This window comes from Pogoniulus pusillus, unplaced genomic scaffold (assembly GCF_015220805.1).
Source record: "Pogoniulus pusillus isolate bPogPus1 unplaced genomic scaffold, bPogPus1.pri scaffold_95_arrow_ctg1, whole genome shotgun sequence".
Classification (NCBI taxonomy): Eukaryota; Metazoa; Chordata; class Aves; order Piciformes; family Lybiidae; genus Pogoniulus; species Pogoniulus pusillus.
Window position 1 is genome coordinate 73,641 of NW_026974736.1, and position 67,882 is coordinate 141,522.

General features: G+C 57.0%; 3 protein-coding genes across 3 annotated transcripts in view; 2 read left to right on the plus strand and 1 right to left on the minus strand.

Annotated features, from left to right (window-relative positions):
- The first annotated feature begins 24,377 nt into the window (after positions 1–24,377).
- LOC135174626 (guanylin-like) lies at positions 24,378–27,223 on the plus strand. Its single transcript, XM_064141961.1, has 3 exons — positions 24,378–24,449; positions 25,500–25,689; positions 26,677–27,223. Exons 1-3 carry the CDS (start codon positions 24,378–24,380, stop codon positions 26,742–26,744), a joined length of 330 nt encoding a protein of 109 aa, XP_063998031.1. The 3' UTR covers positions 26,745–27,223.
- A 12,419-nt stretch (positions 27,224–39,642) lies between these two features.
- Positions 39,643–55,044, minus strand: LOC135174623 (electroneutral sodium bicarbonate exchanger 1-like). The gene is made up of 24 exons (XM_064141958.1): positions 54,949–55,044; positions 49,494–49,580; positions 48,880–48,958; positions 48,644–48,730; positions 48,074–48,209; positions 47,705–47,865; positions 47,261–47,401; positions 47,047–47,135; positions 46,757–46,914; positions 46,336–46,423; positions 45,935–46,081; positions 45,677–45,768; positions 45,080–45,254; positions 44,803–44,936; positions 43,669–43,914; positions 43,461–43,566; positions 43,102–43,263; positions 42,374–42,487; positions 41,858–42,019; positions 41,235–41,486; positions 40,816–40,884; positions 40,102–40,275; positions 39,790–40,004; positions 39,643–39,679 (listed from the first exon to the last, which is right to left on the minus strand). The coding sequence occupies exons 1-24, from the start codon at positions 55,042–55,044 to the stop codon at positions 39,643–39,645; spliced, it is 3,207 nt and encodes a 1,068-aa protein (XP_063998028.1).
- An 11,734-nt stretch (positions 55,045–66,778) lies between these two features.
- LOC135174624 (electroneutral sodium bicarbonate exchanger 1-like) overlaps positions 66,779–67,882 on the plus strand; it is a 17,922-nt gene continuing 16,818 nt past the window's right edge. Inside the window, exons 1-2 of the mRNA XM_064141959.1 lie at positions 66,779–67,141; positions 67,678–67,882. The exon at positions 67,678–67,882 is cut by the window's right edge and continues 80 nt beyond it. Of these exons, the coding sequence (XP_063998029.1) occupies positions 66,779–67,141; positions 67,678–67,882 (568 nt within the window). The remainder of the gene's footprint in view (positions 67,142–67,677) is intronic.

A 67,882-nucleotide genomic window follows, 5' to 3' on the forward strand; every position in this document is an offset into this window, starting at 1 on the left:
GCCCCAGGCCCACACAGTGCTCAACACCCCCAGGGGTGGGGACTGCAGCACTGCCCTGGGCAGCCCATTCCAGTGTCTGAGAACCCTCCCAGGGCAGAAATATTTCCTGGCATCCAGCCTGAGCCTCCCCTGGGGCAGCCTGGAACCATTCCCTCTGCTCCTGTCCCTTGGCACCAAGCAGCAGAGGCTGCCCCCTCCTCACCCCAACCTCCCTTCTTGGCACACACCAGATCTGAACTTAGACTCCTCTATACCCAAGTCTCAGCAGATGTAGACTCCCTTCTCTCAGTAGGAATTCACTGTGCTTCACTGTCCACTGCCTTCTGAAAAGAACATCAGCCTGGGTGGGAAATTCAGTGAAGGCAAATGTAAAGCACAGCTTCTGGCATAGCATCTGGCACAGCTTCTGCCACAACATCTGGCACAGCATCTGGCACAGCATGGTCCAGAGCACCCAGGCAGGCGATGAGCTGGGAGGCAGCTTTGCGCAAAAAGAGCTTCTGGGTTCTTGGCTGACAGCAAGTTGAACTGAAGTCTGCAGCATGCCCTGACAGCAAGAAAGAGCAGCCACAGCCTTGGCTGGATTAGCAGCAGTGCTCCTGCTGAGGAAGAGGATCATCCCCTCCATCCCCTAGCATCCTGTGATCATATCCTCCTCCTCTGGCATTTGTGAGACAATCTCCAGCTGGAGACTGCCCAAGGTAAGGAAGTTATTAACACACTGGAGCAAGTCCAGTTGGACCACCAAGGTGACTGGAAGTTGTAGAACACGATGGGAGGGGGCTGGGGGAAGTGGTTTTGTTCAGTCAGAAGAAGACAGGGACAAAGAGCTGCTGGAAGAGCATGGGGGGGACACACAGACTCCATGCAGGGAGTGCCTGGATAACAGGCAGTCTGGAAGGTGGAAATTTCAACCCCACTGAAGGAGAACATACCTGGGCCATGAGCATGGTCAGACATGGAATGGGGCCACAAAGGAGGTGGCAGAATCCCCACCCTTGGAAATCATCAGCACTCAGCTGAGTAACCTGAGTGGACCTGCTTGGATCAGGCCAGTGGAGTACATGGGGACCTTCTGGGGTCTTCTCTACATAAGTTCTGTGGTTCTGTGAGCTCTCACAGCAGGATCTGGGGAAGTGCAGCACTGCTGGGACACTGGCAAGTGTCAGAGCAGCCACAAGACGAGGAGAGGAGAAATAAATTAGAAAGAAAAGAAACTCCTTCACAGATGCTCGTGGGAATTGGTCACCACACAGGCTCAAGTTGTGCCAGGGCAGGTTGAGGCTGGATGTTGTTAGGAAGTTGTTGTCAGAGAGAGTGATTGGCACTGGAATGGGCTGCCCAGGGAGGTGGTGGAGTCTGTGTGCCTGGAGGTGTTGAAGCCAAGGCTGGCTGGGGCACTGAGTGCCATGGTCTGGTTGGTTGGGCAGGGCTGGGTGCTAGGTTGGGCTGGCTGAGCCTGGAGCTCTCTTCCAACCTGGCTGAGTCTGTGAGTCTATGATTCTGTGGACTTCCTTACTCTCAAGGCTCATGGCTGGTGTTTGCTAGCTGGGGGCTTGCTGAGCTTTCCTGACCAGCTTCTGACTCAAGTCCTGGAGAGGCACCAAAGATGTGTCTGCAGAGAGCCAGGTGGGGGAATGTCCTCTTCCAGAGCTGCAAACTCAGAGCAGCCCCACGAGCAGTGATGATCTCTGTGGGCTGCTGACTGCAGTTGCCTGCCACAGAGAGGCTGGCAGAGCCTTCTGGAGGTGTCTTGCCTTGGGGCTGGTGCACGTTTGAAAGCTGTCGTCGGCACTGCAGGCAGAGCTTTATCGGGCAATAAACACCAACAGCCCTCAGCCCTGACTGCCAGAGCAGGACTGGAATGGGTTTGTTGGGTTTGCTGAGGGAAGATGAAAGGCTGGGAGAAGAGAAAGCAAATAGCTCTAGAGGGACGCCAAGAACTTGGACACCACCTGAGTGGCTGCAGCAGCCTTTGCCCCGGCGCAGACGAGGACGCTTTGCTTCGCAGCTGGAGCTGGGTGGGTGCCAGCCTGGCCCAGAGATCAGCCAGCCTCAGGGACCAGGAGCTGCAGCTTCCCCTGGCTCAGGCTGGGCAAACATTCCTGCCATAAACCCTGTGAGGCAGGGCTCCTGCCTGCTGGGCTTCTCTGTGAGCCCAGCACACCGGCACTCAGCAAACAAATGCTACCTCCTGACATCCTGCCCCCACAGGGAGCACATCCTGCACCCACAGGGGACGCAGCCTGCACCCACAGGGAGCACATCCTGCCCCCACAGGGAGCACATCCTGCACCCACAGGGGGACACATCCTGCACCCACAGGGGACGCAGCCTGCACCCACAGGGGACGCAGCCTGCACCCACAGGGGACACATCCTGCACCCACAGGGAGCACATCCTGCCCCCACAGGGGACACATCCTGCACCCACAGGGAGCACATCCTGCCCCCACAGGGGACACATCCTGCACCCACAGGGACACAGCCTTCACCCACAGGGGACACATCCTGCACCCACAGGGACACAGCCTTCACCCACAGGGAGCACATCCTGCACCCACAGGGGACACATCCTGCACCCACAGGGAGCACATCCTGCCCCCACAGGGGACACATCCTGCCCCTACAGAGAACACATCCTGCACCCACGGGGAACACATCCTGCACCCACGGGGGACACATCCTGCACCCACAGGGACACAGCCTTCACCCACAGGGAGCACATCCTGCACCCACGGGGGACACAGCCTGCACCCACAGGGGACACATCCTGCACCCACAGGGACACATCCTGCCCCCACAGGGGACACATCCTGCCCCCACAGGGGACACATCCAGCACCCACAGGGGACACATCCTGCCCCTACAGAGAACACATCCTGCACCCACGGGGAACACATCCTGCACCCACGGGGGACACATCCCCGTGGGACAGAAGGTGCTGGTGGGCATCAAGGCTTGGCATGACAGTAAGGAGTGAGCTGCTCACATCTGACAGACCTCTCTTATCCCCTTATTCCTTTCTTTTTCCCTGTCTTTGTCCTTCTCAAATTCCATCAACTCTTCCCTTTCCCTATCATTATTTCCTCCCCATAATATTCTATAGCAAGTCAAGTGGTATCCTGAAATTCCCTTCCCCTGCATCCCATGAGCTGTCCCATATTCCCAGGCAGAGAGAAAAAGAGAGAGGCAAAAAGCCTTCATTGCCTCATGATGACAGGTTTCACACATGGACCTCCCTGCTCATGGTGGATAAGCTGGACAGGAGCAGGCAGTGTGAGCTTGCAGCACAAAAGGCCAATGGCAGCCAGAGCAGCATGCAAAGATGCACTGCCAGCAGGTCCAGAGAGATGATTCTGCCACTTAGCTCTGATGAGACCTCACAGCAGTACTGCATCCAGCTCTGGAGCCCTCAATACAGAAGGACCTGGACCTGATAGAGAGGGTCCAGAGGAGGCCATGAAAATGACTGGGGGGTTGGAGCAGCTCCGCTGTGTGTACAGGCTGAGGGGGCTGGGGGTGTTCTATTCAATAGCTTTATCAATGATCTGGACTGAGAGATTGAGTTCAGCAGCAGTGAGTTTGCAGATGACACCAAGCTAGGAGCAGCTGTGGAGCTGTTGGAGGGTAGCAGAGCCCTGCAGAGGGACCTGGCCAGGCTGCATGGGTGGGCAGAGGCCAAGGGGATGAGACTGAACAAGGCCAAGGGCAGGGTTCTGCACTTTGGCCACAACAACCCCAAGCAGCACTGCAGGCTGGGGCCAGAGTGGCTGAGAGCAGCCAGGCAGAGAGGGCCCTCGGGGTGCTGGCAGAGAGGAGCTGCAGAGGAGGCAGCAGTGCCCAGGTGGGCAGCAGAGCCAATGGCATCCTGGGCTGGCTCAGGAGCAGTGTGGGCAGCAGGACAAGGGAGGTTCTTGTGCCCCTGTGCTCAGCACTGCTCAGGACACCCCTGCAGTGCTGTGTCCAATTCTGGGCTCCTCAATTCCAGAGAGATGTTGAGGTGCTGGAAGGTGCCCAGAGAAGGGCAGCAAGGCTGGGGAGGGGCCTGGAGCACAGCCCTGTGAGGAGAGGCTGAGGGAGCTGGGGGGGTGCAGCCTGCAGCAGAGGAGGCTCAGGGCAGAGCTGATTGCTGCCTGCAGCTGCCTGCAGGGAGGCTGTAGCCAGGTGGGGTTGGGCTCTGCTGCCAGGCAGCCAGGGCCAGAAGAAGGGGCCCCAGTCTGAAGCTGTGGCAGGGCAGGTTGAGGCTGGATGTTGTTAGGAAGTTGTTGTCAGAGAGAGTGATTGGCATTGGAATGGGCTGCCCAGGGAGGTCGGGGAGTTGCTGTGCCTGGAGGTGTTGCAGCCAAGGCTGGCTGGGGCACTGAGTGCCATGGCCTGGTTGGTTGGATGGGGCTGGGTGCTAGGTTGGGCTGGCTGAGCTTGGAGCTCTCTTCTAACCTGGTTGATTCTGTGATTCTATGTGCAGCCTGGAGCAGAGAAGGCTCCAGGGAGACCTAACAGCAGTCTGCCAGGACCTGTAGGAGCTACAAGCAGGCTGCAGAGGGACTGTGTGCAAAGGGCTGCAGGGACAGCAGCAGGGACAATGGCTGCAGAGTGGAGCAGAGCAGATTGAGATTGGATGTAAGGAACAAGTTCTGCACCAGGAGGCTGCTGGAGCTCTGCAGCAGGTTGCCCAAGGAGGTGGTTGAGGTCCATCCCTGGAGATGTTCAAGGTGAGGCTGGACAGGGCTGTGGGTGACCTGCTCTAGTGCAGGATGTGCCTGCTGAGTGCAGGGGTTGGAGTGGATGAGCTTTGGAGGTCCTTTCCAACCCAGCCCATTCTGTGATTCTATGCAGGCTGCTGAGTTGCCTTCACATCTCTGAGGCTTTTCCTGGCTGGCAGTGACAAAGCAGTGTTTGGTGACATCTTCAACATGATGCAGGTATTCACAGTGGCTGTGGGGCAGTCCTTGGGTAGAATCTGTCTTTGTGCTGGCCTCTAACAGAAGGAGGAACAGCAGTGTGCAACATTCTGTTCTTCACTGAGGAGTTAGCTGTGCTGGGGACCTACCAGAGCTCTCCAAAGCAATGTGCTCAGCAGTTTCACAGCCAGCACTCTTTCCTACCACTGCAAACCAGTCTCTGAGTGCTGTTCTGCTGTTCCTCTGTGTGCTTACTCAACCACATCTGCCCGTTCAGGCTTCATTCATAAGGTCTGTTTGATATCTTTACAGCCTGAGTCAACGAGATGATCAAAGGCCTGGAACATCTTTAGAGCACCAACAAGCAAACAGCACAAGGCAAAGGGGATTTAGTGAGGTGATCAGAAAGGAGGTCACAGCAATCACAATCACTTAAACTCTGTGCCATGTGGAGCAGCTGCAAGCTCCAATGAACACACAAAAGCTGCCTCTAGGAGCTACTAAAGGCAAATGTACCACATGCAGACAAAGATCCTGAGGAGAGTCAGGGAAGCACTGCCTCCAGTCCTGGGGCCTCCAAACCAAGCAGGACAGAGAACTGCTGGAAAGAGTCCAGAGGAGGCTACAAAGATGATTAAAGGGCTGGAGAACTTCTGCTAGGAGGACAGGCTGAGAGACATGGAGCTGTTCAGCCTGGAGAGGAGAAGGCTCCAAGGAGATCTTAGAGCAGCCTTCCAGTGCCTGAAGGGGCTCCAGGAGAGCTGGGGAGGAACTTCTGACAAGGCCTGGGAGTGCCAGGATGAGGGGCTGGAAGAGTGGAGATGAGGAAGAAATTCTTTAGGATTAGGGTGGGGAGAGACTGGGACAGGTTGCCCAGAGACAGTCCCACAGCACCCTGCTGGAGAAGCTGGTGGCCCTTGGCTCAGACAGGTGGACTCTTGGCTGAGTTAAAACCTGGCTGGCTGGCAGAGCCCAGAGAGTTGTGGTCAGTGGTGTTAAATCCAGTTGGTGACTGGTCACAAGTGGAGTCCCTCAGGGCTCAGTTTTGGGGCCAGTCTTGTGTGATCTCCTCTTCAATGACCTGGCTGAGGGGATCGAGTGCACCCTCAGCAGGTTTGCAGATGACACCAAACGGAGCAGAAGTCAATCTGCTGCAGGGTAGGAAGGCTCTGCAGAGGGGTTTGGACAGGCTGGAGCCATGGGCTGAGGCCAACTGCATGAGGTTTAACAAGGCCAAGTGCCAGGTCAGGCACTTTGGCCACAACAACCCCCAGCAGCCCTACAGGCTGGGGGAGCAGTGGCTGGAGAGCTGCCTGGCAGAGAGGGACCTGGGGGTGTTGGTGGCCAGCAGCTGAACATGAGCCAGCAGTGTGCCCAGGTGGCCAAGAAGGCCAACAGCATCCTGGCCTGGATCAGCAATGGTGTGAGCAGCAGGAGCAGGGAGGTGCTCATGGCCCTGCACTCAGCACTGGTGAGCCCACACCTCGAGCACTGTGCCCAGTTTGGGTCACCACAGCACAGGAGGGACACTGAGGTGCTGGAGTGGGTGCAGAGAAGGGCAACGAGACTGGGGAGAGGTCTGGCAAACATGGCCTGTGAGGAGAGGCTGAGGGAGCTGGGGGTGTTTAGCTGGAGAAGAGGAGGCTGAGAGGGGACCTTATTGCCCTCTACAGCTAGCTGAAAGGAGGCTGTGGTGAGGCTGCAGCTGGTCCCTTCTCCTGGATTACTAACGCTAGGACAAGAGGAAATGGCCTCAAGTTGCATCAGGGGAGGTTTGCTTTGGCTGTTGGGAGGAAGCTCTTTCCTGAGCAGGTGGTCAGGCACTGGCACAGGCTGCCCAGGGAGGTGGTGGAGTTGCCATCCCTGGAGGTTTTAAAAGGAAAGTGGATGTGGTGCTTGAGGCCATGGTCTGGTGATGAAGGCTGCTGGGATGAAGGTTGGACTGGATGGTCCTGGTGGTCCTTTCCAACCATAGTGATTCACAGTTCTTAGTTGTTGTGCTGAGGGCTTTTGGTTAGCCAAGGACTTGTCAGTGTGAAACTGATGATTGGACTGGAGGAGCTTGAAGGGCTTTGCCAAGCTCAGCAATTCTGTGAGTCTGTGAGAGGGTGCAGATGACCCCTGCCTGGAGGGGCATTCAAGGTCAGGTTGGAAGAGGCCTTGAGCAACCTGGGCTAGAGGGAGGTGTCCCTGCCCACGGCAGGCTGTTGGAATTCAGTCACCTTTAGGGTCCCTTACAACCCAACCCAAACTATGGATCTGTGAGCTGAATCACCATTCAATGCAGGTATCACAGTATCACAGTATCACAGTATCACAGTCTCACAGTATCACCAAGGTTGGAAGAGACCTCACAGACCATCAAGTCCAACCCTTTACCACAGAGCTCAAGGCCAGACCATGGCACCAAGTGCCACGTCCAGTCCTGCCTTGAACAGCTCCAGGGACGGCGACTCCACCACCTCCCCGGGCAGCCCATTCCAGTGTCCAATGACTCTCTCAGGGAAGAACTTTCTCCTCACCTCCAGCCTAAATCTCCCCTGGCACAGCCTGAGGCTGTGTCCTCTTGTTCTGGTGCTGGCCACCTGAGAGAAGAGAGCAACCTCCTCCTGGCCACAACCACCCCTCAGGTAGTTGCAGACAGCAATAAGGTCTGCCCTGAGCCTCCTCTTCTCCAGGCTAACCAATCCCAGCTCCCTCAGCCTCTCCTCGTAGGGCTGTGCTCAAGGCCTCTCCCCAGCCTCGTTGCCCTTCTCTGGACACGCTCAAGCATCTCAGTGTCCCTCCTAAACTGGGGGGCCCAGAACTGAACACAGCACTCAAGGTGTGGTCTAACCAGTGCAGAGTACAGGGGCAGAATGACCTCCCTGCTCCTGCTGACCACACCATTCCTGATGCAGGCCAGGATGCCACTGGCTCTCTTGGCCACCTGGGCACACTGCTGGCTCATGTTCAGGTGGGTATCAATCAGCACCCCCAGATCCCTCTCTGTCTGGCTGCTCTCAGCCACTCCGACCCCAGCCTGTATCTCTGCATGGGGTTGTTGTGGCCAAAGTGCAGCACCCTGCACTTGGAGCTATTGAAGCCATCCCCTTGGCCTCTGCCCATCTGTCCAGGCGGTCAAGGTCCTGCTGCAGAGCCCTTCTGCCCTCCAACTCAGTCACATCTGCCCCCAGCTTGGTGTCATCTGCACACTTGCTGATGACTGACTCCATGCCCTCATCCAGATCATCTATGAAGATGTTAAAGAGGATGGGGCCCAGCACTGATCCCTGAGGGACACCACTAGTGACAGCTGCCAGCTGGATGTGGCACCATTCACCACCACTCTCTGGGTCCGGCCCTCCAGCCAGTTCCTAACCCAGCACAGAGTGTTGCCATCCAAGCCATGGGCTGACAGCTTAGCCAGCAGTTTGCTGTGGGGGACAGTGCCAAAGGCCTTGCTGAAGTCCAGACAGACCACATCCACAGACCTCCCCACATCCACCAAGCAGTCACCTGATCATAGAAGGAGATCAGGTTGGAGAGGCAGGATCTGCCCTTCCTAAACCCATGCTGGCTGGACCTGAGCCCTTTGCCATCCCTCAGGTGTGCAGTTACTGCCCCCCAAGCTAACCTGCTCCATCAGTTTCCCTGGCACTGAGGTCAGGCTGACAGGTCTGTAGTTCCCAGGTTCCTCCATCCAACCCTTCTTGTGGATGGGGACCACGTTGGCAGTTTCCAGTCTCCTGGGACCTCTCTGGTGAGCCAGGACTGCTGGAAAATGATGGAGAACAGCTTGGCCAGCTCAGCTGCCAGCTCTCTCAGCACCTGTGGGCAGGCATCAGGCTGTGGCGTGCTCAGTGCTCAAGGCAGATGAATGCCAAGAGTGATCCCGGGAGAGCAGGAGGGATGCTGACTGGGTCAAATACATCTCACCACAACTGGACTGAAACCAAGAGAACCAACCTGCACCACCTGCCCTGACTGCATGCCAGCTGAGAAGTGCCCCAGGCAGAGGAGCACAGAGCATTTGTCTTTCAGATTCCTGAAAAAGCAAAGCTAAGTTCCTGGAAAGATCTGAGGCTGCCTTAGCCCCACCCTTTCTTATCAGAGCCCACAGCAACCACGCAAAGCATCTGCTGTGAATCATGCCAGGAGAGATGGACACAATCAGAGTTGTCAGGCCTGGAAGGGACCTCACGGATCCAGTTGCAACCCCCCTGCCATGGGCAGGGACACCTCACACTAGATCAGGCTGTCCAGAGCCACATCCAGCCTGGCCTTAAACACTTCCAGGGATGAGGCTTCCACCACCTCCTGGGCAACCTGTGCCAGGCTCTCACCACCCTCATGGGGAAGAACTTCTTCCTAGCATCTAATCTGGATCTACCCACTTCTAGTTTTGCTCCATGCCCCCCATTCCTGTCACTATCCAACACCCCAAAAAGTCCCTCCACAGCTTTCTTGTGGCCTCTTTCAGACACTGCAAGGCCACAATAAGGTCTCCTCTTGGAGCCTTCTCCTCTCCAGACTGAACAACCCCAACTCTCTGTCTGTCCCCATAGCAGAGCAGCTCCAGCTCATCCTCCTGGCCCTTCTCTGGGCACCTTCCAGCATCTCCAGACCTTCCCTGCAGCAGGCTCCAGAGCTGGGCACAGAGCTCCAGCTGGGCTCTCTCCAGCGGGTGCAGAATCCCCTCCCTGGCCCTGCTGCCCACACTGCTGCTGCTGCAGCCCAGGCTCAGGTTGCTTCTCTGGGCTGCAGATATACACTGGTGGCTCCTGTTGAGCTTCTCATCCACCAGCATCCCCAAGTCCTTTTCCTCACTCCTCCAGGACTAGAACAGGCTGCCTGGGGCAGGCTTGAACCCCCATCCCTGGAGGATTTGCAAAGATGCAAATCCTCGTCAGAGCCCAAGGATATGTCTTAGCAGTGCCCCTAGAAGAGTTAGATAATGGTTGACCACAGTGATCTTGAAGGTCTCCTCCAATCATAGTGATTCTGTGATTCTGTAAACACTGCCTGGCCATGCCATGTGGTTTATAGGCTTTTTAGTGCTTATAAAGCAAATCACGTCACGACTGGCATTGGATGTGACCTTGCTGTGGTTAAAATGTTACTCCAAGGACAATCACACCTTTGTGTGCTCACTGTTTGCTGAGCACTCCTGGATCCTTGCACCTGGCAGGAACGAGAGCACCACCCAGGCATCAGACCAACACAACCCAAGCTGCCTGCAATGATTTGGGTTCCTTTCTCCAGCACAGGCTCTTTGAAATTTCCTTTCCCCAGCAAAAGCTTCATAGAAAAAAATAGCAGAAAATGTCCCTCTAACCTAACATCTTTGCTGCTCCTGGCACAGCTGGCAGCTCCTGGCTTGGACAGATTCACTCTGGTATGGGTCAAGAACTGGCTGGAGGGCAGGGCCCAGAGAGCGGTGGTGAATGGTGCCACATCCAGCTGGCAGCTGGCACCAGTGGTGTGCCCCAGGGATCAGTGCTGGGCCCAGGCCTGTTCAATATCTTCACTGATGATCTGGACTGAGAGATTGAGTCCAGCAGCAGTGAGTTTGCAGATGACACTAAGCCAGGAGCAGCTGTGGAGCTGTTGGAGGGTAGCAGAGCCCTGCAGAGGGACCTGGCCAGGCTGCATGGGTGGGCAGAGGCCAAGGGGATGAGACTGAACAAGGCCAAGGGCAGGGTTCTGCACTTTGGCCACAACAACCCCAAGCAGCACTACAGGCTGGGGCCAGAGTGGCTGAGAGCAGCCAGGCAGAGAGGGAGCTGGGGGTGCTGGGAGAGAGGAGCTGCAGAGGAGGCAGCAGTGCCCAGGTGGGCAGCAGAACCAATGGCATCCTGGGCTGGCTCAGGAGCAGTGTGGGCAGCAGCACCAGGGAGGTTCTTCTGCCCCTGTGCTCAGCACTGCTCAGGCCACCCCTGCAGTGCTGTGTCCAGTTCTGGGCTCCTGAATTGCAGAGAGCTGTTGAGGTGCTGAAGGTGCCCAGAGAAGGGCAGCAAGGCTGGGGAGGGGCCTGGAGCACAGCCCTGTGAGGAGAGGCTGAGGGAGCTGGGGGGGTGCAGCCTGCAGCAGAGGAGGCTCAGGGCAGAGCTCATTGCTGCCTGCAGCTGCCTGCAGGGAGGCTGTAGCCAGGTGGGGTTGGGCTCTGCTGCCAGGCAGCCAGGGACAGAACAAGGGGACACAGCCTCAAGCTGGATGTTGTTAGGAAGTTATTGGCAGAGAGAGTGATTGGCATTGGAATGGGCTGCCCAGGGAGGTGGTGGAGTCTGTGTGGCTGGAGGTGTTGAAGCCAAGGCTGGCTGGGGCACTGAGTGCCATGGTCTGGTTGGTTGGGCAGGGCTGGGTGCTAGGTTGGGCTGGGGGAGCTTGGAGCTCTCTGCCAACCTGGTTGATTCCATGATTCTGTGATTCAAGAAGGCACTGGAGCAGCTGGGGCTGAGGTGGGGCTGAGGGGGCTGGGGGGGTGCAGGTGGAGCAGAGGAGGCTGAGGGAGACCTCCTTGCTCTCTGCAGCTGCCTGCAGGGAGGTTGGGCAGAGGAGGGGGCAGCCTCTGCTGCTTGGTGCCAAGGGGCAGGAGCAGAGGGAATGGTTCCAGGCTGCCCCAGGGGAGGCTCAGGCTGGATGCCAGGAAATATTTCTGCCCTGGGAGGGTTCTCTGACATTGGAATGGGCTGCCCAGGGCAGTGCTGCAGTCCCCACCCCTGGGGGTGTTGAGCACTGTGTGGGCCTGGAGCTGAGTGCCATGGTTTAGTGGTGACCCTGCAGTGCTGGGTGGGCCTAGGGGAGCTTGGAGCTCTCTGCCAGTCAGCTCTGTGCTGGGACTCTGTGTGCAGGGCAGTTTCAGTAACCAGGAGGAGCAGAACAGAAACTTTCCTTATTTTTTTCATCTGTGCCACCTGCATCAGCACTGCCCTGAGTTATCAGGACCTTATCAATGTGATTGCTCTGCACGAGTTCTCCTGAACAAAGGGGAGGGAGAAATTCCTGCTAAACACAGGCACCATTTGCTATGTTTACCACAAGCATCCTATAAATTGGAGCAAGTTTTGCCAAGCAACTAAAAGAAGTCGTCAGAGGAAAGCATATCTCAGTGTTCAAACGTGGGAGCAGACTGAGTGCCCTGTGCAGAGGTCAGAGATGCACACACCACGGGTGAGTCCTCAGCTCCAGCCTTAGTCTAAAACTGGAGCAGGGCACTGCCTGAAAGTTTGTAGCTTGCTTCAAACCTGATTGCAGAGCAGTGCTCGTAGGCCTCTCAGGATGGTGGATGAGTGCTCAGTGCCATGGCAGCCACTGAGAATCACAGAATCACACAACTCTTGGGGCTGGAATAGAGCTCTGAGATCATCCAGACCAGCCTGTGCCCCAACACCCCAATCACCCTTTCCACCAGGAATTGCTTCCTAACATCCAGCCTAACCCTGGGGAAGTGCTCCCTAACATCCAGCCAAACCCTCCCCTGGCACAGCTCAGGCCATGCCCTCTCATCTTGCCATAAGTTGCCTGGGAGCAGAGCCTGGCCCCCACCTTACTACACCTTCCCTTTAGGTAGCTGTGGAGCGCGATAAGGTCCCCCCTGAGCCCCATTCTCTGCAGAGCAAACACCCCCAGCTCCCTCGGCCTCTCCTCATCAGACCCTGCCCACCGGGGCCATGCCCGCAGAGGGAGCCTGTCCCCGGTGTGTCCCAGGGGTCTGGCTCCTCGCAGGGCTCCAGTGCCAGAGCTGTGCTGCAGCCTCCTCCACTATGCAGGACTTAGGCGTTAGGAAGAAGTTCTTCACCGTAAGGCTTGTGAGACACTGGGACAAGCTGTCCAAAGAGGTCCCTGGAAGCTTTTATGGCCAGGCTGAATGTGGCTCTGGAAAACCTTATCAAGAGATAAATGTCCCTGCCCATGGCAGAGGAGGGTGGAACTGGATGGTCCTTGAGGTCCCTTCCAACCTGACAATTCTGTGGTTCTAAGTGTGTCAAGGCTGTGTCCTGCCCCCAGCACCCCTGCTCAGCAAAGAATTCTTTTGGAGTAAACGAAGGCAAAACGACGCCAAGGGGCTGCGAACTGGGCTCGTTATGAGCTGGAGCAGAGGGACAATGGGAGGGAAAAGCAGCGGCGAGAGGGCATCCCTAAGACAAGGGACATCACCGTTCACCGGGCTTGGGAGTGGGGGCACTGTCGCAGGAGCACTTCCAAGTCTCTTGGCAGTGGCAGGGAGCGGGGCAGAGCCCCGCGGGGCTCTCCAGACCGCAGGCAGCGCGAAGCGGGGCCGAGCCGCGGGGGCTGTGTCCGGGATGCAGGCAGAGCGGGGCCGAGCCGCGGGGGCTGTGTCCGGGATGCAGGCAGAGCGGGACAGAGCCGCGGGGGCTGTGTCCGGGATGCAGGTAGAGCGGGGCCGAGCCGCGGGGGCTGTGTCCGGGATGCAGGCAGAGCGGGGCCGAGCCGCGGGGGCTGTGTCCGGGATGCAGGTAGAGCGGGACAGAGCCGCGGGGGATGTGTCCGGGATGCAGGCAGAGCGGGACAGAGCCGCGGGGGATGTGTCCGGGATGCAGGCAGAGCGGGGCCGAGCCGCGGGGGCTGTGTCCGGGATGCAGGTAGAGCGGGACCGAGCCGCGGGGGATGTGTCCGGGATGCAGGCAGAGCGGGACAGAGCCGCGGGGGATGTGTCCGGGATGCAGGCAGAGCGGGACCGAGCCGCGGGGGATGTGTCCGGGATGCAGGCAGAGCGGGACAGAGCCGCGGGGGCTGTGTCCGGGATGCAGGTAGAGCGGGACAGAGCCGCGGGACTGTGTCCGGGATGCAGGCAGAGCGGGGCCGAGCCGCGGGGGATGTGTCCGGGATGCAGGCAGAGCGGGGCCGAGCCGCGGGGGATGTGTCCGGGATGCAGGCAGAGCGGGGCCGAGCCGCGGGGGCTGTGTCCGGGATGCAGGCAGAGCGGGGCCGAGCCGCGGGGGCTGTGTCCGGGATGCAGGCAGAGCGGGGCCGAGCCGCGGGGGCTGTGTCCGGGTGCAGGCAGAGCGGGACAGAGCCGCGGGGGCTGTGTCCGGGATGCAGGCAGAGCGGGGCCGAGCCGCGGGGGATGTGTACGGGTGCAGGCAGAGCGGGACAGAGCCGCGGGGGCTGTGTCCGGGTGCAGGCAGAGCGGGACAGAGCCGCGGGGGATGTGTCCGGGGCAGCGGAGCAGGAGCACCTTGCGGCTCGCCTCCGGAGCGCCGGCAGCGAATCGGGGGGAGCCGAGCGGAGCCGTGGGGCAAGCAGAGCAGGAGCAGCAGGACCGACGCAGCCTCCTCCGGCCCCTTGCTTTCCCCCCGAGGTTCCCCACCCCGTTTTCCCCTCGCCCCTCAGCGCGGCAGGCTCGGGGCAGAGCTAGGCAGAGCACCGCCTGCATCCCGGCTCCTCGGCGGCGCTGTTGGAGCAACGAAAGCCCCCCGGGGTCTCACAAAGTGCAGCCAAGCATTGAGAGGTGGGAAACTGAGGACGCAAACAGCTCAGCTCACACTTGCACTGGGTTCCCATGTGGACGTGCTGAAGATGACACAGGATCTGGACACTGCTGCTGTCCTACACTCTGCATGATAGCTGCTGGAGATGTATTTCGTCTGCCTGGCATCTGTGTGCCACCAACAAGACGTGAAAATGCATATTCAAGAGAGCTAATACACGAGGGAAGAGAGCAAAGCATGCTTGTGATGGGCTACAGCAGTTAAAACATGATGGCCTCAGTCCTGGTGCTGTGCTGCTCTTCTTTGCAAGCTCAGCCTGCAGACTGCTCCTTGCTGGTTGTGAATATTTTTACCTTTGTATTCTGCCTCTCTCCTGGGAGGTCTTCTTCAAACTGACTGCTCTAATAGCTGTCGATTGAGTCACACGGGCAATAAAGGCTGGTTTGCAGCTGGGTCACTGCAATAAAGGCTGGTTAAATTCTCCCGACCCTTCCCAGGCAGCACTCACGGGCAGGGGAACTTGCTGGGCTCTAGAGAGTTCAGCACTGTAAGAAGGGCCCCAGTGGCCTAGCCTGTAGTAGTGGGGTTGGAAGTAGACAGAGGCAGGCCAGCACGAGCAGCATGTGCAGGTTCCCTCTAGGTCTCCTCGCAGCACTCCTGCATGATTTCTTGACGTACTCTGCTCTTTACCCCCTGGTTGCCTCTTGTGTGCACTTACTGCATGCAGCAGTACAGAAACATGGTACAGTTTTCCAACAAAAGCCCTGAGCCAAGTGTTAGGATCATAGGATCACAGAATTGTTTGGGTCAGAACAGGCTTCTAAGATCACTGAGTCCAACCAGCAGCCCAGCACCACCATGGCCATTAAACCATGTCCCCAAGCACCATGGCCACATGCTTGTGGAACACCTCCACCACTCCCCTGGACAGCCTGTTCCAACCCCTGACCACTCTTGCAGCAAAGAAATTGTAATTAATCTTGAACCTAAACCTCCCCTGGCACAACTTCTCCTCCCATCCTATCGCCTGAGATTAGGGAGAAGATCCCAACCCTCACCTCATTGTGCTACCACCTCTTGCTTGTCTGTAAAACTGGCAGGAGGGAGAGAGGCAGCAATGGGCTAACATCTGTACTCCAAGTGCTGATTAGGCATTGGTAGGCAATGGATGCAGATGCCACCAGAAGAGAAGAGACTGACAGAGGTGTTGCACTTCAAGGGGAGATGTAACCTGAGAATTTGCTTCCTCAGCTCCCTGACGTGGCAATAAAATCATAGAATCACAGACTGACAGAATGCCAAGTTGGAAGAACCTCAAGGATCACCTGCCCCAAGCTTTCTAGGTAATAGTTCAGCTGCAGTCAGCTGGTCCAGCACCCTGGCAGGCTGAGTCTTCAAACTGCCCAGAGCAGAGAATCCACCACTTGCCCTAGGAGATGCTCCCAGTGTCCAACTGTTATCATGGGGAACCATTTCCTTCTGGAGCCCAATAGGAATCTCCCCAGGAGCAGCTGGTGCCACTGCCCTTTGTCTTTGCCACCTGACTCCTTGTCAAAAGGGAGTCTACATGTTATTTGTAGCCACTCTATGACAAAAGGTCCTGAAAGGAACATGCAGGCTTCCAAGTCTGGCCATCCAAAATCCCAGGTGTAACTGAACACACCACAGGAAGATGGAGATGGGAGCATGTTCCAGTGTCCACATAATGCTATAAAGAAAGAGGTGGAGACAACTCCACATTGTAGTTATCTGCTGCAGACTTTGCAATCCATTCTTAATCTCCTTGGTGAGTTTTGGGCCTTCAAGCCAAAGCTTGCATAAAAGGTAGCTCCTGACATGACCTGAGCACACCTCTGGGGTGTAGCCATGACTGCTATCAACAGTCAAAGTGCTTCTGCTGCAGCTGCCTTAACAGACCTCAGAAAAGGCTTTCCCTCACCTCTCTTATTTCACAGAATGGTCTGGGTTGAAAGGGAGCTCCAAAGCTCATCCAATCCAACCCCTGTGCTCAGCAGGCACATCCTGCACTAGAGCAGGTCACCCACAGCCCTGTCCAGCCTCACCTTGAACATCTCCAGGGATGGCCCCAGCCACTTCCCTGGGCACTCTGCTGCAGTGTTCCAGCAGCCTCCTGGTGCAGAACTTGTTCCTCACATCCAATCTCAATCTGCTCTGCTCCACTTTGCAGCCATTGTCCCTGCTGCTGTCCCTGCAGCCCTTTGCACACAGTCCCTCTGCAGCCTGCTTGTAGCCCCTCTAGGTCCTGGCAGGCTGCTGTCAGGTCTCCCTGGAGCCTTCTCCTCTCCAGGCTGAACACCCCCAGCCCCCTCAGCCTGTCCCCATAGCAGAGCTGCTTGATCATTTTCGTGGCCTCCTCTGGGCCCTCTCCATCAGGTCCAGATCCTTCCTGTGTTGAGGGCTCCAGAGCTGCCCCAGCCCTGCAGGGGAGGTCTCCCAGAGCAGAGCAGAGTAGAGCAGAGGGGCAGGATCCCCTCTCTCCATCTCTGGCCCAGGCTGCCCTTGGTCTTGTGTGCTGCAAGCTCACACAGCCTGCTCCTGTCCAGCTTCTCCCCCACCAGCACCCCCAAGTCCTCCTCCTCAGGGCTGCTCTCCATCCCCTCCTCCCCCAGCCTGGACTGACAGTCAGAGCTGTTCGGGTTGGTTGTGGCAATTAACGAGGCAGGAACTGTAAACCACGGAGGGATTTCACTTCTGGAGAGCCCCGCCCACGGCTCTATGCAGATTAGTTAATTTTGGCTTCTTAATTCGTTTGGGGAAGCCTTCACCAGGCTGCTCCTCGGCAGCATCGTGGTTTAGACAAGTCAGTGGCAGTGGGGGAGGTTTGGCCGCACTGACAGGTGCCGGCAGCTGGAGCCGCGGGGCAGGGGCTGGGAGCTGGTCCAGAGGCTCCTTCGCGGCAGTGTCTGCAGCTGCGAACTGTAATCCAGGAGTGGGTCACGGCGGCACAGGATCCGACGCGAGTGGCCCCGCACCACGCCCGTCCACGGCTCCCGCGGGAGCAGAGCGTGGGCACGGCGGGGCCGGGCCGCGCAGCTCCGCGGTGTGCCCCCAGCCGCGGCGCCCTGCGGAACAAGGCAGGATGCGGCGGTCCCGAAGCGGGGACTGCGCTGTCTCCTCGCCATCCTTCCAGACGCTCCTCAGGATCCCTTTCAAGGTCCGGCTGAAGGTCCTACTAGGCAATGTGTCCAGTTGCCATATATATCCTCTGGGGCGACCTGCTCTTCCTGGGGTCAGCCCCCAGGGGTGCGGGGCTGAACTTCAGCCTCCTTCTTTCCACATCCCAAACTCCTGGAGCCGGAGGTGGCAGGGAGGAAAATAGTTTGCACCCCGTTCAAACCTGCCGTGGGTCAGGGACTTGGGTGTGCCCTGCTACAAGAACCCTGCTCTTGCTCCTGTTGAACCTCATGAGGTCCAACTGTGCCCAGCTCTGCAGCTTGTCCAGGTGCCTCTGGGTGCCCTCCTGTCCCTCTGGCACATCGACAGCACCACTCAGCTTGGTGCCATCTGCACACTACTGGTGGAGCCTTGATCCTGCTGTCTCTAACTGTGATAAAAGTTATGTCTGTAACTTGGAGTGAGGGCCCCAAAACTGAAGCCACTGCTCGAGGAGCAGCCTCAGCAGGGCGAGGTACAGGGCCACGATCCCTTGCTGGTCCTGATCCCATTGGCCTCGACCCATGGATCCAGCCTGTCCAGATCCCTTGGCAGAGCCTTGGAACAGATGAAAGCTCCCACCCAGCATGGTGCCAGCTGCAGATGTTCTGCAGGTCCACTGGGCACCTTGGCCAGACCACTGATAAAGATAGCAAAGAGAACTGTCTCCAGCACTGATCCCTGGGGGACACCACTTGTGTCCACAGCTGCTTGTGTGTAGAAGGAGTGCAGCAGGAGCCACAGCATGGACAGTCAGAAATACTTCCACATGATTTATTGTTCTGATCTCTCCTGAATTCACACAGGAGCAAATCTTTGTATGGCTGCTTCACTGCTGCTTGCTCCTGAGAGGAATGTGTGTGTTTATCTAGCAGCAGATTCCTGACTTTGCTTTCATCTTCCTGGGAAACTACTGACAATGCAGGGAAAGAAGCAGACTGGATCCCAACCAGGTTCTGTGTTGTGAGAAGGGAGCTTGTGAGGAGCAGCTAAGCAATTCTTTGTGAAGAGAGTGTCCTTCAGCAGTGTGAGGCTGATCTGCTGGAGAATCTTTGGATCACAGAATGTCAGGAGCTGGAAGGGACCTCCAAAGCTCCTCCAGTCCAGCCCCTGCCAGAGCAGGATCTCCTATACCAGATCACACAGGAACACATCCAGGCAGGTTTGTACTATCTCCAGAGAGGGAGGCTCCACAGACCCTCTGGGCAGCCTGTGCCAGTCTCTGTCACCCTCACAGGGAAAAAAATCCTCCTCATGTTTCCATGGAACTTCCTCTGCATCAGCTTCCTCCATTGCCCCTTGTGCTGGCACTGGGCACCACCCAGCAGAGCCTGGCCCCAGCCTCCTGGCACTCATCTGCATGTATTGATAACCATTGCTGAGGTCACCTCTCAGTCTCCTCCCAGCAGCACAGCCCCAGCTCCTCAGGCTCTCCTCTTAATGGAGATGTTCCATTCCCTTCAGCATCTTCATGGCTCTGAGCCTCACCGGGGCAGAGTAGAGGGGCAGGATGTCTCTGGCTGCTCCCCGAGGGACTCTGTCACTGGGTACACCACAGATAGGAGTTGCACGAGATGTGTGCCACAGGCAAGGGAATTCCTGCTGCCCAGATGCAGAGAGAGGCATTCAAAGGTCAAGACATTCCTTAGAGTAAAGCACAGCAAAGGACACTTCTAATGGGGTGACAGCCTCAGCTCATGCACTGACTGGGCACCGACTGTAGATCACACTCAGCAGTGGGTGGTTGTAGATCACAGCAGTTTGTGGCTGGAGGTCACACACAGCAGTGAGTGGTTGGAGGTCACACTCAGCAGTGACTGTAGATCACACTCAGCAGTGAGTGGCTGTGGATCACACACAGCAGTGTGTGGCTGTGGATCACACTCAGCAGTGAGTGGCTGTGGATCACACTCAGCAGTGCGTGGCTGTGGATCACACTCAGCAGTGTGTGGCTGTGGATCACACACAGCAGTGAGTGGCTGTGGATCACACTCAGCAGTTTGTGGCTGTGGATCACACCCAGCAGTGAGTGGCTGTGGATCACACTCAGCAGTGTGTGGCTGTGGATCACACTCAGCAGTGTGTGGCTGTGGATCACACACAGCAGTGAGTGACTGTGGATCACACACAGCAGTGAGTGGCTGTGGATCACACTCAGCAGTGAGTGACTGTGGATCACACTCAGCAGTGAGTGACTGTGGATCACACACAGCAGTGAGTGGCTGTGGATCACACACAGCAGTGAGTGGCTGTGGATCACACTCAGCAGTGAGTGACTGTGGATCACACTCAGCAGTGAGTGACTGTGGATCACACACAGCAGTGAGTGGCTGTGGATCACACACAGCAGTGAGTGACTGTGGATCACACACAGCAGTGAGTGGCTGTGGATCACACACAGCAGTGAGTGGCTGTGGATCACACTCAGCAGTGTGTGGCTGTGGATCACACTCATCAGTTTGTGATCATTTTCATACAGGGTAATTTTCATACTGAGGCCCCAGATTAACCAACCAGGCTGTAGCACCTTAATGAACACTTTAAACTGCCTGAGGGGCCTGAGGCCAAGGCTGGAGCACCGGGGCCAGGCTGGGACCCTCCGTGGGAGGCTGTGGGCCCTGCACTGGAGGCTTGGGAAGCAAAGAGGCTGCTCTGGGGTGTGAGAGAAAAGGCTTGGGCCATGGAAATGGGGTTTGAGCCCCAAGTGCTGCTGTGCAGCCTGCAAGTGCAGCTCTGGCCCCTAAACAAAAGGGGCTCTCAGCACGGGGGTTGGACCAAGAAACAGAGCTCTGAACCCTAAAAGCTGTGGGGCTGAGAACTGGACTGGACAAGGAACTAGGGCTGAGGGAGGATGCTCTTCACCCCAACCCTCCTCCATTCTTCTGAGTTGCTGTGCAAATTGCAGCCTCTGGCTGCGTCTGGGATGGCCACACACACACACTGCTGGAGCTGCTCCACAGCTGCTGCTGCATCCATTGGAACTGACCCCAGCGATGCCCCAGCTGCTGTGGCCATTCTGCCCCTGCAGCCCTTGGCAGCGCTGGCCACAGCAGCTCCAAACCTCCCAGCCCAGCTCGTGTTCCCCAAACCTCTTCCCCCAGTTAGAAGTTCTGGGAGCTGAGGCTCTGACTCTCCTCCTGCAGCTGGCAGGCTGTGGTGTCTCCAGGCCAAGCTACATTTAAGTAGCTGATCTCAGAAGGCTGAGAGAGGCAGAAGCAAAAGGCTGAGTCTTGGCTTTCAGCTTCTCCTTCAGGCTTGGTGTCTTGGGTGGAGAGTCTGGGAGAGTCTGGTGGCTCTCGTGCTGGGAAGCTGCAAACAAATTGCTCTTCAGTCGTTCTGCAAACTCTGTCTGCCCCTCTGCCACCTGCAGTGCCCTAACCTCCTCCCTGCAGCTCTGCCAGGCAGTGCAGGGCAAGGGGCAGTGCCTTGCACCTGGGCTAAGGTCCCATAGTCTGCCTCCAGCCTGGCAGCTGCTGGCCCCGCTCTAGCCCAGAGCCTCCTCACACCGTGCTGCACCCTCACCAGCACCCCCAGCTGCTCCGTGGTCACCAAGCAGCACACAGGGGTCCCTCCATTGCTCACCACTTCAGCTGCTAAGGACATTTGGGCTGTGAAGGTTTGTTCTCAGCTCTCTCTGTGCTGCTGGACTCCCTGCCATGGGCTCTGTGAGAAATGCCTGCTCAGAGTGTATGAAAGAGGACAAAGTCTTGGAAGCAACACTGCAGAACTGTTTCTCAGCAGCACAAGGGCTCAGCTGAGCCAGGAGCCTTCCCTGGAGAGGCAAAGCCACCCCTGCTGGTGCCTGTATCTGTGCCCTCTGCCCCAGTGCCTGCCAACAGCCCTGCCCGGGCCCTGCGGCCAGCTGAGGGAGGCCATGGGAAAGCACTCGAGGAGTGAGGCAGACAAACACCTCACAGCTCTGCGTGAGACCTTTGGTCCACTTAAATAATCCTTCTGAGCATCACCATTGAGCATGGCCTTGTCCTGGAAGGGGGACCTGGGACTTGAGTTACAGCTGATGGAAGAGCCGGAGATGCCCAGGGGAAATCCCCAGCAGCTCCAGATTCATCTTCCTCAGGGACCAGGGAGCCTGCAGCTCTCCTGCCTTGGCTGAATCTTGTCTCTCCTGATCTTTCTCAACCTGTGGAGCATGCAGCACCTGTATCTGCTTCTGGATCTCACATAGCTCTCTCTGCATTGTCTAAAGCTGCTGTCCTCTCCAAGAACACTTTCTCCAGCTCCTTCAGCTCCTTTTGCAGCCTGCCAGATTTTCTTTCAGCCTTTCTCAGATGCTTAGAGGAGTCCTTATCATCCATCTCCATGAGCTCTTAGTGCCAGTGCCGGTGGTGCATGAGAAGCAGTGTGGGCAGAGGAGGGGGAGAGAGGGGATTGTGCCAGTGGGAGAAGGACAGGGACCTGGCTGCTCCAGCAGGTGCAGAGGAGGAGCTCAGAGCTCATCAGGGGGCTGCAGCAGCTGCCCTGGGGGACAGGCTGAGAGAGTGCTTCATGTGCTGGGCTTCAGAGGGCTCCAGTAACAGCTGGCATGGATCTTCCCCCAGCCAACAGAGAGACAGCTGCAGGCAGAGCTCGACGATGCTTTGGGCAAGCTGCTGCTAGCAGAAGTGGCAGCGAAACTTCATCAAAGAGAGAAGGAGGAGCTGCAGGAAGATCACTGCCGCCTGCAAGCTGCACATGAGGAGCTGCAGCAGCTGGTGGCTGAGCTGCAGCAGCGCTTGTCAAGGGGTGGGCAGGGTCACTGCAGAGCAGGGTTGCATGGAACACCCCAAAATACCCAACCTGAAAGAAGAGGGACAAAGCCCAGCCCAGGAACTGGAGATGAAAGATGGAAACAAATAAAGCCTGAACAAGAAACTTTCCAGACTTTAGAATCCATGAGAAGTGCCACAGAGTGCACCAAGGCCTTTCCTGCCAGGCACTCTACCTGTCCCTCACCCTCACGAGTGGGGTCAGCTCAAACCAATACATGCTGCACCCCTTGTTCTTCACCACCTGCCCCAGACTCAGCAGCAGGCGGCATCGCACAGCACAGATCATTTACTGTGTGGGGTCGCTTTGAGGCTTTCCCATCCTCTTGCCCCAGGTACATTCAAGTCTCTGGGCAAAAGCAATCCCAGGGGTGGGTTTGCCTCTACCTGAAGCAGGACTAACCCACACCTTCCCTTCATATTCTTCATGTGCCCCACGGGGTCTCTGCCACCTTCTGCAGCACCTGGCAGTTTGGACTGGGCACAACCAGCCCAATGAACAGAGCCTCTGGTGTGGAGCAGCCAAGTGGCTTGTGCAGAATGTGCCTCCCAGGTTTTGCAGGTCCCCCCTCCCGTTGTTTTCAGGCTGGTTTTTAGCAGCCCATTGCAACTCTCCCAGCAGCTGGTGGCTGGTGGCTGGCAGGGGATGTGATGCACCCACTCCATGCCATGCTCCTTGGCACAGGTGCCCATGAGGCTGTTTTGAAACTGAGTCCCATAATGGGACTCAGCTCTTCCTGATGCCATGCCACCACAGGACTTGTTTGTGAAGGCCCAGAGTGGTGTTCTGAGTGCTGGCATGGGGCACTGGCTGTGTTTCCAGTGGTTGCTTCTGCCACTGGAAGCACCCAGCTTGGTCCTGCTGGGTTCGTGGCAGCGATGGAATCGACCTGCCAGGCTCTGCCAGATTTACACTGCAGCCATTGCCCCCCATGGGGCAGAGGCTTTGCCCCCTTGGCCTGTCTGACTGCAGCACACATTTCACACTCTTGCATCAGCTCTGCAGCAGTCTCCACGGTTAACTCCACCCCTCCATCTCAAGCCCACCTCTGTCTTGCATCCTTTCCCTGATGGAGAAAAGAGAGAGAGCAAGAGACATAGAAATGCCTTCCAAGTCCTTTCCTTTCTTTCTTCTGCTTGTCCTTTCCTGATCAAGAATATCCATGCAGAGAAAAGAAAGAGAGGAGAAGAGGAAACGTCTTACAATTCTGTCTTTTTCTCTTCCCCTCCTGGCCCTTCTTGAATGAGAAAGGCCAAGCACAGAAAAGAGAGGAGGAGAACTGTCTTCTAAATCCTTCCTTTGTTTTCTCTTCTTGACTTTTCCACCACAGAAATATCCAAGCAGGGAAAACAAAGGGGAGGAGGAGGCAGAGAAATGTCTTTCAGTTCCTTCTGTTCCTTTTCTCTTCCAAGCAGAGGAAATAAAGAAAAGAAAGAAAAATAAAAGAAGTTTAAAAATATTTCTCTCCCTTTCCTTTTCCCTTCCCTTTCCCCTTTTTTTCTCCCTCTCCCTCTCCCTCTCCCTCTCCCTCTCTCCCTCCACTTTCTTTTCTTAAAATAAGTTTCATTTCTCTTTCCTCCTCCAGAAAAGGGCTTTGGACTCGATGGCATTCAGAGGACCCCTCCAAGCCCTGCCATTCTTTGGTTCCGTGACACAATCCTTGCAAGAGATCAATGTGCCTTTGTTTTCCCCTGCTAAAGCTCTCCCTTTCCCATATGTCTCCAGGAGGTGCCGAGGAAGAGGAGTGCATTCCCCATGTGGACACTGAGTTCAGCTGTTATGTTGGATCAGCCTCCACCTTTTCCCATAGGCTGGAAGGTTTTGCCATGCCCAGTGTCTCATAACACCCAAGACCAGGCTGGCTGTGACTGGCCTGCTCTGCTGATGAGCAGATAGCAGCTGAGGCTTTATGAGGGCACAATAAAGTCTTCAGATTAATGGTTACCAACTACTGCTGCCCCAAGGCTTTAAAAGGCTCCAGCTTCGCTCTGGCACCACAGAGCTCCGACTGCTAATGAGAGAGGAAGTCTGAGAGATCAAAGGGAAAGAGGAAGGCCAAAGCTGAGGGCATTACAAACACAAAGCTTCAGAAAGGCATCATGAAAGGCTTCCTTTCCTTTGCAGTCCTGGCTCTGCTGCTGCTGCCCAGCTCCCAGGCAGTCTATGTTCAGGTGAGTTTTCTGCTCCTGGGTGTGCTGGTGTTCCAGGTGCAACCACATACTGAGATTAGGTGAAGGAACCTTGACCTGAACTAACAGACCTGAATCTTGGCTTTGTTCTTGCTTGAGATCCAACTTCCTCTGCCTGTGATTCTGTTTATCTTTCTGTCAGATGCTTCAGGTGTTACAAGCAGGCTGCTGCAGGCATGGGTGAGGCTGTAAGAGCTGGGGACATCTCTGGCTTTGCAGAATGCTGAAAACAAAAGAATTTGTCTTCTCTTGCCTTGATGTGATGGAGCCACACACAACTCACATGGGACAAAACAGGTCCAAGCAAGGCTTGGCTGCAGCCAGTGGAACATCAACAGGCAGAGAAGCTGATAGAGGAGCTCTAGCAGATGTTCAGAGTGCACAGCACCTCTAGGTGATGTGTGTGAGCTGGAAGCAGTGCTGCAGTGCCCTTGGCTGTATTACATCTGCCTGCACTCAGCCTGAGGAACAGCCTGGGAGATTTGTTTGAGTGCAGGGCAAAGAACTTCCTCCCAGGACCGGGGGAGCTAACCCTGCCGAACAGCTCCTGACTCTACCTGTGTCTGCACAGTGGGTTTCCAGGGAGCATTAACTGTCTCTGTGCCTTGGAACAGCCTCCTGTTCTCCTCTGGACACACCAGATAGCCAGTGAGAGCTGAGCTGAGCTCAGGAGTCCTCAGTCTATGAAAGACATGGAGCTGCTGGAGCAGCTCCAGGGTAGGCTGGAAACTGCCACATGCCAGCCAACACTTCAGGTTCTCTCTTTCGACCCCATATGTGATGGGAGTGAGACATGCACTGATGGTGCCTCTGCCCACCGTGGGACACAGCAAAAGCCAGCCAGGCCCCACTGCTGCTCCGACAGGTCTTTGCCTTTTGCTTTCACTCAGCACCACTTTGGTCTGAGCTTTCTTTCAGTGCTGTCCTTTCCCTGTCACAGAGTGTCTGGGAGAGCTGAGGGTTGCAGTGCAATGGATGTGCCTAAGGCTTGATTTCCTGACACATTCTTTTTTGCCTGTTCTGGCTACCTAGGATGGAGACTTGAAATTCTCCCTTGAGTCTGTGAAGAAGCTAAAGGAGCTCATGGATGAGAAGAGACAGGTTAACCCTCGCATGATGGTGTCAGTGGCTGGCTCCTCCCCATGTGGTGACAAAGAACTCCCTGAGGAGTTCCAACCAGTGTGCACAAGAGGAGATGCACCCAAGATATTCGAGAGGCTGAGTATGTAGCTCACATTGCACAGCTGCCACTGTCACACTTCTCAGGTCTGAACATTCCAACAGCAGCAGGCAGAGAAGCAGAATTACTCTACTGTCATTTCTAAAGCAGCTGAGGGAGTCCAGGCTGCCTTTCTACTGCCCATCCTGCAAGGAGAGAGTGATTGGCATTGGAATGGGCTGCCCAGGGAGGTGGTGGAGGCACCATCCCTGGAGGTGTTCAAGAAAAGCCTGGATGAGGCACTTAGTGCCATGGTCTGGTTGACTGGATAGGGCTTGGGGGATAGGTTGGACTGGATGAGCTTGGAGGTCTCTTCCAACCTGGTTGAGTCTATGATTCTATGATTCTATGACTGCACCACAGGAGCTGAGAGCTCTCTACAGGAAAACTCCTGCTGAGCTGTGCCTGCACAGATCAGGCTGCTGGATCCAGGGAAAAGCTTCCTCTAAGTAGCCACAGACCAGCTTAGAATCCCAGAAACATAGAATTGGTTTGGTTGGAAATGGGATGGGGATTCCAAAACTTACACCAGTGCCAGAAGGCACTTGTCAAGGTGACCTAGAAGAGGTGTGAGATGTGCATGAGATGAATCAGTTTGTGCATGGTCTGTCTCCAAGACACACTCAGCAATTCCTTCAGTGGCTGCTTGTTGATTGCATTGTGTGGCAGCCTTCTGCTGTCCGTCACAGTGGAGCTCTGAGGAAGCAGCACCAGTGGGAAGAATGTTGTGACTGCACAAGCCACATCCCCAAGATGTACTACTGCTCTCTTTTGCCCCCACACAGTCCCATTGCTTCCCCAGTGAATTCAGGTTTGAGTTGATTGTTAAGGCAGGTTTTGGCAGGAACTGATTTTACTGATGCCAGTCCTAACTTGAAGGAACAAGACAACTTCTAAAGCAGTAGTGGAAAGGGGAGTCAAAATCCCTTGATGTGGCTCTGCTCTTTCTTGCATCCCACTGAAACCCTCTTTTCTGCCTCTCTCTAACAGGCTCAGCTATCCAAGATTCTGATTTATGTGAGATCTGTGCCAATGCTGCCTGTGCTGGTTGCTTTTGAATCAAGAGGAAGCTCTCCAAAGAAGATGTGTTGAGGGAAGAAGCTCATGCACCCCACAGCTCTGGGTTATCACCACCTTTCCCAGCCCATGCTTTCCAGCTTTCCAGTTGGAGAACTCTCTCCCTCTAGTCTGCATGTGACCTGCATGTCTGTACCAGAAGTGCAGCCAGTAGCTTGGGGATGAGTTCCTGGTGTTCAGCAACACCTCCATGGCCAGCAGTTTCTCAGTCTTGTGCTGACTGCTGCCCACTTAGGGGATGGATGTGGATGAGCAGAGGAGCATTTTCTGCAGAGTTGTATGGAAGCTCCTTTCTTCAGGCAGATCTTCGTGGCCATGAAGCTCTAGTAAGGAGCAAGGAAATCTAAACTGCAATGCTGGAATCGCTTTGCAAACATTGCCTGGTGCTTTTATTTCTGGGTGGCCAGACCTTGAAGCTGAAAGGATCTGTCCAGTTTGATGTGATGTGCATGAAATAAAAGGCAGTAATCACTTGGCAGGTGCTGTGGGTTCATGTTTTTGCTGGGCTGTAGGGGGGTGTGATCACTTGCTTGCCTTTCTCCCACACTAATTCTGTGTCCCTTTTTGGGAAGTGCTTCTATAAAGGAAACAAGCCAAGGGAGCCAAGAGACACCAGGCAGGAGGGGAGTGCCAGCATTGTAGCAGGCTGTCAAGAGGCCAATAGAGAAACCATACTCTGAGGAGTGCATTGGGCAGCAGTCCCTGGGCGCTGGGGCTGTGGTCACTGTGCTCAGAGCAGAGCACAGGTTTCACCAGGCTGCATTACCAGTTTGTGGGGCAGGAGTAGAGGGAGGTCAGGGACTGGTGATATTATGATGGGAGGCTGCTACAGCCCACCCAATCAGGAACACCAAGTGGATGAGGCCATCTATAGCCAGATAGGAGCAGCCTCATCTTCAAAGGTCCTGGCCCTCATGGGGGGCTTCAGCCACCCTGCTATCTGGTGGGAGGATAATGCAGCATGGCATAAGCAAGTCAGAACATTTCTGGAGAGTGATGATGTTCACTCCCTTATCCAAGTGACAGCGAAGCCAACGAGGCTGGACCTTGTCCTCACCACAAGAGAGGGCTGGCAGGGAACGTAATAAGTGGAACACTCCTTGGAGTGTGTGTCCTGATGGGGCAAAACAAGCCCAGACACATTTCACAACCAAGTCCCCTTCCCCCTCTCTCTTTCCTCCAGAGTCTGGAGAAGAGGGGGAAGAGAGAGAACAGAGGGAGAAGAGAGAGAACAGAGGGAGAAGAGAGAGAACAGAGGGGGAAGAGAGAGAACAGAAGGGGAAGAGAGAGAACAGAGGGGGAAGAGAGAGAACAGAGGGAGAAGAGAGAGAACAGAGGGAGAAGAGAGAGAACAGAAGGGGAAGAGAGAGAACAGAGGGAGAAGAGAGAGAACAGAGGGAGAAGAGAGAGAACAGAAGGGGAAGAGAGAGAACAGAGGGAGAAGAGAGAGAACAGAGGGAGAAGAGAGAGAACAGAAGGGGAAGAGAGAGAACAGAGGGGGAAGAGAGGGAACAGAGGGGGAAGAGGGACAGCAGAGCAGGAAGAGAGACAACAAAGGAGGAAGAGAGACAGCAGAGCAGGAAGAGAGACAACAAAGGAGGAAGACAGACAACAGAGAGGGAAGACAGACAAAAGGCTCCAGCGACAAAGGTACGCGCCTGGACTGGCCCAGGCTCGCCTGCGGCGCTGGTGTTCTGTTTTGATTGGCTAAGTTTTGAGTTTCGTTTCTGCCACTGCTGTGTCTTGTCCCAAAAGGTGATTAAATAGGTCTGCTCTGGGAGCACCTTTATTTTTTTCCCTTGCTTTTGGGCTCCACCTCTCTACCTGCCCCTGCTGACTATCTGCCCGGGGACACACGGCTCTCAATTCTGCTCTGGGTTTTGGGCAGCATCCTCGGCCCTTGCTGCCCACTTGGCTTTGTGGATGCACTGGGAACACCATTTGGGATTCTAATTCCCTCGATTATTATCCCAGCACAGCGTCTCAGACTGATCAGGTCGTGCTTTGTGAGTAAATCTGGTTGTCCATTTGCCTGAGTCTCTGTGTTCCCTGCCAGTAGCTCTGCCCGGGAGCACAGGAGTCCACCCGGTGGCTGGCACAGTGATCGTGGCTCTGAATGTTTGGCCAGGAGCCAGCAGTGTGCTCTGGTGGCCAGGAGGGCCAATGCCATCCTGGGGTGGATTGGAAGGGCTGTGGTGAGTAGGTCGAGAGAGGTTCTCCTGCCCCTTTACTCTGCCCTGGTGAGGCCACATCTGGAGTACTGTGTTCAGTTCTGGGCCCCCAGCTCAAGAAGCACAGGGAGCTGCTTGAGAGTGTCCAGCACAGAGCCACAAAGATGATGAGGGAAGTTGAACATCTTCCCTGTGAGGACAGCCTGAGGGAGCCAGGGCTGGGAGCTTGGAGAGGAGACTGAGAGGTGACCTCAGCAATGGTTATCAATATGTGCAGCTGAGTGCCAGGAGGCTGGGGCCAGGCTCTGCTGGGTGGTGCCCAGCACCAGCACAAGGGGCAGGGGTGGAAGCTGAGGCACAGGAGGTTCCATGTGAACCTGAGGAAGAATTCTTTCCCTGTGAGGGTGACAGAGCCCTGGCACAGGCTGCCCAGAGGGGTTGTGGAGTCTCCCTCTCTGGACATATTGCAGGCCTGCCTGGATCTGTTCCTGTGTGCTCTGTTTTGGGTGATCCTGCTCTGGCAGGGGGTTGGACTGGATGAGCTTTTGAGGTCCCTTCTGATATAAGAAAAAACAAAGAGTGCTGGTAACAGACCAGAAGCACATTTTTGAGGACATCTGTAGCAAACCATAAAATACCAAACTTTGCAGGGATGTTTGTTTATTATTGTCAGCTGATACTCTGCAAACCTCAACAGCAACTACTGCAGAAGTGTCTGCAGCTCCTCGTTGGAGATCTGTGATATGCAATCCTGCAAAGACTCAGGGAAGCAGTGACTAAGGGAAGCAGGAAGGAGATAAAGGAGAAGCAGAGATATGCTGACATCAGCAATAATGAGGGGCCTGCTGATCACAGATGAAAAACCCTGCAAGGAAGACTGTGCTGGCACTCATCTCAGATAACCACTCGAGAGCACCGGGATGGGTTGGAACCGGGGCGGAGCATGGGAAAACACCTCTGATAGTGAACTAAGCCTGCCTCTTCTGAACACAAACCATGGCTTGTGCCAGCATGGCGTGTGCAGGACTTGTGCTACTTTGAAGCAGGCTAGAATGTTTTGGTGAGAGGAATTAGATCATAGGCTGTGAAAGGAAAACAATGGTGATGTCTTCTTCCCTCAGAGTCTTGCTGAAGAAGAAGGATGTAAACATTAGATAACACTCTGGCCATTCTGACTTCACTCTCAGGCTGGGCTTTGACTGAGCTGCATCTCTCTAACCTCACCTGCCACTCACCTTTGCTCCTTAACCTCTTGGCTGAACCTCAATTCTTCCTTAGGACTGGGGTAAGGTTGAGAGGGGTAGGGGGAAGGTGCAGGGGTGGTTGAGAGCCCCTCCTGGGGACTCAGATTTCTGGGAGGGGAGTTGTGCTTCTGTATTACTTTTACCTTGTCTATTTCTGTCTATAACTGTATATGCTGTAAATAGCTGCTTGTACATTTGTCGTGGAGTGCAGTTTCATGAGAAATTGATGGGGCAAGCACACAGGCTGGCTTGCAGAGACCAAGTGATTCATTGCTAAATGTGAAGCTCCCCTTCCCGAGAACCGAGTTACCCACGGGAATTATTCTCGATTAGGCTAGAGTAACATTTCAGAAAATGGTAATAAAGAGAGTCTATGGTTCTTTAAAGAGTTCTTTGAGTCTTTGAGGTTGCTCAGTTTCGATTTAAGAGTTCATCAGTCTACTCACAGTCAGCAGCTTAGCAGGGTTTCGGTGCACCACTAGGGCGTTGTCCCTTTTCCCCCGGCCAGGATCAGGTCCATGCAGCCCTCGGTCTCTGGGAGCCGGGCGTCAGCAGTCTTACGCCGGGCTGAGACTGAAGCAGGCAGGCAGACCGAAGCAGGCAAGCACGCTAGAGCAGGCTGATAAGGTGGAACGGGCTGCAGGCAGGTTGGTATCAGCCAAACCAGCCAGTCCGCACAGTCCGCACAGTCCGCGCGATCCGAACCCCGATCCGGGCAGACACAGCATGGATAATGCTCCAAAGAGCTGTGCTCTCCACTTCTGACAGTTTCTACGATATTACTACAGATTGGCACAAAGTTATCATTAACCTGTATAATTGGACAGTTCTTACCAAAACAACCTGTAGGACCACCCAAAGCTCGGCCCATCAGCAGGGGGTCAGTGTGCATGAGAACCAAGGCCGAAAGTTGGAAAACAAGGCAAATGTTTACCTTTTATCTCCTCTAGGGAGGAAACTTCTCATGGGACTAGAGGATTGTTTTGGTTTTACGATGCCTCTGGATTAAAATGTGAGACACTGTAACCTTCATGACATGGGGACCTTTCAGGGGATTGGCACCTGGAAATGGGCAGAATGCATCCACCTGCACAGTAAGTGCCAGCACTCTGGGTTTGTCCCCACACAGCCACTGTGGCCCTTTCCAGTGCAGCTTTTCTGTCCCCCTGCCCTTCCTTGGCTCTGCTCAGCAGGCTGGGGGCACCTTGCAGGCAGCAGAGCGTGCACAAGAGTGAGCCTTGGGCTGTGCCTTTCCCCAGGCCTGCTTTGCTTTCTCTGCCCTGCCCCTGAAGGAACAGAGCTGCTCAGGCCCCTCGGGAGGGTGCTTAGTGAGTTTCTTTCTCCCAGGCTGCTGCAGCCACCTCCTCTCCCTGCAGCTGTGGTGGAACAGAGGAGCTGCCTGGCTGCTGCTCTTGGCCTCCCACTGAGGACAGACAGCCTGGGAATGCAGAGGGGACAGCACAGGAGCCTGTGGGCCAAAGCCACTCTCCTGGGCTGCCATGTCAGCAGGGCACCTTCAGTGGGAGGTTACAGCAGGAGCAGGGAAAGAGCTCTGGAGTCCTTCCCACCTCCTAGGAGAGGTCCTCCAAAGGCAGAGCTCACATCAAGCCTGACAGCAGACAGCAGAAGTCTCTGTTCCTCTTGTGACCTTCCACCCTTTGTTGCTGCTTGTCCACAGACATCTCCCGGGCTAGAGCTGCCCTAGAGCTAACTCTGCCTCTTGCTTTCCTCTCCAGGCCCTGAGGAAGACCAATCCAGAGCTGCTGGGGATTTGCCATGGACATCTCCTGCTCTTCCATCAGGCTGCAGCAGGCACCCTGAGCATGGCATGGGGAAGGGTGGGGACCCTCCTCTGGGGAACCTGGAGGGATGGCATCCCTGAGTTCCCCAGGCTCATGCTGCATGGATGCTTGCCACGAGCAGCTGACTCCTGCCTGCAGACTCATCTGGTGCCTCTTCTGCCCCTTCCCAGGACAGGCCCTCAGGATCTGGAGCCCCTGCGCAGTGCAGCACAGAGCCCAACAGCCTCAGGCACAAGGAAGGCAACTTCTGGGTGCCAAGGCAGGCACAGGACTGGGCTGTGTTCCGAGAGCCCCAGCAAAGCCAGGAACAGGACCACTCACCCTGCTCTCTCTGCTCTGGCAGATCAGGAGGGTTAGGAAGGAAGGAGTGAAGAGAATGAGGTGGCAGGAGAAACTGGCCTGGCACTGTCCGTGGATGCTGCTGGCAAAGGAGCCACCAACCTACAGCCAGCTCCTGCTGGGCATGAGCCTAGGGGCCCCATTGCCCTGTGGTTCTTACCAGGCAACCGAAGAGGGCAGGGGTGCCAAGACCCAGGGGTGCCAAGGTCCCAGAGGTTGCTTGGCTGGGCACAGCAGGGCAGGGAGCAATTCTGAGTGCTCAGCAGCCCAGGTGTAACCTCAAGGCCAGCTGGGGCCCAGAGCTGGCAGCAGAGCCCCACTCTTCCCAGCGTGTCCCAGGGCTGTGGCACATCCAGTGCCCACCAGGACAAAGCCCAAGGGGCAGCTGAGCCACTCGAGAAGCTCCAGCTCTGCTGGCTGCGGGGCTGCTCATCGGCCCAGTGCTCTCATTGCTGCCTCTGCTGCTCGGTTCCTCCCAGCTGTGCTGTGCAGACAGAAGTCATTTCAAGAGGTGCTGGGGGTTGGTTGGTTGCAGCTGCTTCTGGAGGTCTTTCTGCAACTATGTTTGCTGGTCCCTTTCTGTGAAGATGTTTCTCTCTTTCTCTCAACAGGTTTGCCTCTTGAAGTCATAGGTTCGTAGAAGGGTTTGGGTTGGGAGGGACCTTAAAGATCATCCAGTTTCAAGCTCCCTGCCATGGGCAGCTTGCTCAAGGCCTCATCCAGCCTGGCCCTGGACGCTACCAGGGATGGGGCATCCACAGCCTCCCAGGGCAAGTGGTTGCAATGTCTCACTACCCTCACTGGAAAGAATTTCTTCCTACTGTCCAGTGGGAATCTGCCCTCCTCAGGCTTCAGTCCATTCCCCCTTGCCCTATCTCTGCAAGCCCTCAGCAAAACCCTTGCTGGCTTTCCTGGCCCCCTTCAGGTCCTGGAAGGCTGCTGGAAGCTCTCCCCAGAGCCTCCTTCTCTGCAGGCAGAACAGCAGCGTGTTGCTGTCTCGCAGGGAATCCTTTTGTTTCTCTTCCTCCACACAGAACTGTTTCGAGCTTTGTTTTCCCAACACAGGCTCCCTCTCATCCCGGCGTCGGCTTTGGGCGCGGCTGGGCTCTGCTAGCCCTGCTCTACAAAGCTCACCCTTCAGCCTGCTCTGTCGGGCAGCTTCGCCCGCCGGGCACCGCAGGCTGTGGGCGACGAGGGGCAGGCGGCTGGGGCCGAGGGCCGGGGCCGGTCGCGCCGCAGGCTTCCCGCAGGCAGCACCCAGGGGGCTAAGATGCCTGCGGGCTAAGCCCCCTGCCTGGGCGCTCCTCGGCCCAAGGCTCGGGCCAGGCTGGGCTCCATGCTCACCGCAGCCCTGCTCTTCTCCCGTGCCTGCCGCACAGCCCCCGGGCACGCACCGGCAGCGGCGGCACCCGCGGCAGCGGCACCCGGGCCGGGGGCGCTCAGGGCGTCCTGCCCTTCACACTTGGCTTTCCCGAGCTGATTTCGCCCCCCTCTGCGGAACGCAGGAGCCTCCCAGGCACACGCAGCCTGTGCTTGTGTCGTGCTGCGGGGGCTGCGTCCCCTTTGCCACCCTGCATGTGGCTCCCCGCTCCGTGCCCCGAGCAGAGCGGCCGAAGCCACCCCGAGCCCGCAGGGCAGCCTCTGCCTGCTCTGCAGCGAGCCCAGCCCGCAGACAAGCCCTGCCCAGAAGGGCTGGGTCCGGCCGGCAGGCAGCGCTGCGGCGGCAGCACACCCCCGGGCACGGCAGCACTGGCGGCGCTGCCCCCAGGCGCCCCTCGCTCCTCCCCGGGGGCGAGCAGCTTGCTGCGACCAGGGGCGGAGACGGCAGCGCAGGAAGCCGGGGCCGGGGCCGAGGGCCGAGGGCCGGGGCCGGGGCTCGGCCTGCCAGAGCCAGCGCTTGGCCTCCCTGCCTAGCGGCCGGGCCGGGCCCGCCGAGCTCAGCGCTGGGGACCTGCCGGACACAGGAGGGAGGCAGTGGCAGGGCAGCTCCGGATGCTACAGGGGCAGCAGCCCTGCAGCCACTGCAGAACCACAGCAGCATGGACACGCTGAGGCTCAGCACCAGCAAGCTCCACGGACTGCAAAGTGCAGCTCCCTTTGCTGCTCTAGAGCTGCTCAGGGCCAGAAATGCACCCAGGATCACTGGCAGCATCTGCATGGCTTTACTGGGAGTGCTCCAGGTGCCACAAGCTGCTTCTGCCCACGTCTGCCGTGGCACATCCCCCAGTCACGTTGGCACTGCTCTCCTCCAAAGCCTTGGAGCCTGTGTCCAGGTGCAGAGAGCAGAGGAGAACAATATCTCTGTCCAGAGGAGCAAGAGCTGTCTTAGAGATGTCTCTGGGGTGAAACTAAGGTGCAAGCCAGAGCAGATAGCTCCACAAAAGTGTTTATTAAAGGACAGAGTTGAGGAAACCAGAGGGAGAGAGAGCGGAGGGGAGAGAGAGGGAGAGGGAACAAGGCAGAGGAGAGCAGGGAAGGCAAAGGGCAGGGATTCTATAACCATGGGCCGGGGATGGGGGCAGGGAGAGAGACAGAGTCTGCAGAGTCCTTCTCAGCGTCTGTGTGTGGCCCTGGGATGTTCTTCTTCGGGAGTGCTCCCGCAGTGCTTCTTAGCTGTTCGGGCACCGAATACCCACCCGGGGGCTACTCAGGCCAGCTCTGTGGCAAGTCCATGGCACATTCCATAAGCCTCTCCTCTCCGGGGGAGGCAACTAAGGCAATCTTTATCTTTGTGCATTGACATGAAGAAGGGAGAGACGATTTAGGCCCTCACAGCCTGCCAGCTGCTTCAGATGTTCCTGAGCAGGTGAGGCAGATCTGGCGGAGAAGGGCTGAACTCACCATGCAAGGACACTGCACAATCCAATGTGGATCAAAAGCGAGTGACAACTTTATTTAGTAGACGCGCGCTTATATGTGTTACAGATAATATATGCATACATGTAAGAAGCTAAATGGCTGAATCTCTAAATACCCCATTTGCATGGTGCACCTACTTGCTACGTGCAGCTGCAAGCAGCAAACTACTTCTTATCTTATTCAGAGTTAGCTGTATCCTGCTCTGCTTGAGTTGTCTGCTGAGTCCTCAAGGACAGTGCCTCCCTAGCTAGTTATATTAAATGCTGCCTTTGTTTATTCAGTATGTCTTTGTTTCTTCAATGTGGCCTTTGTTTCAGTGTGGCCTAGCACAGCCTTAATTTAGTTCCATATACTCATCTTGCTTGCCCACCTCTAAGTCATGTCCATTTTTCTTTAGCCATTCTGCAACAATTCCCCTCTTTCTTTTTGGTCAAGCAGGGCTGTACCCCCAGTAACTCGATCCACACCCCTCAGAATGCATCCATACCCTATGCGTAGTAATATAAGCATAAGTAGTACTATTCCCAGCAGGTGGAGGCCCTCCTTGATAAGCTGTAGTATCCAGGGAGACAAACCTCCAAAGATTGATGTTAGCCACTGGTCAAAGGGATTTTCATTAGCAACAATGCGGTTAGTATGATTTTTCAGCCAAGCAAGCTGTTTATGGATAGACTCCCCATGATCCGAGAGGTTAAAGCAACACATTCCCTCAAAATCACTACAACCATAGTGCTAAAATCAGATAGAGAATAAACCTGTTAGAGCTTTCACTAGTAGCATTAGTTGGCAAGCTAACAACCCAAGCAGCTTAGCTAACAATCCCAAAAGCTTTATCTGCTAGCAACAGTAAGTCGTTTGTTCAAAAGACCAAAAGTGCAGACCAATGTCACAGTCGCAGGAGAGTGCAGGTGTGCCACGTCTTCACTGGTTCTGTGTGGCAATTGATGTTGTAGAGTCACAGTTGTATCTGCTGTCCGATACTGTTCCTCAGACTCCCATAGTTCTGGATTCACTCTGTAGTTTTCAGAAACCTTGATGCTTTCATCACACTCCTAAGCTATGAGCTGCATCTGTCTATTGGGCTTAAAAACTACTAATTTCTAAATACAATACAAAGGTATGCCCTGGATGTTGCTTTCAGGCATTCTATTAGGCCTTTTCCCACAGTTCTTCATCTGCTTTTAGAATTTAGGACAGTGTTTTTTGTCTTTTGCAGGGCCCTTGCAAGAGATAAAAATCACATTGCCATCTTGCGCCAATTTGATTGGGTTTTGGCCCTTACAAAAGGTGCTAAACTGAATCTATTCCATTAAACCACAATCACTGAAAACTCATGAAAATATCCAAATTCGTTAACCATCATCAAAACCTTATGATCCATACACACACAATCATCCTGTCAGTGCTCCTTTCAAAGCCTTTCACAATTCTGCCATCTGAGCAAGACTTCTGCTCACTTTAGGAAAAAACAAGTTGGTCATAATCAGGTTGGTCTTCATCTTAAAGCCTCTGAAGATAAATGATCAGACACAAGCAAATACAAGAACAAATGCAGACATATTCATTGCCCAGGCTAACAGATCCACTGGCCTAGTCTGTACGACGCAACCACGGAAATTTCAACATTCTCTTTTCCTTCTCCTACTTTCCTTCCTTCCTTCCTCTATTCTCTATTCTCCCCCCTCTTTTTTTTTTTTTTGTGTTATACATAATCCCAGTGCTAGCTAAATATACAGAAAAATCTTTAAAAATATTCTATAACATCCTTATATTCTAAAATTCTACAATTATATTTACAAACTCTTATCCTTAATTATATTATCTGTCAACTTAAAAAATACATCAACTAAAGGAAATGAAACCATTAACTCAGTACTGAGAAAAAACAAAGAAAATCAAGAAGATATTACATTCATGGAGCTCCTTTGAAAATACTCTGGTACCAGAAAAGGAAAAGAATCTGAAATTCGAAGTTATACACTTACAAACAACTCTTACTATAATATTCTATTATATTAACTATTAAACATGTGCAGCTATCAAGTACTTACCATACTGTATTTTAATTGCTTAAGTCATCACAATTACCCTTCTAAAATTATTCTAATTATCTTATTATTAAAATAAACATCAAGTCACAAAATGCTATCACTAATTCAGCCTGTTTCTTTAAGAAACAAAATATTTTTGTTCACAGCAACTGCAAGGGAAAGAAAAACACAGGAGAGAGGGAGGGAAGCGGTGGAAGGTGATAATGCTGGGGGATGGAGGGGAAGGGAGGCTCGCATCGCTCTCTGAGCCGTCCGGTCTCTCGGCCCCCATCCCATACTGTCCCCGTTGCTTCTACTTCCTTTTCTTCTCTGTTGATCGTCCCTCTGTCTCTCTGGTGTTTTTTTCTCTTTTTCCTGTGTTACTGTCGGTAGAGACGCAAGGAGAGGTCTGCGTTGTCAGGTGCTTAGCAGAGTCCTGTGGGCAGGTCACCAGCGGCACTCAGCAAAGTTGGTACACATGGCTGCAGGAGTGCTGAGAAACTTTTTAACCTGAGAAATCTTTGATGCTGTTGCCGGCTGAGTGCTTGCTTCCATGTGAGACAATGCTGCTTTTTTTTTTTATGCATGGTCTTACTCCAGCTTCTACACTCCAGTCTCTCATCGGGCTCCTCAGATTTCTCGCCTCCACCTGTATCTGAGCTTTTGCTGCCGAGCTTGCCACTTGCATGGGGATTCCCGTGGCAGGGGCTCCCGACTCCAAGACTGAAAACAGCTGCCTCTCCTCCTTTAACTCTCCGACACAGTTCTGAGGAGTCTTTAACTGAGTCGTTGCCAAACGCCCTCCATTCTGCTTCATCAAAATATGAATCAGGGGTTTTGAAAAAACCCTTAGCACAGCCATATGTGCAAAGTCCTGGCAAATACTTGGTATTAAAATTCACTTTGCACTCTTCTAAAAAGCAAGATAGCAAGGAAAGGGCTCCCTCTTTATCCATGACGCGGCACCCCGCTTGCCCCCCTTGCAGCGACGAAGGCTGGCCCTCTTGTCGTCAGCCTCAGGCCCCCCTGATTGGTCTGCCACCCCGTCCTAGCTTCATCTTGCTAGCGGGCGTAGCTTTCCTCCGGCGGCCCGCTCCGCCGACCTGTCCTCCTCCGTGTTTCCTGGAGTACCCCAAATCGGGGTCCCTGTTCAGGCAGCAATCTGCGGTGAGGCAGATCTGGCGGAGAAGGGCTGAACTCACTATGCAAGGACACTGCACAATCCAATGTGGATCAAAAGCGAGTGACAACTTTATTTAGTAGCCGCGTGCTTATATGTGTTACAGGTAATATATGCATACATGTAAGAAGCTAAATGGCTGAATCTCTAAATACCCCATTTGCATGGTGCACCTACTTGCTACGTGCAGCTGCAAGCAGCAAACTACTTCTTATCTTATTCAGAGTTAGCTGTATCCTGCTCTGCTTGAGATGTCTGCTGACTCGTCAAGGACAGTGCCTCCCTAGCTAGTTATATTAAATGCTGCCTTTGTTTATTCAGTATGTCTTTGTTTCTTCAATGTGGCCTTTGTTTCAGTGTGGCCTAGGACAGCCTTAATTTAGTTCCATATACTCATCTTGCTTGCCCAACTCTAACTCATGTCCATTTTCCTTTAGCCATTCTGCAACAGTTCCTGAGCAGTTGCTGCCTTCTTTCCTTCCAGAACGCAGGCTGCTGTTGGTGTGGGTGCTGGCAGCCTTCTACACAATGCTCCCTGCACCCTGGCTGAGGCCAGGAGCGATGAAAGGAGCAGCCCTGCAGGAGAGATTGTAGAGAGCACTGGTGACGCTGGGGACTGCTGTCACCAAGTGCTTTAGCAGCCCTGGCAGGAGGAACAGGGGGCCCAGGAGAACAGAAGCTCAGCATAAGCACGGGAGGCTTGGCTGCGTGAGGAGGTTTGGGAAGGGAGCCTGAGAGCTGCAGAGCAGCAGCTCCATGGAGTGGCTCTTCTTGGTGCTCAGCCCTGCACTGGGCTCCGAAGCCACGGCTGGCACAGGTCCTGCCTGCAACTCCACGTTGCTGGGTTTGAGGATCTGCAGCTACTCTCGAGTCCCTGAGGATGCAAGCTGTGGGGGTCAAGCAGGAGTTGTGTTCAGGGTCAGACCCCAGCAATCCCCTCCTGCAGCCTTGCCCACAACGTTCATCTTCCCACCACTGGGACTGCTGCTTTCCATGGGATGCTCAGCAAAGATGCAAGTGGAGAGAAGCATGCCAGACACCTTCCAGCTGAGCTTGCTGGGGCTCCTGGCCCTTGCTGGGGCTTTACCTGTCACTGCTTTGCTCTGGGATATCCAAGTCAGCAGCAGTCTTGCCCAGCTCCAGCTGAACGCAGCCTGTGCCGCCAGCAGCTTCCGTCCTTTCCTGCCATGAAAGGGCACACCTCAAGTTGTCTGTCTTTGCCTGGAGTGCAGGTAAACTACAGACCAGGGGAAATCACTGCGTGCTGCCCTCTGCTTCTGAGCCGTAGCAGCTGCAGCCGGCAGTGCAGCAGGTTACAGAGCTGGCAGTGCAGCAGGGTACAGAGCTGTCACTACAAACACACGGCCAGGCCATTAGGATCTCCTTCTCTGGAGTTCTGACCGGCCCCCACCGTTGCGATAGAAGCTGTGATAGGGACAGGCAGTCTTGCAGCCCAGCCCCGAGCACCCAGCAGGCCTTACCTCTTCTTCTTGGCCTTCGTTTTTGGCACTGTCCATCTTCTTCCTGCTTTCTGGCAGGAGGTCGTCCAGCAAGCTGAGCTCCCGCTTGGAGAAGCAGAACTCCATCGCTCTCCGGACCAAGATCAGAGCCAAATCCTGCACAAAGAAGAGGGGAGGTATGGCGAGGCCAGAGCTGACACTACAGCTCACTGCAGCCTGCAAGCATCCGCTGCTGAGCAGCACCAGCTCTTACCAGCATGGGAAAGATGATGGCAGCAGGGGTCATCTTGATGGCCCAGAGCAGGACGAGGCAGATGGACTGGATCAAGGTGAAGAGGTGCACCTTGCGCAGGGGGACGTGCCGCAGGTAGATGCAGTCCGGCTGGTGCTTTGCTGGCATACAGAGCAGCTGCAAGCGACGGAAGAACTGCCAAAGAAAAGGGCAAGAGTTGCCAGCTGAGGCCTGCAGAACGTTTCTGGCCCTGGTGAGGCCTGGAGGGTCCTTTCAGGAGGTTGCTTGGCAGGAGAAGTGCTGGCAGCCACTGTGTTCCTCCTGGCAGCAGCAGCCACGTTCCCTCCGCTCCCTCTCTAAAGCCGCTTGCCCAGCAGGGCTGCCCCAGACTGCCCTTACTCCCTGCTCTTCTGTTCTCAGCCTCTCTTGGCCCGCTGCATCCTCCAGCAAGGCTTGCCACCAGCACTGGAAATTGCCTTCCCTTTGCACTCAACTCCCCCTTTCTCTCGTCCCCAAGCCCTCACCTGCCCTAGACCCTAAACGGAGCACGCTGCTGCACCTGCCTGCTGCTCCCAGCCCTAGGCATCTCCGGTGCCCCCCCACTGCTTCCCTCACACCACACCCTTTGGCCACTTGCTTTCAGAGAGCTTTGCCGATGCCCCTGCTTTTGCCTTGCTTCTGGGCAGCTGCAGCAGCAGGGAGCAGGCCTGCTGCAGGCTGCTCAAGAGTCTGTACCTCGAGGCCTTGCAGCGATGACACACCCATGTAGAGGAAGATGCCGTAAAGCACAGGCATGGGGATGAGCTGGAAAGAAGAAGGCAATGGTCTGTGAGTTCCGTGGCGCTGGCGGCATCACTGCTCTGTGCCATGGGCACTGCCCACAGCTGCCTGAACCCCCAGCAAGCAGGGGCGGCCCTGGAAGCCCCTTGGGAGTTCAAGCACTCGGCCTTGCTCGCTTGCCTGGAGCGCACCAAAGTGGGGGCCAAAGGGCTGGAAAGCAGAGCCCGAGCTGGTTCCCAGCACAGGCCAAGCCCCCAGGTCTGGGAGCACCTCCTCCTCTGCTCCGCAGCGCCCCGGGGCTGCAGAGGGCGGGAGGGGTTTGTGTGAGTGGCAAAACGCTGCTGCTTGTGGGGTGCCCTGCACTGCCCTCTTACCTGTAATGCCCGAGTCAAGAAGACAGAGCAGCCCATCAGCACAAAGACCATCAAGCCAGTGACTCTCTGCTCTCGCACCCCCTGGAACGTGACTTGTTCTCCGGGAGCTGAGTCCTCGTACTCCACTTTCAGGCTGTTCACGTGGGTGATGGACAGGACAGTGGTAGCCACAAACCAGGGCAGGCCCATCAGGGAGCACGCCCCGAGCAGCACGGCCACCATGAAAAGGTCCAGGTGATACCCACATCCTTTCTGCAAGGCAGCAAAAGAAGGGACAGAGCATCCCACACCACAGGAGCAAGGGCAGTGTCCCAAGTCCGACTCTGACCCACCCCGAGTCATTCCTGGCAGCACAGCACAAGGCTTCCAGCCCTCAGCTGCTGCCACCACGTCAAAAGCACAGCAATCCCGCAGGCAGATTCATCTGCTGCTGCAGCAGACTGCTCGCCTGAACTCCCCTGCCCTTTGCTCCCCGTGGCACTGCTGATGCAGGAGAGCATTTGGCCACACAACCTGGCCCTGTCTCCAGCCACTGCCTTCACAGTGTATTTGCAAGAGGAGCTTCTTCCCACCTCTGTGGCCTACATTGGGTTGGCACGGGGTCATCTCCTGAAGCCTCTCACCTTCAGTTTGTGGTCCTTCCTGTTCACAATAGCCACCGTGATGTGCTGGTCCATGAACACCAAGATGGTGCAGATCAGAGCTGGGATGAGCGCAGCCAGCACTGTCCACCAAGGGTTGGGTCCTAGGGGGCTGATGAACCACCCGCGGTCGTCTCTGCTGAGCTGCAACAAAGGGCACACATCAGCATCATCTCTCGGCCCAGCCCCTTCACTGCCTTGCATTTTTCCCCTCCAGCCCTGAGTCAGAGTAGCTCCCAGCCTGGGCTGCAGCTCGCCCTCTCTCCTGGGCTTCAGCAGTGCCAGTGTCCTCTTTGCGGGCACCTCCAGAGCCTTCTCCTGCAGGCACTGAGCTTTGGGGCTGGCTCTCCATTGCCAAAAGAGACCTTGCCCTTGGCGGCAGCAGAGGAGATAGTCACAGCACCAGCATCTCCTCCGGGCTCAGCCCCTGCCTGCCCTGACACCCCCCTCTGGCATCCCGAGGCGCTGAAAGCAGTCCCAAGCCAGCAACCTCCTCACCTTTAACGTACTGGGGACGTGGAGCTTGGGCGATGGGATCCCAGCCAGGAAGTCAGTGAGCACCATGACAGCCACGGTGAGGAAAACAGCAAAGTCGCTGATCGTGGAGCGCACCTAGGGGAGAAGGAGAGCTGAGAGAGGCACTGCAAACAGGGCCACAGCATGGGATGGCAAAGCTGGGGCCAGCAACAGCACGAAGCCTGGGGGACCGAATCGCACCGCCCTGAGCACGTGCAGCCTAATCCCTTGGGTAGCTAGCGAGGCTGTGAGAGCTGGTGTCAGACAATGGAAGAGTTGAGGGAAGCAGAGGAGGGGTCTCTGAGTTCAATCTGTGGGCAAATCTATGAGCAAGGAGGGCAAGAGCTGTGGCCACTGCAGCCACACTCGCGGCCGCAATGGGATGAGGCTCTGCAGCTTCCTTTCTTCCTCAGCGGAAGAAGCTGGGGCTTGCTCTCGGGCAGCTCCTCCCCTGAAGCAGCTTTGCCCCGGAGCACAAACTACACAGGGGGAAAAGCAAAGCTAACAGTGGGAGACCCAATTTCCCCGTGCCCAAGAGACAACAAAAGCGTGCAGAAGTGGCCCTGGGGCAGGTGGGAGATGGTGTGGGCAGTGTGCACTGCTGGAAGCAGTGAAGGGCATGCGAGGCGGTGCAGAGGTCGTCTTTGGGGCTGGCGTTTCCCGGCTTCGAGCATGTGCTGGTGGGAGATGAGCGTGGAGACTGTTGCTACTTTGGTGGTGAAGAAGCGGCTGGTCCTCAGGTTCTTCAGGATGCTGGCCAGGATGAAGGTGGAGAAGAGGAGGATGCAGCACCACAAGAAGACATTAGGCGTGTAGGGGCCGTGGCGCCCACAGGCAGCTCCTTGAAACTCTCCATGCAAACGCCGACATTCCTGGAGAGGCAGAGAGGCAGGACACACAGGCAGTGAGTGTGTGGCAAGGGAGCCTGGGGCAAGGAGGGGCTTTGCAGGGTCTAGCACTAGTATGCTTGGAAGCCCATCCCCACCCACAGGGCTCTGACTCTTGCAGCACGAGCATGCCCCTGGGCCCACGGCTGCGGCAGCAGGAAGCAGTGGCTGGGGGCACTTACAGTCACTGTGAGGTTGTGCCAGGCAATGCCAGACACGTTGATCTGGTTGCTCTCCCAGAAGCGCAGGGTTTCATTGCTGGCATGGGTTGGTGCCACACACTTGCAGCTGGGAGGAGAGAAGCCAAGAGAGGGGTAAAGAGCAGGCAAAGGAGGTGCAGCCCTGAGCTCCTGCCAGGAGGCAGCAGCCTCAAGGGGGGCAAAAACTCACCTGTAGGTGGTGAGGGAGTCGAGTGTGCTGGGCGTGTGCACAGGGTAGGTCACTTGCAGCTGCAGCAGCTTCTCCAGAGCCTTGTAGATGAAGATGAGGCAGATGAGGGAGGCGTAGGTCTCCTCGGTGAAGCGGGTGATGTAGCGCACCAGGCAGCTGGCGTCGGTCACCACCAGCACCATGCAGAAGAAGGAGGTCCAGAGCCCGATGCACGCCCGCAGAGACAGATAGGAGAGCGAGTGGTCCCTGGGAAAGCAGAGCCAGATGGAGAGGTGGAAAGGGCAGCGAGGGGCTGCCAGCTCTGCCTTCCCTGGGCAAAACTGGGAGCAACTGAGGAGCGTGTCCAGGCTGTGGCTGCTAAGGGAAGTGTCCAGGAACCCCCACAGACAGCCCCGGGGCTGCAGGCTGCGGCAGGAGAGGCCAATCAGTTCTCAGCATCGAGCAGTGCTCCTGGGGTAAGCCTGGGAGGCTGATGGAGCCGAGGGCCCTGTTGTGGGAGCTGCTGCCCCCTCACATCACTCGCACACCCCAGCACCAAGCCTGGCTGGTTTTGTGCCCAGTCAGCTGCTGCCAGCAAGCTGGGGCTGAAGACTAAATTGAATTGCACGGAGGGTGGCTCATCTCACACTGAAGTCATCACAACAAAAGGCCTCTCACGGAGAATACCCATTTCACATGGAGCCTCCTTCTGCTTCCATAAGGAAGGAGTCAAGCAGAAAACTCTGGGGGCGTTTGGGCAAAAGAGACTTCCCCTTCCAGCACAGATCAGGCTAAGAGGTGCCCGCGGCTGTGCTCAGAGGAAAGCAAAGCTTCCCTCGTTCCCAAACCAGAGCAATCTGTCTCATCTTCCCTGGACATTCACACGCTCGTGGTTCATTCACTGCTGCTGCTGCTGCTGCTGCTGCTGCTTGGCTTTGACCCTGAAACCCTGAACTGACCTCCCACCACCCCCCTCCATCCTTCAGAGGCCATGCAGCATCTCGTGCTAAAGCAGCAGCCTGTGATGTCTCTGACACAGAAGGCAATGGCAATCTAACCACTGCCACTAAGAACAGCAAAGGCAAAAGATCTCCTCTTCATGGTTGTCTTCTTGGGCAGGCTCTCACAGCAGCTGGCTCTGGCAGGCAGCCTTACTTGCAGAACTGGTAGATGATCTTCTCAAAGACAAGGACGGGCCCGGTGCTGCCGAGGATGGTGAGAGGCTGGCCCGCAAAGAGGCAGTAGAGCACACCGGACAGGCAGGCACCCAGCAGGGACTCCATGGCACCCTGCCCGGGGAAGAAAGGCAGCAGTGAGGAGAGAAATCATCAGGGGAGCAAAACACCCAACAGCAAAGCAAAGTGACTGCAGCAGGGCCTGGTGCCCGAGTTTGGGCCCCTCGCCATGCCAGCCAGCCCAGAGAGGTGCTCACGATGTGGCCTTCGGTCGCCTCCTCCAGCAGTGCCCCAAAGGTGACGACCAGGGACATGCAGGCACAGTAGAGGAAGAGGAAGGACGCCAGACACTGCAGGCTGAGAGCATCGCGAAAGTCGCTCCAGTACCACAGGGCTCTGCGCTTCACGTCCCGGATGAGCCCTCCACAGAGCCTAGAGGAAAGAACAACTCCTGCCACTGCTCCTGCAGGCGGCTCCCTGCCGCAAGTCTGCTCCAGCTCATTTCGTACCCGCTGCAATGGGAGGCACACAGAAAAGCTCCTCCAACAAGGGGAGGCCTGACCTGAGAGCCCCTCCCCTCTCACCCAAGCAGTCTCTTGCCTTGAGAAGCAGCAGACCTCTACCCGCAGGCCTTGACACCTCTGCTGCCACCCCGACTCAAGGAGACCCAGGTGCGATGATGCTGTGCCTGAGCCCAGCTGCCCACGTCTGCCACCCGCCCAGCCCCGGGGACATAGGTGGGGTCGTGCAGCCCTCCAGTGAAGCAGCTAAGCCCAGACACCTGCTAGCAGGGAAAGTGCATGCTGACGTTGCAAAGGCCACCAGAACAAACCCCGCCCTGGCAAAGCTCTCACCTGCCCGTCCACTCCAGCTCAGGACCAGTGTGTCTCCCCAGCTGGCTTGGCAAAGCGCTGCCATCGACAGCTCCTGGCGTCTTCCTGTGCTCCTGTGACCGTGGAAGCAAGGTAAAGATGCCCACTTGCGACCACAGGCTTGCTTTGCTCCTGCTCTGGCTGTGTGACTGTCAGGTGGGACCCTGAGAGTCTGTCCCCCTGAGCAGCATCCCCAGCCGTGCTGCCCTCCTGCCTCCCTCCCTGCCCCGCAGCACCCACCTGCAAAGGGACCTTCTCTGGGGGCTCGATTCGGATCGAGGGATCCCACTGTCCTGCTGGCAAGACCTTCACCTGCTCCAGGAACTCCTCGATGCCAGCCACCAGGTCACCTCGCCCCTTGCCTTTATAGGCAACTGCTTGGAAAACCTGCCAGCAGGAGACAAGCTGCTGAGAGGACAGCCACCTTGGATGCCCTCACCACTGCAAGAAGCTCTTGGCTAAAGGCAGGAGAATTCTCCCCACATTTCCTGCTGGGAAGGGCAGGAAACTTCCCCCCACAGAAAACATCTCTCTGCCGTGCTCCGTGTGAGCAGCTGCTGCACGAGTGCCCATCCCCAGGGGCACACCACAGCCTTCTGCTTAAGCCAGAGGTGACCCAGAGCTCCCTTCTCTCCTGGTACCTCATCCGTCATGAGAGTAGCCATGCACCTGCCGACCTCGTGGTACTGCTGGGCTTTCCCTGCTGGTCCCAGCAGAACAAACAGGAACCTGGGCAAGAAAAGCAAAATGAGGAGGAGGAAGAAGAAGATGTCCTTGCTCAAAGAGCACCTAAGGAAGCTCCCGGCCCGGACTATGGCTCCAGCGGGCACACACGGGCAAGGGATCTGGAATTCATCAGAGTCAATCCCAAATGCTGAACCTGGGGGCCAAGTGCCTTTCCAGTGGGCTGGTGGGCACGAAAGCCACAGCAGGCAAGGGAGAAGCAAAGGCAGGGACAGGCGGGTGGGCCTGGTTCCCTTGGCAGGCCCAACTGATGCGTGGAGGTGGATGTTGTTGGGGGGGGCTCTTCTGCAGCAAACCCTCTGTGCTGCTGACTCAGACCTTGTTGGGACGGGCACTTGTGTCAGCCCCGGCAGGAGGACAGCCTGGGCCAGGCGGACAAAGGCCACGACAGGCTGCTGAAGGGAATCCAGCTCTGCCACCAGCACGCTGCACGCCTCGGCCGCGACGGGAATTCTCTTCAGCAAGCGCTGCTCCGCCTGGGCACCAGAAGCAAATCTCAGGCAACTGCCCCCACAGCAGAGCCCTCAGCGCTCTGCGGCCCAGCCTGGGGCCACGTTTGCCAGAGCACACCTGGCCCTAAAGGCAGGAGAAAGCTGCAGGTGTCTCACCTTGCTTAGAGCCATCGCCGCGCTCTCCTGCTTCGGCACACCTTCAGCTTCAGCAGCGCCCGGAGCAGGCTGAGGGCTGAGTCTTTGGGCTGGGAGGAGAAGGAAAGGCACACAGAAAGATGGACCGAGTGCAACTGCTGTGCCAGGACAAGTCTAATGGGGCCAAAGCCCTGCAGAAGCCTTCAGCCTGTCAAAGGCCTGCACACCACCTCACCTGGTGCCACAGCCTTGGGCAGCCAGAAGCTCCTCTCCTTCTTCTTCTGATGCTGATGCTGCATCAGAAGAACTTCTCGGACTCTTGCCCGTGCCTGTTCCTCAGGCCCTGTGAGCTGTCCTTGCTGCTGCAGGATGGCATCTGGGGGTGGCAAAGGGAAGGAGGGGACTCAGAGCACCAACCTCCCAGCCCCCAAGCCTGTTTCTAATTGCGACCTGCCAAGCCCCAACACCTTCTGCAGTCGCTTCTCTAACCCCACAAATGGCTTCCAGAAGGATGCCGCCCTCGAGGGCAAACCTGGTGCTCTGCAGCCGAGCCACACCTTGCACACAGCAGCACTTGTGGGAAGGGCCCTGCCACTGGGGCAGGCTTTGAGCGGGGAGTGGAGGGCACCACGGCGAGAGGACTGTGGCCGTTGCCAGAGGGACACAGAGCCCACGGTACCTGCAATCTCCTCCATGCTGCTGGCACTGATGTCCAGCAGCACCGTCCCACTGGTGATGAAGCTCTTCAGCTCCAAGAGGCTGGGCAGGGGCAGTGTGCCCACGTAGGGCTTGCTCCAGCGCTCGCCGCCGTCTTCCACGTCCTCCTCAAACTTCAACCACCTGCGGACATGCAACATCATCAGCCCCAGTCGTGGGAAAAGTACCCCCAGCTTTGCCACCCCTTTGATAGAGCTGTGGGGGAGCAAGAGAAGAAGGCTCCTGGCATCAGCAGCTGGGACAGCTTTGCATGCCAGAGGCAGAAAGAAGAGCTGGCGAGTGCTGCTGGCCCAGGGCACCTCTCCCACCACTGCCAGCAGCAGGGATTTACCTTGCTGCTTCCTTCCACACAGCACCTCCACCCTCTGCCAGGTAGATCTCAGCCAGATGGCTGAACACCTTGTGGGCAACATGCTGCTTGTCCTCCTCGCTCGCAAGGATGGCCTGCACCCGCTGAGATGGGCTCTCTGGGGGCAGAAGACAAAGCCCTGTCCTGTCAGTGTGCCCGAATAGAGCCTGTCGTGCTCACGGCTCAAGTGACCATCAGCTCAGCACCAGTTCAGCCGTGCAGCTGGGCTGGCTGCCCTACCCTGGCTCTGTCCATGCTCGCCCAGAGCCATGCAGAAGGGGCAGCAGCTGTGTCACCTCTGCGTGAGGGTGGGCAGCTTTCCTTCCCCACAGGTCTGTTTTTAATGCCAGGATCCCTCTAAGGAAGAGGAGCCTCCCTCCACTGTGCACGGAACTGCCTTAAGCACCCACCAGGGCAGAGCCTGGCAAAAGGAGGTCTGGCGAACTGCTGCCGTTTCCCTCTGGAGCACAGCAAGCCACGTGGACCTGCCTGCAGAAGCCCCCAGCTGCACACAGCCCCAGGCAGCTTAGGGCACTCCCCGGTGGCACTCACGGTGGCTGCAGCGACACCGACGGTCCCGGCTGCGGGATCGGCTTCTCCTCACCAGTCGCCTCCTCCCCACGTCCTGGGTACGGTGCTCTGCAAAAGAAGCAGCACTTGCAGTGCTCTCGATGCTGCAGAGGTGGCCAAGGCAGTGCAGCCATTGCCAGGAGGAAGCACGACCTTGGTGCCATGGGAAAAGGCGCTGGGCTGGTGGCTCCTCTGCCAGGCTCTCAGCACAGCCTCACCTTCCAGCTCATTCTCGTAGCGAACGCTGGCAGTGCTGCACCATTTTCCCTGGTCAATCACTGCCTCTTCGTCGTATCCCTGTTCAGCCAGGAGAAGAGGGTCAGAGGTGGGGCTGGGTGTGGAGAGGCCCTTAGAGCTCACTGGGTCCAACCACAAGCCAGCTACCAGGGCCACTGAACTATATCCTGACGTGCCACAGCTGCAGCTTCTCAAACAGCTCCAGGCTCGGTGACTCCAGCACCTCCCTGGGCAGCCTGTTCCAATGCCTCACTCCTCTCTCGGTCAGGAAGCTCTTCCTAATGCCCAGTCTAAACCTCCCCTGGCACAACTGAAACCCACTTCTGCTAGTCCTGCCACTAGGTATGTGAGAGAGGAGACCAACACTGGCCTCACTCCAGCCTCCTTCCAGGGAGCTGTGCAGAGGTTTGACTTGCAGGAGGTTTTCCTTCCCAAAGCCTCGGGTACGGGAGGCCAGGCTGAACCAGAGCAGAGCAAAGCATCTCCTGCTGCCCAGCCCTCTGCCCTCTGGGGAAATGCCTGTGGGATTTGGGGGGCAGAGCTCCTCAGCCTCTGGGGGATGCTTGGCCCCTTGGCAGAGGCCCAGGCACGGTACCTGCAGTAACTCCTTCAGGGATGCCATTTGGTCTCCGCCGTTCTCATCCATCCTCGCCTCGGGCGCTGGCGTTGGGGATAACTGCGCCTTGAGAGCAATCAAGGGGCCAGATTCCCCCAGCACACCAGAGCAGTCCTCTCGCAGAGGAGCTGAAGCTCAAGTGGCTCCCACTGTGCCCCGACACCGTGGCAACAGAACTGCCCCATTCTGACCTCATAACCCAGGCAGTTAGGCAGTGGCAGGGAAAGCAAAGGCACAGAAGCCTGGGGAAGCAAAAGCCCCTCTGGGTGTGAATCTGGTGAGGGACATGAGGGCCAGCAGGGCTTGTGCACGGGCACCAACACACACCAAAGGCGGGGGGGAAAGGCAGGCCTGCCTCTCCTGCTGCTCCTGGGCCCATGCTGCTGAGCCAGCCAGGCCCTGTCCTTCAGCTGCCCCCAGCGCACCAGCAGGGGCTGCCACACGTCCTCAAAGGAGCTCAGCTGGCAGATGTGTGGGTGGCCATGGCCGAGCTGCTGCTGTCCCTGGGAAGGGAACCTTTGCCCTGAGGGCTTCGCCAAAGCTACAGTCGGTCTCAGAAAGGACCTGGGCCCAGAAGAAACCTGCTGCTTGAGTGAGGGCTGAGCACAGGCAGATGTGTCCGTGAGCCAGCAGGGCACAGCCCTTCAGCACACTGCTTGCAAGCAGGCGTTGCATGGCTCTGCTCCATCTCCTCAGCACGCAGGCAGCACTCAGCCTGCAGCAGAAGTGCTCTGCAAGCCTGCAGTGGGCTTAGGCAAGGCTCTGGGCTGGGCCAGGGCACAGAAGTCCCCGCAGGGAAATGCCTGCCCCAGCCTCGTGGCTCCATGGTTCCTGCCAGGCCGAAAACAGGCTGAAAGAAGCATTCCCTGGCTGCAGTCCTGCCTGAGACAGAAGCAGCTCTGCACTAGCAGCCCAGCTCTGCAGCTGCCAGCCGCCCTCGCCAGCGCTCTCACCACAGCCTGGCTTGCAGGGACACCACCAGACCCAACCAGAAAAGCACAAGCAAGGCCCATCCTGGAGCAGCAGCTGTGCACAGGCAGCTTCCTCGACCTGGTGAGGCCAGCAGCCTTCCCTGGGAGAGGCTGTGCAAAGCCTGCACCTAACCTGACGAGGGAGCAGCACTTATCCCACACAGCTCGACTGAGTTTGCCGAGGCTGCTTCTCTTCATCCTGCAGCAGCCCCAGCAGGGCTGCAGGAAAGCAGACCTGCACCTCAGGAAGCTGCTCAGGGCATGGCTCTGTCAAGATTGTGCATCCTATGTGCCAGCTGCTTAGGCTGCTCTGTCATCTGTCGCTTTCATGCCCAAGTGCAAAGAGACAGGTCCCAACAGACTCCTTCTAACCATCGCCTCTCAGACTGCTGAGACTTAGTGCTCCTAGCTGCAGTCTGTGGGCTGCAGAGAGGATCTGCAGAGCCTTACTACGTGTTGCATCCTTAGGGGCTGGGGGAAGGTTTAATGGGGGTGTCCTGTGTCCTGGATATGCCCTGGAATTGGTCTGTCTCTGTCTTTTGAAACACAAGTCTGTATTTCTTTCCAACCCATCTGGGAGCATCTCGCTCTGTCTGCTCTTGGAAACAAACCACGGCAGCAGAAATTGGTAGCAGAGGAGGCTTGAGGTTACCCTTGTTTGAAGTGGACAAATAGAGAATGGAAGGTTAGAAGTGGTGCTCCTTAGTGACTCCTGACCACAGGCTCACAGACGTCAGGGGTTGGAAGGGACACAAAGAGCTCATCCAGTCCAAGCCCCTGCCAGAGCTGGACCATCCAGTCTAGCTCAGGGCACACAGGAACACATCCAGACAGGCCTGGAAAGGCCCCAGAGAAGGAGACTCCACAGCCTCCCTGGGCAGCCTGTGCCAGGGCTCTGGGACCCTTCCAGGCAAGAAGTTCCCCCTTGTGTTGAGCTGCAACCTCCTGTGCTGCAGCTTCCATCCATTGCTGCTTGTCCTGTGCCAGGGAGCAGTGAGCAGAGCCTGGCCCCACCCTCCTGACCCCCAGCCCTCAGAGAGTTACAGACATTGATTCAATCCCCTCTCAGTCTTCTCTTGCCCAGACTCAGCAGCCCCAGGGCCCTCAGCCTCTCCTCACCAGGCACTGCTCCAGTCCCCTCATCAGCCTCGTAGCCTCCACTGGACCCTCTCCAGCAGATCCCTGTCCCTCTTCACCTGGGGAGCCCCAAACTGAAGGCACTACTCAAGATGAGGTCTCAGCAGGGCAGAGTCGAGGGGGAGGAGAACCTCCCTGCATCTGCTGGACACCCTCTGCTGAGTGCCCCCCAGGACCCCACTGGCCCTCTTGGCCCCCAGGGCACTTTGCTGTGCCAAGGTCAAAGAATTCCCTGGAAACTTTGCATTCCAGAGTTTAGTTGGGTGACTCTCCCTGCTGTTCATATGGAAGAGCTTCTGCTTCTGCCAGCACAGAGGACAGCTCTGAAGCAAGTGCCAAAGGGCAGCCTGGAGCAGAGCACTTTGTGAAGCTGCCCCCAAGCAGAAGGCTGAGCTGCAAAGCCAAGAACCTGTGGCTGTGTGTCAGAGGTCCCTGAGCACTGCCTGGCACTGCCACTGGTGAATTGGCAGAGCAGGCCAGGAGGGGAATGGCAGCTGAAGAGAAGGTCGAGTTTGACAAGCAGCTAGGGGACAAGCCCGTGGGAGATGTGAGCAGGCTGTGCCTCTGGCGCCAGCACCTGCAGAGAGAAGAGGGAAGAGGCACTGAGCAGAGCCCCGAGAGCCAGGCTGGGCAGGGAGCCTCCAGCAGCAGCCACACACAGGGCTAGGAAGGCCACTGCCATGCAGTGCCCTGCCAAGATGGCAGCAGGGCACCCTTCTGCTGTAGGCTGGCTGGCACCTGCTGACCAAAGCCAGCAGCACCAGCGCTGCAGACACACCCCTGGGCACTGCCAGCGGGCACCAGTGCCTGCAGAGTGCCTGCCCTTGCTTCTCCTGGCCCCTAGAAAGCCAGCAGCTCTGCAGCAGGATTCGCCTTCCCTGCTGGAGCTCTGTGGCTGCAGAAGCCCAAGAAGGAAGAGCTGCAGAAGCTCTCTTCCCTCCTGACTCAGGAGAAAGGACTTCCCAGAGGGATGGCTCCTGGGGGGTGTCTCGGTTCTGATTGAAATTCCCAGAGACTCTAATCAAATTGGGATAGAACCAAGAACAATTTGTAGAGTGCCCTTCCCTCTCCTGCCTCCCTTGCCAACAGAAAGGAGTCAGAAGCAGAGAGGAGAGGTTAAGCACACCCAAAGAAATCAATCTCACTCGATTGGGAAGTTAGAAAAGAGAACAGTTTAACAATAGCTTAGCAGAGGTATCTGAGGGAGGGAAGTTTAGAAAGGATAGGGAAGGGAAAATGGCAAAGCACAAGATGTAGAAATACATCCTGAGTTTGTGGTGCTGGCTTTGTCTGCCTCGTGGGTGATGGGCACATGGTATGGTGGTATGCAGTGGAGTGATGCGGAGAGATGGAGAGAGAGATGCAGAGAGCGGAGCAGAGAGCGAGGCAGAGAGAGAGAGAAGAGGAAGCCCCCCTGCTTTTATGGGACAGGAAGGGGGAGTGAGCTAACCATCACCTGGTGCTGTTCAGACCCACCCCTGGGGAGGGGTCAAGACCCCCAGGGTCAGGTTCAGGGTTACTCCCCCTGCAGTGTTAACCCTATACAGGGGGCAGCAGCCACACTGCTGGGGGCTGGGAAGGGGCACTGGGGGCTGGGAGTGAGCTCCTTTGGAAAGGCTCTGGCTGCTGTCCCTGTGCTGGGCAAAAAGATTTGCGTTGCAGGCCTTGCAATGGTTCAGCAGCTGGGGCAGAGCCATCACCCGAGACAAGTGTGTTGGACCAGGAAAGGCAGAGCAGGAGCTCTGCTGAGGTGCCCACAGCCAGCAGCAGAGGATGTCTGGGCTGGACTTGATGATCTGTGAGGTCTCTTCCAACCCTGATGATACTGTGATACTGTGTGATACTGTGACCTGGATGCCCATCGAGGCCAGCCCTCAGCCCTGCTCTCCAGCCCCTGGGCAGCCTTGCTGCCCTGCCGGCTGCAGACAACACCCCGAGGGGCCAGGGGGCTCCTCAGCACACACAGCAGAGCACTGCTGCTGCTCTGTACCCCAAAACAAGAAGCAGGGAGTTGAGCTCCTTCGGGGTGCAAAGGCACTGAATCAGAAAGGAGAGCTGACCTCCAGGGAATGGGCATCTGCTCAGTGCTGACCAACCCCTCCAGGGCAGGGCTGGGGCAAGAAGATGAGGCCAGACTCTGCCGAGTAGTGCCTGGGGACAGGACAAGGGGCAAGGGGCACAAAGTGGAACCCAGAAGGTTCCACCTGAGCAGGAGGTGTGAGGCTGCTGGAGGCCTGGAGCAGGCTGCCCAGGGAGGCTGCGGAGTCTCCTTCTCTGCAGAGATCCCAAACCCACCCTGGCCACTGGCATCCTGGGCAAGCTGCTGGGGGTGCCCCTGCTTAGGCAGGGGGGTTAGGCAGGACAATGCCCAGAGCTCCCTTCCAAACCCCTCCATGCTGGGATGCTGGGATGCTAATGACTCTACCTAAGGGGTCTGCTCTCAGGAGGAAACTTCTCTCCAGGTGCTGCTCTCTCAGCCCGGCAGGGAGCATGGGAACAGGCCCAGACAGTGCCCCCCCCTTCCTGCTCCCCTGCACAGGCTCCTTCCCTCTCAGGGGCTGAATCCAAAGCAGGGCTGGCCTTGTGCCCAGGGGGCTGCCATCCAGCCCAGGAGTGCAAAGTTTGCGGTGAGCACTGGGCAGAGCTGCAGCACAGAGGGCAGGTGGTGGGGACTGCATGGACAGCCCTGCAAAGAGCCTGCAGCCCGCAAAGAGAGGGGAGAAAGAGCAGGGAGCCCGAGGAAAGCAGACAATGGCTCTGCTTGGAAGAGCCCTTTAGGCTCATCAAGTGCAAGCCTGGAGCCAGCACTGCCAGCTCACCACTGGCCCATGGCCTCAGCACCATGTGTCCATGGCTTGAAAGCCCTCCAGGGACAGGGACTCCACTGCTGTCCTGGGCAGCCTGGGCCAGGCCTTGACAGCCCTCAAGGGGAAGAATTTGTTCCTCGTCTCTAACCTAAACCTCCCCTGCCACAGCCTCCCCTGGACCACGGGACAGAAGAACCACTGAGGTTGGAGCAGACCTTTGGGACCACAAAATGAGGCTTTTAGCCTCCCCTGAGAGAGGTTTGGAGCATCAAAAGGAGGGTTTGGACACTAAAGATGCAGCCTGGGCACTGGAAATGACTGCCAGACCCTAAAACCAGACCCTCAATGGTTCTCTGCTTCTCCTCTGCTTCTCCTGCCCCAGGGCCCCCAGGCAGCCCCGTGTCACAATGGGGCAGTTGCTGGGACACGCCAGCGCTTGTGACCTCACCTGGCCAGGTCTATATGGGCTGCTGAGCAGCCAGTGAGAGGCAGTTGGAGTGAGCTGGCCTTCGGCCTCACTCGGCTCCTTCCTTTGCTGCTCGCAGCAAGTGGCTCCTTCTGCCCACCGCTGATCCTGTACTGCCTGCAAGCGCAGGAGAAGTCTTCGGCTCCCATCCCGTCGCTGCCGAAGGTAAGTAGGATTGGGCACTGGGCACACAGGGTGGAGGAGGCAGAGAAGGGGACCAAAGACCCCAGGCAGTGGCAGTGGCAGCCTTTGGCTTTGTCTGCGGGGGCAGGTCCGAGCTGGCTGTGCTGGGTGCCCCTGTGCAGAACCAGCTCTGACAAGACCTGAGCTGCAGCAGCATGGCCTCATCTCTTTTCACATCTCATTTCCCTGCAGTGGCTGTCGAGGGAATGGCTCTGCCAGAGGGGATCCTCTCATGCCCGGAGATCTGCCTGGAGTGGCAGCAAAGTCAGGGTGCTGGAGCTGGCCTCTACAACCTGGGCCAGACCTGCTTCATCAACTCCATCCTGCAGTGCCTGACCTACACCCCACCTCTGGCCAACTACTTCCTCTCTGGGGTCCACAGCCTCTCATGTGAGTACTTCAGGAACACCTCCTTGGAGCGGGGGGGCACTTCCCAAGGATGCCCAGCAGAGGGAACTGGACCGGGGAGCCACCCACCCTTCTCTGCCAGCCCCTCCAGGGGCTGCTCTTGGAGCCCAGGCACCGCTTCTCACCTCTGGGTGTCTTCACCTTCAGAGGGGCCCCGTGTCCTGGCCCCAGCTCTCTCTCGGGGCCTGTCCCTGCAGCTTAAGCCTCTGTGTGTATGGCTTCCAAACCCTGAGCCGCTTCAGCACCCCTCTGAAGCAAGGCTTCTGAGCACTAGCATGTCCTGGCCCTGTAGGCACAGAGGGCAGCAGAGGAGTGGAGGGCGTTGTTAGAGGGTCAAGATCTCCATTACTTTCCCATCTCTGTGGCATTTCTGCTCACCTGAGGCCTTTGCTTGCCTCCCCTTCAGGCCAGCAGCAAGACTTCTGCATGATGTGCACAATGGAGGAGCACGTCTGTGCCGTCCTGCTGTCTGCAGGCAGTGTCGTGCAGCCTGTGTGTGTCATCGACAGCCTCCAGTGTAAGTCATCTCAGGAGCTTCTCCCTCTCTTCTTCCTTCCTGCAGCACAGCACCACTAACCTCTTCTTTCTTAGGGACTGGAGACCATTTCCAGTATGACAGGCAGGAGGATGCACACGAGTTCTTCTGCCTCATGCTGCTGGCCATGCAGAGAGCGTGTCCGGCTGGGAGCAGCAGGTGAGCACAAGCAAACGACCTTCTCAGTGGTGCCGAGCCCTTGGCACCCCTCGATGTCCTCCCCTCGAGGGAAAAACCTGTGCCCAGGGCTTCCAGACAAAGCCAGGCTCAGGGAGGAGAGAACTCTCTACCTTACCCCATTCCTTTCCAGCTTGGGGCTCTGCTCGCAGTCCAGCACTGTCATCCAGCAAATATTTGAGGGCCTTCTGAGATCCAGGCGTAAGTGTGCAGAGTTGTTGTGCTCCCTGGAGCTGCCGGTGCCCTGCTGCCTGCTGTGCCAAGCCCCTCAGCGTGTGGCTGACGCAGCCGCAGGCAGAGCGCACAGCGGCACCGTCGGTCGCCTCCCCCCGGCTGAGCTTCTCCCTTTGCCTTCCAGTCACCTGCCTGAGCTGCGAGGCTGTTTCCGATTCCTACGAGGCCTTCCTGGATCTTCCTTTGGATATCAGGGTACGAGGGTTTGGCACTGCACTGCCAGAGCTCCAAGGCCCTGCAGCTCTCCAGGAGCCACGTGCTGGGCTCCACCGCCCACCTGCTGAGAAGAGAGCTTGGTGCTGGGCGGGCAGGGGAGGGATGGAGTCCTTCCGGGCAGGCCACGGCAGCGCTGCGCCACGGAGTGCTGGCGTTAAGCTGGACAAGCAGGCGCTGTCCTCTCTGCCCCCACAGCCTGCTCCCTTCTTCTTCCTTTGGCCCCTGCCTCCACCCCCACCTGACTGCCAGGCTCTGATGGGTTCTGGGCCTTGAGGGAAAGGGCCAGCATCAGGCCCACCTTCTGCCTCCTCCTGCCTCCTCAGTCGCAGCTACCAGGGGGCGTTTGGGCCGGGGCACTTCCCTGAGCTCAGAGCTTCAGAGCTCTGCTTTCTCTCTCCTCCAGGAAGCCTCATCTGTCAGCGCAGCTCTGCAGGACTTTGTGCAGCCCGAGCAGCTGGACGGAGCCAACTGCGTTAGATGCAGGAGGTAAGGTGGTCACCGACGGCACTGCCCATGCCAGCTGCTGCAGCAAGGTGCTGCCTTTCCTCCAGCAGAAGTCACCTTCTGCCCTGCCTTACAAATGCCCCTCCAGAAGGCTCAGCTCTTTGTAAGGTGACCTCCTGGGGGCAAGAGAGGCTGCATTTCAGCACGGGCTCTCTGCTTGCTTTCCAGGTGTGACACCATGGCTGCAGCCTCCAAGGGCTTCAGCATCCAAGAGGCGCCCAGGGTCCTGACACTGTCTCTGAAGAGGTTTGGCCTGACCGGCACAAAGCTCTCCAAGGTGCGTGGGCAGCTGGAGGGCAGCTTCCTCCTCCTGCAGCAGGAGGCTTCCCAGAGCCCTGCCCCTTCACAAGCTCCATCAGTTGGGTTTTGCCCAGGGCCCTTCTGGGCAGCGCAGGGCAGAGTTCCTGTGGGCAGAGCACCGTCGCTGTGCTGTGGCAGAGCTGCTCTGGCCACAACAGTTCCCTGCCCCCTAAACCACCAGGCCTTGCTTCAGGGCAGCCAAGGGTGGTGGCCCAGAGCCACATTCACAGCCTCTGCGCCCTGCTCTTGGAAGGCTCCTGCACGTGGTACCCCAGGATGGCTTCTGAGCCCTCTTGGTCTCTCCATAGGCTGTGCACTTCCCCCTGACCCTGGATCTTCGCCCGTACATGTGCCAAGCAGGGGGAGAACCATGCCTGTACTCCCTGTACGCTGTGCTGGTGCACAGAGGTGGCAGCTGTAACAGTGGGCACTACTTCTGCTACATCAAGGTAAGGAGAAACTGCCTGGCTGAGATGTGTGCTGGGGAGGAGAACCTTCCCCAGCAGCACGGCTGGCAGCTGAGGGCTCGAGGAGGAGGGCTGCTCAGGGCCAGGGCTGGCTTTGCTCTGCTGCACTGCAGGCTCTGAGCTTCTCTGGCACTGCCCTGGTGCCAAGCAGGCAGCTCCTCTCCAGCTCGGCTCTCCTCTGTTGCAGGCCAGCAACGGGCAGTGGTACCGGATGGACGACACCTCCGTGACGCCCTGCGCCGTCGGCACCGTGCTGCGGCAGCAAGCCTACCTGCTGTTCTACGTCAGGTAATGGCAGCATCTCCCTCTGCTCGCAGCAAGCCTCCTGCTCCTGCCTCTGCCGCTTTGCTTCTCACCCTCCTGAGTGGGTCTCTCTCTGCCACAGGAGGCAGTTTGCTACCTGTGGCCTTCGGTGCTGTCAAATCCAAACCAGCCCTCCGCAGCCCTTCTCTTCCCTTGCTGGGCTTCAGGCTGCTGCCCTGCTCTCACCTGCTGCGTCTCTGCTCTCTCCCCTGGTGACAGGAGAGAAGGGCACTCAGAGGGCATCTGTAGGAAGACCCCAATGGATTTTCCCATCTCTACTCTTGGTTCTCTCTTCTCTTTGCCCTAGAAACTCACCCAAGAAACCCAGCCCCAGAGGGGCCTGCAAGAACAGCCCTAACCGCAGATCACTCTTTTGTTCTCCAGGTGCTCTGCTCCAGACACTGCAGACGGTGCTTCTTCGCCTCCAGCACCACCACAGGCCTGTCCCCTCCTCAGTGCCTCTGAGGCTGGCAGTGGGCAGCCTCCTTCTCCCCACTGCCAGACCAACAGAGGTGCCAGGAAGAGGCCCTGCAGCAGATCGCAGGAGCAGGGCAATGATCCCTGTGGCGGCGCTTCCACGGACACCTCAGACTGCAGCCCACCAGCAGGGCAGAGGAGGAAAACACAGCATGGCCCTGATCAACCCAGCCAGATGGACACTCAGCACTCTGCCCCTTCAGCAGGGAGGAAGAGGAGGAGATGGTTCTCAGTGCTCCAGGAAATGTGGAGCAAGAAACCCAAGTGGTGCTGCATTTCCTGACCTTGGTGAGGGTGCAGCACAGCATCTGAGCTCTGCAGTGCCAAAGCAGAGCAGCAAGAACCCAGGGAGCTCCAAAACTAAGCCCATTGGGGACCAAGCTGCAGAAGGGGCTCCAGCAGCCCACCCTGTCCCTCCTCCCTGTGCTGGCCTGCAGGAGCTCCGAAAGACCCTCCAGAGGCTTGCACCACTCTGCCAGCTGCAGGCACGTGAGGGCTGCCTCCATCCTGCCTCCAGCTGGTTGTGCTTTCTGCCTTCCTAGGTGCAGCCCCAGGGCAGGGGCTGTGGAGCGCAGGCAGCAGGACAGGGAGGGAGCAGCTGCAGGCCGAGCTGAAGGGGCATCAGGATGCAGTGCTCGCCCTCCAGCAGCAGCTCCTGGGCTTCCCAGGCGTGCTCGGGCTGCTGAGGCAGCAGGAAGGAGTCTCCAGTGTGCAGGAGGCCCTGGGGACCAGGCTGTTGCCCAGCAGTGTGGCGGGTGCCATGGAGACAGGCTGTATGGAGACGATGGTGTGGTGGTGCTGATCCAGGAAAGTGTCCTGCCAGGACATGCCCTGGCAAAGCAGAGATCTGGAGATGCTGCTTCCCTGTGAGCTCCTTTCTGCTTCCTTGGAATGGTCTCCCAGGCCCCTGGCAAAGGCCTGTGTGCTGCAGGCAAGGAATTGCCAGCAGGGAACCAGCTGTGACTGGGAAGGACACTTTGATGGGAGCCCGGCTGGGACCCCGGGGGCTTGGGGCGCGTGTCCGTGCTCAGGCTGACTCTGGAGCATGGTGGCTTGGGAAGCACTGTAGGCACCTCAGAGCTTGGGAGCTCACTCTGGTTTCCCAAATCTGTTGGTGTGCTGCAGCTGCTGGAGGCCAAACACTGTTGCCAATGGCAGGTTCCTCCTTTTCCTACCTCAGCCCTGAAGGTCGTTGCACATCTGACAGCTTCAACTCCCAAGTGTCTCAAAGAGCATCTGAGCAATGCTTCAAGAGCTCTTGAAGGAGAAGGAGGAGTGTTGGAGAAATTCTTGTTAGCAGAGCACACAAGAATTGATAAACAGTGAGCAACCCGTGCTGGGAATGTCCTTGAATCCATCTTGGGAGTTTAGATAGCAGGCACAGGGTAGCTTCCCCCACATGCAGCTGCAGGGGGCGGAGTGCAGCTGCAGGTGGGCAGACTTTAGCCAGCCCCAGAGGCTGACCCTCAGATTGTTATGGTATGCTGACCTATTGATGCCTTACAAGTAACTCTGGACCCTCTGACTGTAACCAATCTTGGTGGAGCAGGCCTCTTGCTAGAAGGGCATATAAGTCACTGTATCACGGAAATAAAGTGGATTTGACCATCTAACCACATTGGTGAACAAAGAGTCATCTTCCCATAGCGCTCCACCAAACGTGTTTTCCGACAGAGAAGAAGGAAGAAACCACCCAGGACTCATCTAAGCAGCTGAGAAGAGCTGAAAGGAGCAATGCCAGGCTGCAGAAGAGGCTGGAGGAGCTGGAGAAAGCTCACTTGCAGGAGACCTCTTCACACCACCCCGAAAGAGAACCACAGGAGGTGCAGAGGCAGGCGACTGCCACTGTCTGTGCTGGAACCCAAACACCACTGCTGATGTGGGCTTCCTGCTCAGGCAAAGAGCAACAGGTAAGGGAGGGCTTTCGAGGTAAGGACTTGGCTGGAGGATGACACTCAGAGAGCTGTGGTCAAGAGCTTGATGTCTGTGTGGGCAGCACTGCTGAGTGGTGTCCCTGAGAGCCTAGAGAGGTGTGCCCAAGAGAGCCCCATGCAGGTCAACAAGCCCAAGCTTTAGGCCCTGCACCTGTCTTGGAGCGGGCCCAAAGCTGGCCAAGGGCTGAGGGAGGAAGAGATTGAGAGCAGAGAAGGCTGTGGGAGGCAGGGCCATGGAAACTGTCCAGGAGGTGGCCAGGTGCTCTTGCAGCCCAGAACAAGGCCAGGGGCACCGTGGGCTGCATGAGAAGCAGTGAGGGCAGAGCAGGGGGAGAGAGGGGATTGTGCCAGTGGGAGAAGGACAGGGACCTGGCTGCTCCAGCAGGTGCAGAGGAGGAGCTCAGAGCTCATCAGGGGGCTGCAGCAGCTGCCCTGGGGGACAGGCTGAGAGAGTGCTTCATGTGCTGGGCTTCAGAGGGCTCCAGTGGGCTCCAGTAACAGCTGGCATGGATCTTCCCCCAGCCAACAGAGAGACAGCTGCAGGCAGAGCTCGACGATGCTTTGGGCAAGCTGCTGCTAGCAGAAGTGGCAGCGAAGCTTCATCAAAGAGAGCAGGAGGAGCTGCAGGAAGATCACTGCCGCCTGCAAGCTGCACATGAGGAGCTGCAGCAGCTGGTGGCTGAGCTGCAGCAGCGCTTGTCGAGGGGTGGGCAGAGTCACTGCAGAGCAGCACTTTGTTTGGAGGAGAGTGAGCAGCAGTGGCTGGACACGGTGAGAGAGGAGAACCTCCAGCACGAGCACACACAAGGCCTAGTGCTTGAACTCCCAGGGGGCTTCCAGGGCTGCCCCTGCTTGCTGGGGGTTCAGGCAGCTGTGGGCAGTGCCCATGGCACAGAGCGGTGACGCCGCCAGCGCCACGGAACTCACAGACCATTGCCTTCTTTCCAGCTCATCCCCATGCCTGTGCTTTACGGCATCTTCCTCTACATGGGTGTGTCATCGCTGCAAGGCCTCGAGGTACAGACTCTTGAGCAGCCTGCAGCAGGCCTGCTCCCTGCTGCTGCAGCTGCCCAGAAGCAAGGCAAAAGCAGGGGCGTCGGCAAAGCTCTCTGAAAGCAAGCGGCCAAAGGGTGTGGTGTGAGGGAAGCAGTGGGGGGGCACAGGATATGCCTAGGCCTGGAAGCAGCAGGCAGGTGCAGCAGCGTGCTCCGTTTAGGGTCTAGGGCAGGTGAGGGCTTGGGGACGAGAGAAAGGGGGAGTTGAGTGCAAAGGGAAGGCAATTTCCAGTGCTGGTGGCAAGCCTTGCTGGAGGATGCAGCGGGCCAAGAGAGGCTGAGAACAGAAGAGCAGGGAGTAAGGGCAGTCTGGGGCAGCCCTGCTGGGCAAGCGGCTTTAGAGAGGGAGCGGAGGGAACGTGGCTGCTGCTGCCAGGAGGAACACAGTGGCTGCCAGCACTTCTCCTGCCAAGCAACCTCCTGAAAGGACCCTCCAGGCCTCACCAGGGCCAGAAACGTTCTGCAGGCCTCAGCTGGCAACTCTTGCCCTTTTCTTTGGCAGTTCTTCCGTCGCTTGCAGCTGCTCTGTATGCCAGCAAAGCACCAGCCGGACTGCATCTACCTGCGGCACGTCCCCCTGCGCAAGGTGCACCTCTTCACCTTGATCCAGTCCATCTGCCTCGTCCTGCTCTGGGCCATCAAGATGACCCCTGCTGCCATCATCTTTCCCATGCTGGTAAGAGCTGGTGCTGCTCAGCAGCGGATGCTTGCAGGCTGCAGTGAGCTGTAGTGTCAGCTCTGGCCTCGCCATACCTCCCCTCTTCTTTGTGCAGGATTTGGCTCTGATCTTGGTCCGGAGAGCGATGGAGTTCTGCTTCTCCAAGCGGGAGCTCAGCTTGCTGGACGACCTCCTGCCAGAAAGCAGGAAGAAGATGGACAGTGCCAAAAACGAAGGCCAAGAAGAAGAGGTAAGGCCTGCTGGGTGCTCGGGGCTGGGCTGCAAGACTGCCTGTCCCTATCACAGCTTCTATCGCAGCGGTGGGGGCCGGTCAGAACTCCAGAGAAGGAGATCCTAATGGCCTGGATCCCACCTGGGCCCTGCTTTGCCTCAAAACAGCAGTGACCCTAGCACCTGGATGATTCTCTACATCAGTCATTTCCCATCAGCATTGTTATTATCCTTCCCCCATGACAGTGCAGCTAAGCCTGCTCGTGTGTTTGCAGTGACAGCTCTGTACCCTGCTGCCCTGCCAGCTCTGTACCCTGCTGCACTGCCGGCTGCAGCTGCTACGGCTCAGAAGCAGAGGGCAGCACGCAGTGATTTCCCCTGGTCTGTAGTTTACCTGCACTCCAGGCAAAGACAGACAATTTGAGTTGTGCCCTTTCATGGCAGGAAAGGACGGAAGCTGCTGGCGGCACAGGCTGCGTTCAGCTGGAGCTGGGCAAGACTGCTGCTGACTTGGATATCCCAGAGCAAAGCAGTGACAGGTAAAGCCCCAGCAAGGGCCAGGAGCCCCAGCAAGCTCAGCTGGAAGGTGTCTGGCATGCTTCTCTCCACTTGCATCTTTGCTGAGCATCCCATGGAAAGCAGCAGTCCCAGTGGTGGGAAGATGAACGTTGTGGGCAAGGCTGCAGGAGGGGATTGCTGGGGTCTGACCCTGAACACAACTCCTGCTTGACCCCCACAGCTTGCATCCTCAGGGACTCGAGAGTAGCTGCAGATCCTCAAACCCAGCAACGTGGAGTTGCAGGCAGGACCTGTGCCAGCCGTGGCTTCGGAGCCCAGTGCAGGGCTGAGCACCAAGAAGAGCCACTCCATGGAGCTGCTGCTCTGCAGCTCTCAGGCTCCCTTCCCAAACCTCCTCACGCAGCCAAGCCTCCCGTGCTTATGCTGAGCTTCTGTTCTCCTGGGCCCCCTGTTCCTCCTGCCAGGGCTGCTAAAGCACTTGGTGACAGCAGTCCCCAGCATCACCAGTGCTCTCTACAATCTCTCCTGCAGGGCTGCTCCTTTCATCGCTCCTGGCCTCAGCCAGGGTGCAGGGAGCATTGTGTAGAAGGCTGCCAGCTCCCACACCAACAGCAGCCTGCGTTCTGGAAGGAAAGAAGGCAGCACCTGCTCAGGAACATCTGAAGCAGCTGGCAGGCTGTGAGGGCCTAAATCGTCTCTCCCTTCTTCATGTCAATGCACAAAGATAAAGATTGCCTTAGTTGCCTCCCCCGGAGAGGAGAGGCTTATGGAATGTGCCATGGACTTGCCACAGAGCTGGCCTGAGTAGCCCCCGGGTGGGTATTCGGTGCCCGAACAGCTAAGAAGCACTGCGGGAGCACTCCCGAAGAAGAACATCCCAGGGCCACACACAGACACTGAGAAGGACTCTGCAGACTCTGTCTCTCTCCTTGCCCCCATCCCCGGCCCATGGTTATAGAATCCCTGCCCTTTGCCTTCCCTGCTCTCCTCTGCCTTGTTCCCTCTCCCTCTCTCTCCCCTCCGCTCTCTCTCCCTCTGGTTTCCTCAACTCTGTCCTTTAATAAACACTTTTGTGGAGCTATCTGCTCTGGCTTGCACCTTAGTTTCACCCCAGGGACATCTCTAAGACAGCTCTTGCTCCTCTGGACAGAGATATTGTTCTCCTCTGCTCTCTGCACCTGGACACAGGCTCCAAGGCTTTGGAGGAGAGCAGTGCCAACGTGACTGGGGGATGTGCCACGGCAGACGTGGGCAGAAGCAGCTTGTGGCACCTGGAGCACTCCCAGTAAAGCCATGCAGATGCTGCCAGTGATCCTGGGTGCATTTCTGGCCCTGAGCAGCTCTAGAGCAGCAAAGGGAGCTGCACTTTGCAGTCCGTGGAGCTTGCTGGTGCTGAGCCTCAGCGTGTCCATGCTGCTGTGGTTCTGCAGTGGCTGCAGGGCTGCTGCCCCTGTAGCATCCGGAGCTGCCCTGCCACTGCCTCCCTCCTGTGTCCGGCAGGTCCCCAGCGCTGAGCTCGGCGGGCCCGGCCCCGGCTTCCTGCGCTGCCGTCCCCGCCCCTGGTCGCAGCAAGCTGCTCGCCCCCGGGGAGGAGCGAGGGGCGCCTGGGGGCAGCGCTGCCAGTGCTGCCGTGCCCGGGGGTGTGCTGCCGCCGCAGCGCTGCCTGCCGGCCGGACCCAGCCCTTCTGGGCAGGGCTTGTCTGCGGGCTGGGCTCGCTGCAGAGCAGGCAGAGGCTGCCCTGGCAGCTGGGGGGGTGCCCCAGCTCCTCTTTCTTCGCGGCTCCATCTTCCAAGGGGACGTGAACGGAGAGCTGGGGAAGGTGCTGGGAGAGGTGAGAAGGGCCGAGCGTGGGTTGGAGGCACAGGGAGCAAAGGACAAGGGCTGGGCGAGGAGCAGGAGCAGAGGGCTGCACAGGCAGCAGGGCGAGGAGCAGGAGCAGAGGGCTGCACAGGCAGCAGGGCGAGGAGCAGGAGCAGAGGGCTGCACAGGCAGCAGGGCGAGGAGCAGGAGCAGAGGGCTGCACAGGCAGCAGGGCGAGGAGCAGGAGCAGAGGGCTGCACAGGCAGCAGGGCAGAGGGGCTGTGCTGTGCCCGTTGCCAGGCACCGGCAGGTGCAGCTGCCCAGGGCAGTTCCTTACCGGCTGGGCAGTGGGGGCTGGGCACAGCCACTTAGGGGGCTGCGTCTTCACTAGGGACCCTTGGGGAACTTGCACCTCACTCTCAGGATGAATGGAACACCCCCGAGTGTCGGGTTTGTGCCCCAGCGTGCAGGTAGCGAGGCAGGGGCTATGGCGTAGCTCTTGTCAGGAACTTCCAGAAGCTTCCTCCACTCCAAGCTGGACCTGCCTCTGGCCGAGGCCAAGCCAATCAGCACCTCTGAGAGGACATCAGAAGCGGAGCCCTCCGTGGCTGAGGGGACTGCAGCCCACGGAAGGGAGGCTCAGAGGTGAGCTCTGTGTGTTCAGCAAGCAGCAGTCTTCCGATTCCTGTCGGCTGCGAGTAGATGGTGAAGAGTCACCCTAGAGAAGCAACACTGCAAGTCTTAAAGCTGACAAGGGGGTACTTTTCATCTCCCTCAGCGCCCTCTCTCCACCTCAGCATGTTAAAGATTGCCTTTGTTGCCTCCCTGGAGTCAGCCCAGGTGCCTGGCTGAATGCTCAGGGATGTAACTCAACAGACACAGCAACTTTGTTGCCTCCCGTGGCCTCAGCCTGCCTTCAGTGCCCAGGGTGTGTATGAAGAGGTCTCACATCAGCTCCCCCGGAGAGAAAAGGCTTATGGAAGATGCCATAGAGCTGCCATAGAGCTGGCCTGAGTAGCCCCCGGCTGGGTATTTGGAGCATGAACAGCTACGAACAACTGCAGGAGCACTCCCTGTGCTAGTCTGAAGACAGCTAGAATATTTTGGTGAGAAGAATTAGATTACAGGCTGTGAAAGGGAAACAATGGTGATGTCTACTTCACTCATAGGCTTGCTGAGAGGTAGAAGAGCAAGAATCCAACTATAGATAAGGTAGTCACTCTCTGTCCGGGCTCTGGGCTGCATTCTTCTCTCTCTGACCTAACCTGATTAATCCACCTGCTTCCTAACCCCCTGGCTGGCCCTCCAGTTTTCCTCAGGCACAAGGCAACGTTTGGGGTAAGGTAGAGAGGGGTGGGAGAAGGTGGAAGGGCAGTTGGGAGCCCCTCCTGGGGACTCAGGTTTCTGGAGGGCTGTTGTGTGTATCAGTTTTACCTTGTCTATCTCTGTCTATAGCTGTCTATACTGTAAGTATCTGCTTGTATATTCTGCTGAGCTGCAAATAGAAGCTTCATTCAATTTCCAGAGCTGGCTGAGTCTACTCTGGGTGATTTCTAAAGTGTGTGGGGGGAACACCCAAACCATCACATCCTTTATTTTTTGGCACTCCAACATGGGGCAAATTAATTTTGAGTGATTGTTAATTAACTCTGGGAATCAGAATGAAGCTAATGAAGCTATTTCACTTAGTGGGGGCTATTGTGTGGCCTATTATCTGCTTTCCTATCTATAACTGGATTAAAACTCAAATTGGTTACCTTTTGCTTAATATAATCTTGACGAAGATCAAATCAAAGATTACAGCTCAGAGCTTGGGAGCTCACTCTGGTTCCCCAAATCTGTTGGTGTGCTGCAGCTGCTGGAGGCCAAACACCATTGCCAATGGCAGGTTCCTCCTTTTCCTACCTCAGCACCGAAGGTCGTTGCACATCTGACAGCTTCAACTGCCAAGTGTCTCAAAGAGCATCTGAGCAAATGCTTCAAGAGCTCTTGAAGGAGAAGGAGAAGGAGGAGAAGGAAGAAACCACCCAGGACTCATCTAAGCAGCTGAGAAGAGCTGAAAGGGGCAATGCCAGGCTGCAGAAGAGGCTGGAGGAGCTGGAGAAAGCTCACTTGCAGGAGACCTCTTCACACCACCCCGAAAGAGAACCACAGGAGGTGCAGAGGCAGGCGACTGCCACTGTCTGTGCTGGAACCCAAACACCACTGCTGATGTGGGCTTCCTGCTCAGGCAAAGAGCAACAGGTAAGGGAGGGCTTTCGAGGTAAGGACTTGGCTGGAGGATGACACTCAGAGAGCTGTGGTCAAGAGCTTGATGTCTGTGTGGGCAGCACTGCTGAGTGGTGTCCCTGAGAGCCTAGAGAGGTGTGCCCAAGAGAACCTCATGCAGGTCAACAAGCCCAAGCTTTAGGCCCTGCACCTGTCTTGGAGTGGGCCCAAAGCTGGCCAAGGGCTGAGGGAGGAAGAGATTGAGAGCAGAGAAGGCTATGGGAGGCAGGGCCAGGGAAACTGTCCAGGAGGTGGCCAGGTGCTCTTGCAGCCCAGAACAAGGCCAGGGGCACCGTGGGCTGCATGAGAAGCAGTGAGGGCAGAGCAGGGGGAGAGAGGGGATTGTGCCAGTGGGAGAAGGACAGGGACCTGGCTGCTCCAGCAGGTGCAGAGGAGGAGCTCAGAGCTCATCAGGGGGCTGCAGCAGCTGCCCTGGGGGACAGGCTGAGAGAGTGCTTCATGTGCTGGGCTTCAGAGGGCTCCAGTAACAGCTGGCATGGATCTTCCCCCAGACAACAGAGAGTCAGCTGCAGGCAGAGCTCGACGATGCTTTGGGCAAGCTGCTGCTAGCAGAAGTGGCAGCGAAACTTCATCAAAGAGAGAAGGAGGAGCTGCAGGAAGATCACTGCCGCCTGCAAGCTGCACATGAGGAGCTGCAGCAGCTGGTGGCTGAGCTGCAGCAGCGCTTGCCGAGGTGTGGGCAGAGTCACTGCAGAG

Excerpts from the sequence above, each read along its gene's own strand:
- LOC135174626 (XM_064141961.1), top strand. The coding sequence starts at position 24,378 with ATGAAAGGCTTCCTTTCCTTTGCAGTCCTGGCTCTGCTGCTGCTGCCC. Across the intron at positions 24,450-25,499 it reads CCCAGGCAGTCTATGTTCAG|GATGGAGACTTGAAATTCTC; the intron begins GTGAGTTTTCTG and ends CTGGCTACCTAG. Across the intron at positions 25,690-26,676 it reads CAAGATATTCGAGAGGCTGA|GCTCAGCTATCCAAGATTCT; the intron begins GTATGTAGCTCA and ends TCTCTCTAACAG.
- LOC135174623 (XM_064141958.1), bottom strand. The coding sequence starts at position 55,044 with ATGGGAGCCGAAGACTTCTCCTGCGCTTGCAGGCAGTACAGGATCAGC. Across the intron at positions 43,567-43,668 it reads GACTCCCTCACCACCTACAG|CTGCAAGTGTGTGGCACCAA; the intron begins GTGAGTTTTTGC and ends CTCTCCTCCCAG. Across the intron at positions 42,020-42,373 it reads ACGTCCCCAGTACGTTAAAG|CTCAGCAGAGACGACCGCGG; the intron begins GTGAGGAGGTTG and ends CCTTTGTTGCAG.